We start from the raw sequence: 72,089 nt of genomic DNA, 5'->3' as shown, positions 1-72,089 counted from the left end.
TTGTCACTGACAGAGACAAAAAAATGCCTCTGGTGCAGGGGATGTTGAGGAGGATCATTTAGCTGAGATAAAAGACAAATGCACTTGTCAAATTCTGTCTCACAGGCAGTTAGATTGCAGTAGACTCTTGCATTATAAAATATTTCCCATAATACCAGACATACTGTTTCTTGCTTCTTTTCATGTCATAATTTGTGACTCTAGCATTAACCATAAATTATAAAAATTCACAACAGTTGCACTTGATGGTGAAGGAACATTTTATAGTATTAAGCAATTTATGTTATTTTTTCTAAAGAGAGTGTTCTTTTTTTTAAGATTTTATTTATTTATCTTTTAGAGGGGAAGGGAAGGATAGAGGGAGAGAAATATCAATGTATGGTTGCCTCTGGTGTGTCCCCTGCCGGGAACTGGCCTGCAACCCAGGCATGTGCCCTGACTGGGAATCGAACCGCGATCGTGTGGTTCGCAGGTCCACCCTCAATCCACTGAGCTACACCAGCCAGGGCTATGTTACTTTTAGAGGTAACATGAATTGTGCTACCAGTTCAAACTGGATGAAGACTGCATGCTCTAATTCTGTGTAGTTGTAATTTTATTGACATATACAAGATTTATGAAAATCTTAAAAATTAAATGAAATGGCAGTGACTGGTGTGGCTCAGTTGGTTGGGCACCACCCCTCAAAGTGAGAGTTTGCTGGTTTGATTCCCAGTGAGGGCACATGCCTGGGTCGTGGGTTTGGTTCCTGGTTGGGGCATGTATGAAAGGCAACCAATCAATGTTTCTTTTTCACATCAATGTTTCTCTCCCTCTCTTTCCCTTCCTTCCTGTCTCCTAAAAATAAATAAATAAAATCTTTGAAAAAGTAAATAAAAATTTTGCTTTTTATTAATTTTAATATGTTTAACACTCAATTTTTAAATTGTATTTGCTTTATAAATATCATAGATAGTGTTGATATTTCAGGAAAGTGCTTTAAAAACACAAAAATAATATTAATTTTTAAAGTTTTATATTAATTTTAATTTACTTTTAATGAAGCTATGTCCAAGCTTGTGTATAATTAATAAGATTACATACCTTTTAATTCTTTATAATAATTTCTGTGAATAGGACACCAAGGAGGTAGAAAATCTTGATTATTACTACATAATTATTTTGTTTAAATGAAGGCAAAAATATATTTTGTAGAAGTCATATAATAATTCATAGATTGTGTTTCTTACTATAATTCATTCATATATTGATAGTTTATTAGCAGTACAATCCGAAACATGCAGTGATAACTAAATTCTTTTGCCTTCCATGTTTTGCTAATTTTCAAAATATTGTATTAGATTATGAAGGCATATTTGTCAAAGCTGGGAGACAGAACATGTATTTAATAGTATGTGTGTCTCTGCTTTTATTTTGACTCTGGGACCCAGTAGTGTTAAAGGCAAGACAAATGGAGATGAAACTGTGTCTAAACCTGGATGCTGTGAAAGAGTTTACAGTGGTGATAAAAGGAACAGTGGAACGATTTACTCCAGGGCAAGGCCCAGGAATTGAGAAAAATCAAGTCAGGAGGTAGCTGGTAAGGAGAGAGGAAGGGAAAATGGATGGAAAGAACTGGTTTGTGTGCTGAGGAGGAAAGGATGGACTGTGGAGCTTTTCCTATTCCGAGTTCCTTGGGTTTACTACAACTTTCACTGTGTGTGTGTTGGGTTGGTTTTTTTTTTTTTTTTAGCCAAATATGCTGTTACTTCAATTCTTTGTTATCTGGTATACATAACAAACTCATAATTAAAAATTCACTTAGATATCTGTTTAATGGGTTTAAGCCTTGGTGCAGAAATGCAGGTGCGTAACAAATCTGTGCACAAATAAATACGTACACTTAAGTTTTTCTTTGAACACTCTCATCTAGAAGGTATGATGAAACCGATGCCAGTTAATTCTACCTCATTAAGTAAATTTAGGATTGCTAACCTGAGTGTTCCTGTTTCCTCGTTTGTAAACTGGGTTTTATAGTAATGCCTATCTCATGGGAAGGTGTGAGAATTAAACTACACAGAATAATGCCTGGTCTGGGGAAAGCCTTATATGTTTGCTACCATTATTATTGCCTCCACCCTCATTTTCGCTGTTGGGCCACATTCCGGGTTATAAGGATGGTTCCTTAGGGAACAAGGTATGGTGCCAGTGTCTTATTCTCTGATTTCCGTCACCTGTGCATGCCAGCTGAGCAGTCACATTCCTTTACTGTTTCCACTCAGGTTACTACTATCCCATGCTCTCTCCAAGGCCTTTCTGGGGTCACTCCACACTTACCAATTTCCACACCTCTTTGAGTCGTTTGGAACACACTTAGCTCAGAAAAATTTTGTGTCAGACACATCTACTTAAGTAATGCAAATGGCCGCCTCTCCTCTAATGTTCTGCTATGTGGCTGGTTAAACGGGAACCCAGTAAAGCTTGCTACCACCTCTCATTCCACCTGAGAAATGAGGAGCCAACACATAGTCTCTCAGATCTTTCCAGTCATGTGTAGGATTTCTGTGTGCACTACATCTCAGGACTCAGCCTGGAGAAAAGAGGACAGTGGAGGACATGGGGTTCAGCAAGGACCCAAACCCGACTTACTTGATTTCTGTCATTGCAAATCCGCTGCTCCACCCCAGCTTTCTGCTCGTACCCCACTCCCTGCTTTCCTGTGGGCAAACCTCTTCTAGTGGCTTAGGTGACCTGCAGGCAATCTGTTAATTTGGTTGAAAGAAAGGCCAAGGAGCAAAAAGAACCCAAACGTTGTATTTTAAAATATTACTTTGTTCTAGCAACTTTTTGTGCTCTGGAAAGGAAATGACTTCTCACTTAGGTACTTTTGCTGTGTGTGTAATCCAAAGGGCAAGAACTAGTTTTTGTACCGAATCTGTTTCTTGAGAGGAGTAACTTCCTCATGCAATGAAGGAGTAACTTCCTCATTATGCAATGAAGCCTGTGGTTCTCTGGGTTACATTTTCTTTCCCTCTCCTGGGTTAAGTCTAAATAGTGGATTCTATATGCATCTCCCTTGACCAGAATTGCCAGTCATTTGATAGGGGATTGCCTCCTCTAAGTGCTGGCCTGGGCCTCTCCCATCCCTCCTAATCCCTCCTTTGGGGACGTTGGCCGTTATGCAGGATGAAGCTGGCCTTCATGAGAGTTAGCTTTGCTTATAAATAGGGTGATTTGTACCCTTCATCTTAGCTTCTGACACTTTTGAAAGTAAAAGGAGATACTTAATTACTCCAGGACAATAAGTGTGATTTGAGATAATCTCTCTTCCATTCTGCCAACTCAGCTTTGCAGCACTCACAGTTACAGGCAATTTAGCTGATTTCCCAACTCAAAGTTCTAATCAGATCCACTCTATCCACATGGTGACGGCCCAGTCTTTCTATCAGTTGTCTACTTCAAGAAAATATTGGCTGAGCTTAGGCCACATAGAGCCACTGGCCACTCTCTGATTTGTTGAGTCCTCCTAAGTCTGGATGGTCTCTGTTGTTTTTAGCTCTGGTTTCTTTTTAAGAGTCTCAACTAAGAACAAAATGCTGTTTCTATAAAGGCAAACAAAACAAAGAGTGCTTACTCCAGACTAAATGGTAAGCAGCTCTCCGGAACAATTCCCTCTCTGGAACTAAGTGGTTCTTTCTGGCTTTATCACAAGTCCCAACTCCCCTTCCAAGGCACAGTTTGTCTCCCTGTGCAGACCCCAGGCCACTGCTTGATGGCAACTCCATGAGGCAACAGAGGTTCTCTGTCCTGCTGTGCTATTGTAGACAGCGTTTAAAAGAAATTCAGAATCTAAGGAATGAGTTCTACGCATAACTTTCACTCCTTCCTAGGTGCTCTCTGGAGATTTAGAGAATTGACTATCTGTAGCAACGATTTACAAGGCTTTGTTGCCTCTCATTTCTTTTCTTGTAGAGAGATTCCTATGCAACTACCTAGAAAATTTAAAGCATTCAATAATTTACTCACATGCAGCGCTTTATCTGAAATTAGTATTGACTTTGGAGTCTGCCTCATCCTCACATGAAAATTCCCTCCCATCTATAACTTCAAGATAATTTGATTCTGTAGTGTCCATGTGTTTGTTACAGAAAAACTCCTAAGCATAATGGCTACCACTATTAGCCCACAAGACCCAGTTGTATTAAAAAATGTTACTTTATATTTCTAATTTCAAAGTCAGTTTCTGTTGATGTAAGAAATGTGCAAACCTGTAGAGAATTTATTTTTGGAGTTTACTTTAGCCAAATTTACGACATCAGCCAGGGTGCAAGATCTCAAATGCTTCAGAGAATGACAATTTGTTTTACACATTAGAAATTAAAGCACAAATTAAGGAATGTAGAGGGGATTACCTGAGGGTGGGAGAAAACAAGGATGGAATTGGATTAAAGGCTAGTTAAAATTATATGAGAAGGAGGTGTCTAAAAAGGAAGATTTCAAAAATGTGTTCATCTAGATGCACAGACACAATGAGCAGGGATTGCTTCAGGTAAAGATAACCTTTTACTAAACAAGCTGTATGCCTGGGGCCCCATCCACAGGGCCTACCTAGTTAGAATTTATGATCAGATTAGCCTGTGAAGTCACTTCCTATAGAACCCCTTTCTCACCCACATTTCAAGAGGAGTTCTACAAAGTAATAATCTCTGTCAATTCTAGTTAATCTCAGTTCATTTCCGGTTGGTTTTTAGCTGATGATTATGTCATGCATTATAGAGAAAATCAGGCAACTCTTTCCTCATCTTCTCCCGTTAAGTCTACTAGCATCCTTGCTTCAGTGTCCACATGCTCGGCCCGCCCATCCCTTTCAATAGAGGAAATGTCCCAACTGCTCCTAAAGCAACTCTTTTACTGGCCTACAGTTCCCAGATCCTTTTTACCTCTCAAGGTCTCATCTCCTGAAATTATACTCGTTTTCTTAATTTTCCCTGAGACCATCAAGCAGTTTGGAAGAGCAGGCTTTCCAACTCAAAAGCATTAACTTCTAATTTTTTTGGTCTCACTCCATTCACCCAACCCTCCTGTTCCTTGGTGGTAGTAAGAGGTGCTTTGAAGACTAGTTGGAAGAGTAATGGGGTAAAAGAGAATTTCCAGGATGAAAAACACATTGGTTAAACAGTAGAAAATGTATTATCCTATTGTATTTTGATTTACAATGTCACTGTGTCTCCTTGAACTTTGACAGTACCTTTGCTGAGACCACCGCTGCTTCCCACCACTCCACTTTTTTGTTACTTCAAACAGTCAAACATACTGCCTCCAAGAGACTTTAATGAGGACTAAACTGACATCCCCTTGCAGACAATCATTAGGAATGGTCTTACCGCCCATGATGTCCAAGCCTCCCTGGTCAGCTTTTATAACTCATCCTTTATGGCTCTAAAGAGTTTTTTCCCCATCTAAAATACTGTGTTAAGAAATGCAGGCAGCTTTAGCACAATCGTCCTAGAGAAAGAAAGAGTCAGCGAGCCTGAGAGGCAGCCCATCTGAAAGCCCCGAGGTTCTTCTTTTATTTCAAAATTTCTCGTCCATAATTCCATGAGCTCTGGAAGCATTTAGCTTCTCATCCAACCCCACCCTAGACTAGTTGCCAATGCTTCTGCCCGTGCCCCTCCCTACTCCTTCCCAGTGACCAGACCAGATCTCTCTGTACCAGCTGCTCCAGTCTGCATGACAAACTTTTCAGAAGACTTCCCTACACTCACAGCATCTAACTTCTTAGTTTCTTTTGAACCCACTGTCATGCAGTCTACAGAAATGTTTCCTTTCAAAAGTAACCATGACTTCCATGTTACCCAATCTGGAGATAAATTGTGTTTATATCTCCACATTTCTCATCCACATTTGACAAAATTGATCAGTCGTACTTTCTTGAGGTTCTTCTTCCCTTGGCTTCTGATAGGTGGCACTGCCCTAGTTTTCCTCCCACTTCACTGGCCACTTCTCAGCTCCCTTGTCTGGAGCTTCAACTGATTTATTAATGAATCACTTACCCATGTTTCCACATTCATTCCTTGGAGTTCAAAAGTCAGATGATCTAATTCAGTTCTGTAATTTAAAGATCAATCATATGTTTCTGGTGGCTCCTAACTGTATATTTTAGCCATGAATCTCTCTTCTGAGTTCTAGACAGCCATATTTAAAGTCTACTTGATGTTTGCCTCAGATGCGCAATAGACATTTTACACTTATGATTTCTGAAAGATAAATGCTGATTCACCTCTTCTAATTCATTTTTTTTCTTCATTTCCTCAATGCATTAAATGGAATCACAATTCAATGTTGCCCCAACCAAATATTTTTTTAATCTTAGGGTACACTGCCCTTCCTCTCGTGTGGGACAGGTAATATCAGCATCGGATGCACTGTGGCTGTGAGATGCAACATTTGACATTACGTGTAATGTCCGAGAAGATGACTGAGCACTAGGTATTTGTGATGCCACCGCAACAGCTGGTTCCTTCCTGGCCCCTGACCCTTTCACCTCACCTTTGTCTTCAGATCTTAGATGAAGTCTCATGAAGGAGGAAGTGGGGATCCTTGACTTGACTTAATGAAAACCAAAAATGGGTCAATAATTACAGATTTCACCAAGTTTCCAGAAAAAGGGACTGTATAAGAATTTTTACAATTAGTTAAATATGAAAAATTGAGTCAATAATCAAGTTCACTTACATAAAAACAAAGATGCACATTATTATGGGTAGGTTCGAACTGCAAATATATACCCATTATCTTTGAGACTTCTCTCTCATTTGTGGCACATGGGCCTTCTTTTCGGACGGAGTTCTGGAGGAGGGCACATGACCGGAATCCCAGCGAGTCTGCGAAATGACACATTGAGGTTCCAAAAGAAAGTATTAGTGCTCTCGTTCATATCTAATTTTTATAATAAATGAAATGTAAATTCATCTGTACTAAGATTTATATATGTGTCAGTCAGATGTGTCAGTCACTTGTCACAAAGTGTCCTGAGGAAGGAGTACATGACATATAGGGGCAGTCTCATTTTTCATACATTTCAGCTATGATTTACTGTCTATATGTAGACTCAATTATGTAAATTCATAAATAATGTTATGTATTTTTATTTAAGATAAGCATTATAAAATGAGATCAAAAGATTGAAAAATGTCTTTACAAAACTGAGGATTTAGAATAATTCTAATAACATACAAGCTGTCAACAAAAATGAGTGTTAATATGTGTTTTACTCTTAGTATAAGTTGTAAGCCACATTCTAAGGTGTAAATTGGGGATATAAAAATAACTTTAGCAGGAAAAGTTGGCTAAGATTCACAACATTTACAAGAAGACCACTTGACTTACGAACTACATCTACTATTATGAAAAATAATCTTCAACCTAAAGTACATATTTATATTTGGTCTTGGAATAACAGCTAACAGCAATATGTAGCTGTTAGTACAATAGTACTAATTGTAATAGGAGACAAAACAATATATAAAAATATTATTTTATCTTCATCTCATTATTTTAAATTTGCATTTTATATGTGTTGTAATATTCATGCTATGTGCATGTAAATTATGAATAAATAAATACACATATATGAGCTGGACAAACATTTTATTGATGGAACACAAAATAAAATATATTTAGAGACCATCACTCAATAGGACAGCAATTAGAACGGCAGAGCTGTCTCTGAGTCCTGCAGTGGAAAATCTGAGAGCCACACAGTGCTTTAAGAAGTTTCTGAGAGAAACAAAATCCCTTGGGACCAATATTGTATTTTGTTCTCCTCTGTGTTTTTCCTTTGTCAAGTTATAAAGCAGAGTCACTGGTGTCACACACTCAGAAAAACCCCCACACCCTTCTGTTCACTGATTTATTCAAACATACACATTAAGCATATCCTATGTGAATGTAGACTGTGATGGGAGAGCCCATTTCTCCTGAGAGTTTCCAAACCAAGTTGCAAGAATTCTTGGCATAAATTTTATGTTGTATTTGGTTGCTATCTTTCCTCATAGGGTGTGTGCAAACTATGCAAATCAAATTACAAGAAGAGGTTTCTCATTGCTCAAGCTAAAAAAATCTAGGCATGCAAATTAATTCTAGTTAATTCCCAGTTTAAAAACTGATTTCCAATAAAGAGCTGTATTGCTTACTCCTCTTCCTTTATTTTTCTCCTTTTGCTGCATTAAAACAGTTACTAATTATCAGAAGAATCCACTGGTAATCAGGGTTAGGCAGAGGATACAAAATAGGATGGTAGCTTACAACTACTGAGTACTTGCTGTAACACTATTATAAACCCTTCATTTGTATCAACTCATGTAATCCTTCCAATGACCACTTAGCTCCGATAATACCCATTTTAAAGAGAAACTAAGGCACAGATAAATTAACTAATTTAGTTGATGTTACAGGTAGTAGGCAGTAGAGGCAGGATTTAGCCCCTGGCAATCTGGCCAAAGAGTGTAATGTTCTGAATCACTGTGCTGTAATGCTACGCTAGCTCACTTACAGTTCAGTTGGCAAATGACCATAGTTTTTCTTTTTTAACTACATTAAGGTATAATGTATGCACAATAAATAAAGCCACCTAAAGTGCACTGTATGATAGCTTTGACAAATGCACACATCTAAGTATCCAATAAACTAATTAAGACGGATTTCCCTCACATCCCTTTGCAAGAAATAGCCATTGAGTAGCTGACCCTTTCGTCTTTATAAAATATCCCTGTTTATCTCCGGATAAGTTCCTCGTCCTGGTCCACTTTGTCTCACGGTAGCACAACACTTCGGCTTTCTGGTGATTAGCAATTTGCATGATATTTTTGGTATCATTTACTTTTAACATATGTGACTTTATATTTAAATAAAATTTTTTGTGGGAAGTATATACTTGGGATAGATATAAATTTTGTCATCTTACTCTTTGTTTTTTATTGGTCCAGGTCCATCTGTTTTTTGTTCCCCTTTTCCTCTTTTTTTTTTTTTTGATTAATTGGAAAAACCATTTTAGCTCTGACTCTTTTCACTGCATATTTTGACTACAAAAATATGACTGATGACTAATTTACATTAATTATTAAATTGGTCAGTTGGACAATTAACGTTTTTTAAAAATAATACTGAATATCTTAATTTGTTATGACATTACATTGAAATGATTTTATCTAAGTTAAATAACACTGTTATGTCATGGTTGCCAAAATGGACATAACAAAAGCTACAAAACACCAGAAATGAAAAGATGAATTTTTATGAAAGACACAACTGTAAGTGACTTCCTTAATGCATTACTTGTTTCAAAATTGATATAAACAGGAAAACTAGTGTTTGGGGAGATTTTTCTTTGATGTCAATTAGGGCAATTCTGTTGGTCATGATACTTAAAAGAATGAATTGGGCATTTATCACCACAGCAACTTAAAATGAATGCTTCTGTAGTTTTGTAAATGATTGGTACATAGTTCTTTATTAACTAAATCATTAGATTTTTAGTCAACTCTCATTGAAGCAAAATTTAACATGAAATTTTCATGTTACATCTAACTCGATTTACCCAAGAACATCAATCATAAATAGCTATTTAGTTCCTTCTCCCTTTCTCAATTTCATCCTTGGAAGAGGAGTTAAAGTGTTTTCTATCTCCAAGTCTTACTTTAGTAGAATTATTGTTACCCTACCTTAGAATACTGAATGCATCAGGATGACCACTTCACAAGGCGTCAGGTTTGAGGCCTTTGCAAACCTGATGCGTTCAGTATTCTAAGGCCAGGTGACAGTTAACATCTAAAAACAGACCAGCTAAATGTAGAAACACCCAAAAGCCCTAGGACATTAGAGAAGAAGGAGCATAATTGATGATCCAGACCCGCAACTGTCATTTTCAGACTGTGATTCAAATGCTGAAGTAATTAAATAATTTCTCTAAAGGTAAATACAAAGTCCATGGAAGAACCCTCTGTTTTGAACTTGACTAGTAAACTTTCAAAGTCAAAACAAGAAAATCATCTCATAGTATTATAATATAGGGCAATCAGAGATTATTATATTAATTTATTTATGCACTGGATTTGAACACAATAAGGATGCTAATGCCTGGGTTGTGAAGTTTTGCTTCGTTTTGTTTTAATTATTTTTGTAGCCCAAAGCTATTTGAAGAGAGTGAAAGGATTAAGAATGCAGAATTATATGCAGGAAATGAACTCGCTACAAAAGAAGTGCTACACTTTTGGATGCTTGGAGATAAAACCTTTTGGTGTCTAAATTGAAAGGCTACATGTAACAGTGATACAATCATTTCTGAAAAATAAATTTTAACTCAATTCTTATTTGTTAAAGTATAGAAAAGAAGATGATTAAAGACAGAGGAAACAATAATCTCCTGAAGGATCCCCCCAAAATCCTGAATGGAGGCATTATTTCAATTGTTACAACCTATTCTCTCTTTGATAAAAACTGAATGTTTTCACTTGCCATTGCAAGTCAAAACAATGGTCATTTTGACCACGGTTTCTTAACCTGCACACATCCACCAGTCCTACATCCAAGATCCTCCCCCCAGGAAAGGGATGTATATGCATATTTTTCCTATAAATTGAAAATCCATGTCTTAATTAAATGCTCGTCATTGTTCAGAATCTATACTTGATCCTGAGGATTTTGAAACATGATTTGAGAGTAGAACTTGATCTTTTCTCAGTGGCAGACACAAGTCAACTAGGCTGTTAGGACTGAAGTATGCAATTAGAAAAGGTCTCATTCAAAAGAGAAATATAATTGTAGAGCAAATTGAGTTCTCAAGTCCATTGCTGAATGTATTCTCATTTTTGCAGACAAGCAACACGTGAGTGAATACCATATCATGAGAATGCTGGTTGATTGCTTTTTTTTAAAGAGCAAATCTCTTCTACATTTACATATAACACAAAACTTGAGTCACGTCCTCCCCCTCCCCACAAAACTCTGTAACATTGCTCCATATTTATTTGGTACGTAAATGTTACAATGGAGAAAAAAAAAACTATGGCTAGTCATACTTATAACATTTTATACATCTTTTTCTCTGAATGTTTATTGGATTTTTCCTTATTTTTCAATTTATTTCTTTGAATTACATTTGATTCAAAAACATTGCTAGAATTAGAGAGTTTTGTTCTCTTTTCCTTCATTGCACTAAGTGGTGTGGCATTTTGATCTGTAGACTGATACCAATTTTCAGTTACATAAAGTTTTCCTCAATTATAATTTTGTTTATTATATATCTTAATTTAGTTGTTTCATTGTCTTTCTTAGTAATATCTATATTTATCAGGCTGTATTTACATTTTCTTTGTGTCTAACATTTTCAATTCCACTATTCATAATGTCTCTTCATTCTGGAAATTCTCTTTGAATAATATCATTCTGTTTATTATTCTCCCCTTGGTTAACCTAATTCCTTCTATTTAGTTATTAATTTCCTTGGGTCTTTTGATTACATCCATCTTATTTTTGAATCTTAGCATTTTTAAAGTTTATCATCTGGATCATCTTTTTATTTCAATCTATTTTATTCTTATGGCATTTTGCTCCTATTTTGTACAGCTGTTTGCACCTATTGCTATTCCAAATACACATTTTCCTACTATTTGTTTTGATAAGTCATTTTTCAAGGATATACTCTTATTCTCTATGGTCCAGATAATGGTTGGCTACTTTTTCAGTAGATATGCCCACAGATTTGATGCTACATTTGATTATTATTTTCTGCCTCTCCTCTTTAAATAAAGAGAAATACTTATCCAAACCTGGGATTTGTTACAAACAATAGGGGTGAATTTTTTTTAAACTAAGCTTACTTTCCAGATAGTAACTGGTAGAACCTTCCTCTCAGATATAGGAGCTTAGCTTGGCTTAGCTAGAGGATGCTAGGATCAGCTACCGGTTGTGAAACCACTGTGCAATGAGTTGGAATATTCTCTGCCCTACCACCTAACTCTCTGATGCTTCTGACAGATAAGCAGGGAAAACTACCATATTCATAATTTATTGCTTTAAGTGTTTTTTTGAATATGTAACTACACTTATTAGGGTGCAATATGCTACTTCTGATGCTTCTCTGATTCCAAGGTGTTGGAAGGGAAAGACAGAAAGTTCAGAAAAGAGGAAACAACTATAATAGCCCAATAAGTTAAAGACTCAAATGTTCAATTTTTAAAACTTCTGGTAGAAGATACAGATGGTTATTTTGGGGATTTGTGTAGGCTGTTTGATTAAATAAGACACAAAACACATTGACTATAAAATAAAGCATTGATAAATTTAGAAACACTAAAAGAAAAGTTTGGCCATCAGAAGCTACATCAAAGAAAGTGAAAGTTACAGACGTGCAGAAGATATTCATGACACCCACACTCTGAAATAGTTAAGATAAATAATACATAATAAGGAAACCACTACCTATATAAAAATGAGCAAAAGACAAACAGACATTTCATGGAAGAAGAAACAACAGGCCAATCAACACATGAAGAGATGTTCACCTCACTAGTGGTTAAGAAAATATAAATCAAAACAAGTTTAACTATCAGTTTACATGCTTTTGATTGGCCAACATTAAAAAACCTGTCAATACTGTGTTGGGGAAGATGTGGATCCACTGGTGGATGCCCATATGGGCAAATCCAATTTGGAAAACAATTTGACATGATTGTCTAAGCCTATGACCCAGCAATTACAATTCAAGCTACGTACGAAAAAAAAATCTCCCCCAAATACAACAAAAATATTGCAGATGTAAATGTTAATTTCCAAGATATTATATAATGGTGTAAAACATTTTATAAAGATAACTACACTAATATATGTTTTAGGGAAACATATACATACATTTAAGCTACATAGAGCAAGGAATTAATAAACAGGAGATTTAGGAAGATGAGTATTTTGATGGAAAGAGGCAGAAACATGGATGTAGAAAAACTATTGGGTTGTTGTCAAAGTCTTAGGCTTGGTTTTGGGTGAAAGGTTTACATGTGTTTATTTATTATATTAATGAAAACAATTACTTATGTAACTTACCAAGTAAATTAAAATTGGCCATGTAGAGACAAATGATAAGACTGTGGCATTACTCAAGGAGTATAAACAAACTTTGTGTCCCAGATAATAACCAGATTGGATCAGAATTTTCTCTTAGAGAAGGACCTAAATTTGGCTGGGAAATACTTTGGTAATTAACAGTGTAGTCATGGATTGGCAGATGTCAAGGAAGTAAAAGAGGTGGCTAATATCATCCCAAGAAATTGAATTAAAAATGTTAATGTACATGGAAAAAAAAGAAATGAATAGGAATTTCATTGTAGAAAAAAATGGGGAAAAGAGTGAGGATGTTATACAATTCAAACGCATTTTTTGCCATGTACGCTTTGACTTCTCAAAACTTTAGGAAAATGTGCCGAATTTGCAAATGTGTCCTTTCAGTTATTTTCTCTATGTTTCTCNATAAGATTATGGCATTACTCAAGGAGTATAAACAAACTTTGTGTCCCAGATAATAACCAGATTGGATCAGAATTTTCTCTTAGAGAAGGACCTAAATTTGGCTGGGAAATACTTTGGTAATTAACAGTGTAGTCATGTATTGGCAGATGTCAAGGAAGTAAAAGAGGTGGCTAATGTCATCCCAAGAAATTGAATGTCACCCCAAGAATTCAATTGAAATTGAATATCTTCTACCAGAAGTTTTAAAAATGTTAATGTACATGGAAAAAAAAGAAATGAATAGGAATTTCATTGTAGAAAAAAATGGGGAAAAGAGTGAGGATGTTATACAATTCAAACACATTTTTTGCCATGTACACTTTGACTTCTCAAAACTTTAGGAAAATGTGCCGAATTTGCAAATGTGTCCTTTCAGTTATTTTCTCTATGTTTCTCATCTGTCTGACACACTGCAAATCATGGTGAACACCTGAGGGTTACAAGGCCATACCCTGAAATTTCGATGGCTCCCAGCAACAGGAACCTGGAAGTGACTCATGAGAACTCATCTCAGGAAATTTGAAGAATTCATCACAATGATATGGACTTCCATAGGACATGAAAAGGCTTTCCAAATAATGCTATCTATCCACCTTCGGTTTTCTTTTAAAGATTACAGATTAGGGATAGCAGCATATAATCCTCAAGATTTAATAGTCTTTCAACATTTCTGCTTTTTATAATTTATAGATTATATTTATAAGAAAAATTATAACATTTAATTTATACAGTTATATTCTTTTCTAAGCTGTATTTGTAAAAATACATCAATACACCAAATGTATTATTATATGTTTTACATAGAATCATTTCACTCTTCAATAACAAACTCTTATGTGTACCAAAAGGCAGAATATATACATACATATATATATATATATATATATATATTTATATATATATATATATTTGGTGAGTGCATTTAAGTTGCATAAATACCTTAATTTACTATAATTTCTCCATGGAATCATTCATATTTATGTCACAAATGTTATTTTTAAAACAATACATATTTCTAAATTGATAGGAAAGTAAAAAAAAAGTGTTAAATTCATGAGATTCTGGCATTTTTAACAATCTCAAATGGAGTCTCACACTTCACCAGATTGATGGGTAGTAACATTTGTAAAGTTACTTCTATGTGTGTGAAACCAACAATAAAATAATATAATGATAATAATGAATGCAATAGATATTTCCATCTTAAAATGTTGCTTTGAAATAAAAAAAGGAATTTACACCTCAAATTTATTTCATTTTAATTTTATATCATTAGCATTCACATATGCTTATAACACTATGATTTCAATAGGCATGGGTGCAAAATACCATAAATCTCAATGGCTCATTTATAATTTGTTGTGATGTTATTTGTCACAGTATATCAAGAGCTACTCCAATAAGTTATCTGGAAAATACATGTTGCAAAGACTTAAAGTTTTGTTTCTTTTATAAATGAGTGTGAAAATATCTTCTTCATTTGAAGGTGCAGGTTGACCCATATGCTCTCTGAGATAAGACTTTTCAACATCTTCAGAAATGTCTCAATATAAATCGAAAGAGTGCTGATTAAATTTATCAATCTTGGAAATTTGTATTATGATTTAGGATATACGCTACTGCAATACAGAACTTTATATGTTAGGTTGTTTTTATACACTTTATCCTTAGAGTAATTGGGTCATGTTTCTTCTTTGGTACGTACCATATAATGCGTCATCATCATCATCATTATTATTTTAACTTTATTTTTATTATGTACATTATTACAGATGTCCACCCATTTCTCTTCCTTGTGCTTGCCTCCACCTAGCCCTCACCCCCATCCCTTTCCTCAGGCCGTCACCACACTGTTGTCTCCGTTTATGGGTGGTGGTTATCATATTCACCTAACACATTATTTGCAATGTGGAGGCATCCTTGGTATGAATTGCACACCATTTCTGGAATCATGGGTAGGGGCAGAGAACTAGCCACATTACTAGTCTTTTATACTTATTTTGTATTTAAGCATTGAAGAAATATTAGAATGCATATTTACTCATATGATTCTGGCGCACTGAAATATACTACTTATTTTATAATTCACAAGTCATTAAATGCATTAGCATACATAGAATTTTAACCTAAGATTTTATTTTTTACTGCAATGCCCAGCCTTACCTAAGATTACCTCTATCAAAATCTCTTGGAAAACCTTAAAATGCGTCATGAATCTCCCCATTTGATTCTAATGATCATTCAGTATTAGGAAATACTACTGTGGAATACTTCCAGACATGCAAAATCTCTATTTTTAAAAACGAATTCTGCCTTATTAAAAATGACCTGATTAAACTATATTCAATCATCTCTGAGTAGTGGATTGGGTGTGATACATTGACTCACCTGACCTCTGTTTCCACTGCCTTCTGTGGTCCTCTCTGGTTTGCAGATAGAGGAAAACATTTCCCAAACTCCTATACCTACACTTGATTTAGGTACTGCCTGTCACGTGCACTTGTGCAAGACTTGAATTCAGAATTCAGTTAAGTGGTGAGACAAAGGGGACCCCAGACACCCACTTTGCTGTTGAGATCTGGCCTGTTGGGAACAAGAAAAATAGTCTCAGCCCCAAGGGGCCTGCGTCCCTAGCAAACATCCTGTAAGTTGATTGCCATCTGTTTAGTTTCAAATTTTTCCTTTCAGTTGAGGCAGACCCCACCCTGTTCCCACGCGCGGGCTCTGTAAGCCAAGAGCTAACCGCCACATCTGCTGCTGTGCAACGCTTGTTTGCTTGCTTGCCCCTCTATAAGGACTTAGCTGTAAGCGTTGTACTCGACTCTCGTTTGCAGCCCTTGCGGGCACTGTGTCTCTGGACACTTTGAGAGTTCGCCCCTGCGCAGGTCAATAAAGTTCGCCTCAACTTGACCAATAAAGTAACATCTTTGAAACCCTGAAAGTCTCCGACATTTGTTCTCGCGGTTGGTGGATGCAACATGGCCCATGTGGCATGGCCCTAGAATCAGTATTTCTGAGTGAAGCCCCGCCATTCCTGAATGACGATTAAACCAGGGTATTTCTGGAGCCAGCAGGAGGTAAAGAGCTTCCTGATGCCTCAGCTTCGAAACTGTAGTAGAAATCACGGTTTCCTTCCCAGGCCAGTTTCTGCGGTGTGGTTGTGTATGGGAGTGTTCCCAAAAGCTCAGCTCAGCGTAAAACCTGGCCCTTTGACCCTTCTAATAATTTTCTAAGCATTGAATTCTCTATATTTTGCCTGGTTTCTAAAATAGCCACAGTGGCTGCTTTAATCTTCAACTAATCCCAGATTAATACTTTCCTTCTTTGCTACTCATCTGGCAATCATTACACAAAGTAATGATTTATTTTGGCACTTCACATGCAGAGTTAACAGAGATCTTCAAAGATTTTAAAACCTTCGGCAAAAGAAAATCTTATAAAGGTTTTATTTACAAATGACAATAATCTTATATGAAGAGACTGGCAAGTCCATTGAAAGACCATTTTCCATGCATACTCACTCATTGGCACCAGGTTTCTACACATGCCATGTCCTGAAGGCTTCCTACTCTCACATTTAATAAATGAATCATGTACTTGGATGTTTTCTTAGGTTACCCTATGAGCTTTTACTTCAAAGAAAAAAATCCTGAAAACAATGAGCCTCAATTTTCTTCTAAAATTAACATGACAGATATGAGGAAGAATTTTGGATATCCTTCCCAGGAAATTACATACTATATGTTGCAAAGAGATAGAAACTTAGAAAAGACCATATGTACAATAGTTCAAATTCCTACTCTGTTTGAAATTCTCTGATTCCTTGTGTTCACTCTATACATTGCTTCATACCATTAACATTCATTGAACAAACACTGTGCTAGACAATGCAGTTAAAGCACAATGGAGAATAAAAATATGAATGCTAAAATAGATGCTACAGGAAGCTCATGTTCCAATGGGGGAGAAGGATATTAAATAATTGATCACAAGGCTACTGAATTAAAATTACAGTATGCTCAAAGAGACAGAAATAAAACCAGGTGGTGACATGGTCAAGGACTTCCTCTACGTTTCATACCCAAGAAAATACGAAGAGTGGCCTACTTAGCTAATGGGAAGTAAAAGGAGGAAAACCTGCAGACAATAGGAAACAATGAGGACATAGGAAAATAGTCAATACTTTGTTCGATTGTCTTTACTAGCTTTTCATGTCCAGTAGAGAAGCACCACACTTCTTTTGAAGAGCGTGCCACACCTGGAGGCGTATCTTTTCTCTGGTCTACTTCACATTTTAAAAAGTGCAATAATATAAAAATTTCACAACATCAAGGGACATACAATAAACAATTTTCATACCTTCTCTCTCATCCATTATGCAAATCACATTAACCCCCCTTTGAAGGTTGGAATCTTCACTCCTGGCACCTAAAGCTGGTTTAGCTGGTTGGTGGTTTGGTGTATGGGGGAGATAATGATAAGTGTGCTGTGACAGACAGCTGAGCCCCTAGGTAACTTTGTCCCACTGTTTCAGAAAAGGGGGCTGTCTGATCTCATCTGTTGCCTATCACGAGGCAGTTTACAATCATATTGTGCAATGACGTTTCCAACTGCAGAAATATTCCGTTGCCATTTTTATTGTGTGATCAAGTACAATAAAGAACCTTAAGGCAAGCACTTTGACTGTCATTTTACCTCTCTTGGATATCTTATAAGAAATAGTGTTGTGGCCTTGTTTGGCTTAGTTTCCTCAAGAGCAGTGGTAAAAATCGATTTGTAACCTCTGTTTTCTTAAGAAGGAAAAATTGTCATAAAGCAGATGTCAGGAGATTCAGCCCCATATGGAAATTTTGTTGAGATTTCCCAAAGCAACTTCTCCTTATTTATTCCTTTTATTTCACTGTTAAAAAATAGTTACAGTGGATTATTTAGAGTCCACATTGCCTGAGAAAGGGGTCGATCTGTCACAATCTTTCCTTTTTCAAACCTGTAGATATATTTGTGTTAAAAAAGCCACAACAAAATCATGCCTTGCACCTAAGTTAGGGAAAATTGGAAAAAAATCTATTGGTTTAATTCTTNAACAATGAGGACATAGGAAAATAGTCAATACTTTGTTCGATTGTCTTTACTAGCTTTTCATGTCCAGTAGAGAAGCACCACACTTCTTTTGAAGAGCGTGCCACACCTGGAGGCGTATCTTTTCTCTGGTCTACTTCACATTTTAAAAAGTGCAATAATATAAAAATTTCACAACATCAAGGGACATACAATAAACAATTTTCATACCTTCTCTCTCATCCATTATGCAAATCACATTAAACCCCCTTTGAAGGTTGGAATCTTCACTCCTGGCACCTAAAGCTGGTTTAGCTGGTTGGTGGTTTGGTGTATGGGGGAGATAATGATAAGTGTGCTGTGACAGACAGCTGAGCCCCTAGGTAACTTTGTCCCACTGTTTCAGAAAAGGGGGCTGTCTGATCTCATCTGTTGCCTATCACGAGGCAGTTTACAATCATATTGTGCAATGACGTTTCCAACTGCAGAAATATTCCGTTGCCATTTTTATTGTGTGATCGAGTACAATAAAGAACCTTAAGGCAAGCACTTTGAGTGTCATTTTACCTCTCTCGGATATCTTATAAGAAATAGTGTTGTGGCCTTTGTTTGGCTTTAGTTTCCTCAAGAGCAGTGGTAACAATCAATTCGTAACCTCTGTTTTCTTAAGAAGGAAAAACTGTGGTAAAGCAGTTGTCCGGAGATTCAGCCCCATACGGAAATTTTGCTGAGATTTCCCAAAGCAACTTCTCCTTATTTATTCCTTTTATTTCACTGTTAAAAATATTTACAGTGGATTATTTAGAGTCCACATTGCCTGAGAAAGGGGTCGATCTGTCACAATCTTTCCTTTTTCAAACCTGTAGATATATTTGTGTTTAAAAAGCCACAACAAAATCATGCCTTGCTCCTAAGTTAGGGAAAATTGGAAAAAAATCTATTAGTTTAATTCTTCTTAGTGTAAAACAGTATTATCTCTATTACTTCAATTTTTCTCTTATTGAAATCTTTAATAATCAGAGCAAATGACTTACTATGTGAAAATGACCATTCTTAGGTATAAATCTATTGATTACATAATGATCAAAATAGTAAGGTTAAATGTGTCAGTTCGGAGAATTACAAAATAGTTAAGTGGCTTTTCCTACAATTTTTTAAAAGATTTTATTTATTTATCTTTAGAGGGGAAGGAAAGGAGAGAAGGAGAGAAATATCAATGTATGGTTACCTCTTGTGCATCCCCTGCCAGGAACTGGCCTGCAACCCAGTCATGTGCCCTGACTGGGAATCGAACTGCAATCCTTTGGTTCGAAGGCCCGCACTCAGTCCACTGAGCTACATCAGCCAGGCCCTTTTCCTACAATTTCTATGCTAGAAATCTATAGCAATATTTTATTCCAGTTATTACTAAACATACAACAACAAGCACATCTCTGAATTGCTGGGCTTTTATATTTCATATAAAGTATGAAAGGATCAGAATTATAGAAATATATACTTTAAGTTAGAATAAATATATCATCAGCTGATATTCCTTATCTAAAGAGTAGAAGGAATAAATGATTATGAATGAGTATTTCAGCACCACAATCTATAAGGAGCTGAGATGAAGATATCTATTACATGGGTCATGCCCTTGCTGATCTTACAGTTTCGGACTATGACAACATGAATGATATGACAACATGAATGATTTTGTATTATGTTTTAGAATAATACTTTAAAAGTCTAGATTTTAAGTGTTTTATACTAAATAAGACATATAAGAATATTCTGATGTAACAAATTAAATTGCTCTGAGAACCTCTACCATAAAGCATGGATTACATAAATGAACTAAGTAGTCATCTAGATTGCAAAAAAAAAGAGATTTTATGAAAGTTCATGGCTTTAGGGACTTGGTTCAAAGGCTCAAATAATGCCACAGGGTGTGAATAGTTTTCTTCTGGTTTTTCACGGTGGCCTCCAGCGTTATCAGACTCATGTCAGCGTAACACCAAGTCCAACCTAGCCCCAAACCCAGGTTTAGGGTATTTCAGGCACTGACTGGAAACCCTGGATTCCAGACCAGCTCCTGCTCGCTCCACATCTGTGTTACTGCTCAGTCCTACAGGCAGCCTATCAGAACAAGTGAAGGAATGAGCTTTGAGACCTGGCTGGTTGTCAGCATCCTTTGAACGATTGTTTTTATTGGTTAGACATATGGCATGTGAACCTCTGCTTGGCTTCTTACTTCAAGTCTTTCACATGCGAGGGGCAGGCCTGGGTTATACAATAGTAGGAATTTTGCTCTTCAACCTGAGAGCAAAACAGCTCTTCAGCCGTTTGGAATTTAAGAAGGAGATTGCTGAGATAAAATACAGATTTTAAAAAATACCTTTACTATAGTATACTGACATAAATTAGTTCCACATATTTAATGTGTATAACTGATAAATTTTGACACACTAATGAAAGTATTATCACAATTGAAGAAAGGAAAAGAAAATAATTTTTGAAGAACACATATTCAACAAATGGCTTTTATCTAAAATGTATGAAGGACTCTTAAAATTCAGTAAGCTGAAAAATAACCCAATTGAAAATGAACAAACTATCTAAACCATCATTTCACCAAAGAAGATATGTAAATATCAGAGAAGTACTTGAAACGATGCTCGACACCAGGAAGATGCGCCAGGACATTAGGCACCGACATTAGGCACCAGGAAGATGCTGGTTTCTATTTTACAAAGTCACTCAAAGCTGTGCAGTGAAGGACTGGGGATCCTGGGTGGCTGCAGAAAGAACAGGTAAGAGGTTATTGTCATAGGACTAGTGAAACAGAGTGGTTGCTGGAGTTCAGATGGTGGGTGGTTGTGGGGATAGGGAGAGAATGACAAGTTAGGGAAATATTCAGGAAGCAAAATAGATAGGCCTTGACATTGACTTTGATTTCAGAGGGTAATGTGTTAGAAATAATTTGACGTTTTCTGGTTTTTGCCGTTGAGTGGATCATGGTCCCACTCAGAAACACGGGGGAGCCAGGAGGAAGATTAGGCGTGGGGAAAGATTGAGTTTATGTTCAATGAGCGCCTTAGAGGTGCCTCTGAGACACCGAAGTTAAACCACGGAGCTGGCAGTTGGAGTAAGGTGGGTCCTGAGCTCTGACTCCTAGCTGGAAACTGAAAGGCAGCGTGGATGAAGTTTCAATGCAAAGGAAGAGAAGAGCAGGGATTGCCAAAGCAGATTCCCCTGTTCTGTAAACAAGAAGGGAACATGCTTTTCCTACATGGCGGACACTAGAAAAGCAGGAAGACCCTCTTGGTGAAAAGGAGGTTCAGAGACCTCCTTTAAATACTCTGCTTGAAACTCATTAGGCCTTTTGTCAGTCTGGGGTACCTTGAGCCAGGACGAAGTGAAGTCAAAGATCTTCAAAGTGTCACTGCTCCTCCACTTCCTAACCTCCCCCATTGCTAACTCCCAGCTAATATGTAGATTGCATTTATGTAGTTGTAGCTTTGGAAAATCCAAAAATAGACCTTTTTGGAAAAAAGCTCTATTGGGCAAGTTATTTAAAATTTTACTAAATAATCGGTCTGGTTTCCCCGACATGGAACATATAATACGTAGAAAGAAGAAAAAAACCATTCTTCTTTATTTTTATACCTTGTTAGTGAATCATAACCATACTCTTCCTTAGGTCCCCTTTCCATCTTAGTCTGCTTCTCACATTCTTAGAAAGAACAATGGGGTCTTTAAATTCACTCTGTGTTGGAAAGAGGCCAAAATTAGTGTCCCATTGATAGTCAGAATAGCCTTCTAGCTGTACAATCTAGGAAAGACATTTAAATCCCCCCCCCCCCCCCGCTTCTTTTTCTAGTTTGGCACATCCTAGCTTGTATTCTACTTTTCCTGTAAATATGAGAGAAAATGAAAGACACCATTCAGCCTTCTTTGAAAAGTCTGGCATTTCAGTGGTTTTCTTTAAGGGGGGTCCTCTTTTGTGGAACCAGCCTTGCCACTAACGGAAATCAATCTGAATGTCCCATTGTTTATCTTTTTTCTTTCCTCACAGTCTGAAATTGCCTTTGCCAAGTTTTCGAGCGGAACCTGAAAGACCCCCTCTCATTTTCCTGTTCATTCTCTGCATCCAGCTGCATTGAATCCTCGCAGAGCTTTCTCAGGCAGAAGGGCTGCAGTGTGAGTACTGGGAGGACCTCGACCTACTCCGCTAACCCAGTGGCCTGAGCCAATCACAAAGAGGATTGGAACCTCACTTGAGCCTCCCCCCCCCCCATCCCTCCCCCTGCAACAGCCTCCTGGAAAGGGCACTGGAGGGGTGAGTGTGTTTGCAATTTAAGACCTTGGCTTTCTGCCCGCCCCTTTTCCAAATAAGAAGGCTGGAGCTGCTCCGAAGTGCAAAGGGGTCTTCTGAATTGCAATAGGATTCAGAAATCCTCGCTCCTGTCCTTATTCTGTTTTCAAGGCTAACGAGAAAGAGAAAGGGTAAGGATGGTGGAAGTTTTCTGTGCTACCTGGAAGCTATCGGACAGTCAGAACTTTGATGAGTACATGAAGGCTCTAGGTGGGTAAAAATCAGATGTCCTCTTCCTAACTTACGGCTTCAGATACTTGCATATTTCTTTTGCACTCATTAGATTGGCAAGTGACAAAGACAGATTACACTGTCATAATCGGATGCTAGGCTGTGCGTTTCCCAGGGAATGGATTTTTAAGGTGCCAGTTGCCTGCTTCCTTGACCAGGGCCAAATAATGGTGCATCTAATGGTGTGTAGTGGATGGGAAGCTTCTGTGCCTTTGTCGTTTTCTCTTCAGCATCTGCTCATTTGGCGTCTGTGTATTATTATAGCTCAGTAGATGTATTGAGTGATCAATGAGCTAAACATGCTCTAACAAAACTTAGACTTTAGGATCTGGATTCCAAAGTAGGAAAGCAGTTTTCTGCTTCTTGAGCTATTTTGGAAGTTGCTGCTGACTGTATGGCTTCCCTTTGCTCTCTCAGGTGTGGGCTTTGCCACTAGGCAGGTGGGAAATGTGACGAAACCAACAGTGATCATCAGTCAGGAGGGGGATAAAGTGGTGATCAGGACTCAGAGCACATTCAAGAACACAGAGATTAGTTTCCGTCTGGGAGAAGAATTTGATGAAACCACTGCAGATGACAGAAACTGTAAGGTAAGGAGCCACTTTGCCAGGTGAGGATACGGGGAGTGAATTAAAAAAAGAGAGATTCCAGATGCTACTTTCTTTTTTAGATGTTGGGAAATGGAGCGTGTTCTCAGTTATTTTGTGTCCTTCCTAGAGAAGGACATCAGGGCTAATTTTGGATTCTAGCACGTATAGGTTGTGTTCTGAACTACAGGTACTTGCTGTAGTTCAAAACACCAATCTATGTTTACCACATGTTTTCACATTGTATATCAAACCTGTTTTTCAAAATAGCGTTTGTTTGAAAGAATAATTGCATTTTATTTAACCTTTCGGATTGCCTCAGATTGACTAAATAGTTTGCCTCACGCTAAGGCTTTGCTTAAAGGAGAAGGGTTGCTAGAACCCTGGTTCATCGTTTTTACTGCTTATGTGAAGTTTTTCTCACAGAGGACATGGCACCGATGTGCTAATTAGTTTTTCACAATTTTGCAACTCTTTCAAAAATCACTGCATTTGAATATCATATCAGAAAGTGGATTGGTAACTATTTTTATGTTCTGCATGTTGTTGTTCTCAGTCTGTTATTCGCCTAGATGGAGACAAACTCATTCATGTGCAGAAATGGGATGGCAAGGAAACGACTTTTGTCAGAGAAATTAAGGACGGCAAAATGGTCATGGTAAGTAATCACAATTCTCTCCCTTCATCCCTTCCCCCTTTTCTAATCTCCTTCCCTCTCCCTCCCTCCCCTCTCTCACCCCCCCTTTCCTTCCCTCCCTCCCCCTTCACTCTTCCCTCCCCCCTTCTCTAATAACATTAAATCATTAGCAGGGTTCTTTAGCCATGTGTAAAAGAGAAGAAATAAACATATCCTAGCTAATTCTTTTCTCAACTGTGCTCCTTTAACTATAGAAAAAGATAAAAATTCTTAGTGTAGTTTAAAAAAAATGATGCCATTGATTTACCTAACTTGTGTTAAAAGAATTTTTGCAGAATCACTGCAAATGCTTAATCTTCAAATAAAATCTAAATATAAAACTATCATGAAAATATATAAAGATTGATATACCTATAAGAATATCAACCTTAATGGATATCAGAAAAAAACTACTTTATAACTCCTGTAATAAACAAGAGATCTTCAAACATTTTATAGTTTAATTTATAAAGGCTATATATCTTGATCTCTTGAAGATCAAGAGATCTTCAAACATTTTATATTTTAATATATAAAGGCTTTAATGTATAAAGGCTATTTCTTTTTTAAAAGAAAAAATTACTTTGTAACTCCTGTAATACACAAGAGATCTTCAAACATTTTATAGTTTAATTTATAAACGCTATAATTTATATAAGTTCAGTGCAGATAATTTAGAATAAAACACAAAAGTGCAACAAATGTAAAAGTGTTAAAGTCCTCTCTAATTGATCCTCAGAGAGAACCATCTTGGTGTTACTTCCAGTCTTTCTTTTAATGTACAAAGTACCTTTCACACATAGCTATTCAAAACGGGTAGTCACGTAAAAATTATAAAATAGAAAAGAATTAAAAATTATTTCTCTAATAATATGTAACATCATAAATTGGGAAAAATAATGTCTTAATCTAGCATCCCAGATACCTTTGTGCGTGTGTATGTGAACTGAGCAATGGTATTTTGACGACACTGGATAGTCAATATGGCATTTTGCCCTTTTTTCTTTTTGAGGAGTGAGGTTGCTTTACATATTCCTTCTCGGATAAGCGCAGGAGACTTTTTGTGTGTTTGTTATTTAAGAAAATTGGCTGTTATTTACTCTCTTTCCCCTTACCTGCAAATCAGAGGTGCTCTAGCCTGGGAAATGGGGTTTTCATATTCCCACTTCTTTTCTTGGGGGGAAGTAGGGAAGCAGGGGCCCAGGTGTTTGTTCATGTTAACAAATATTTGCCCACATTTCCCCTCAAGGATTATCAAAAGAAGGGATTCACCTCTGAAAAACTCAATCTGAATTTTCCTTTCTGCTTTTACCTTCGTTTTCCCCCTGATACAGAAAAGTGACTAGTTCAGCTTTGGCTGGATGGCTGTGATCAGGGAATTTTGAGTTCAAAAAAGGAGACTAAGCATCTCGTTTTGGACAATAAATAAGGACACACTCCTGAAATTCACATTAATACGTGAAAATAATGAACATTTAAAAAAACCTAAATTTTGTAAGGAAGTTTTATAGCAATTCTTCAAGTTGGGTTTGACTTAGGAACCCATGCACCTTCCACATTGGACCCACCGAACCGCCAAGGTTCACGTAAGATGAAGCAGGGCAGCTGATGGCCGCCAGCGCTGTGGGGACATTTGTGCATTCGCCTCTTCCTGCTGATTTTGGAACAAACATCATTTGTCCCAATAATTTGGATCTTCTAGAGCCTCTTTGAAAGTTCTCTGGGTCATGAATTGAAAACTGTTATGAAAACCTACTAAAATTTCACTCATTTTCATAGCAGATAGCAAACTTGTTCCAATTACTCTGATAACCTAAGGCAAAAGGAATTCTTTTGACCTGAATCTAGCTAATCTCAGTTTTTGTTTCATTTTCCTTTTACAGGCATGAACTGTATATACATGTTATTTACTCAATACGTACAAGGGTTTTATTTCATTTTGTTTGAAGAAATGAAGAGCGTGTGCAGCATTTATTGCTTGTAAATGTCATTCTTTTGCGTAATAGTTAAATTATATATATGATACTCTTTAAAAATGTCAGCTCCTGATGTTCCTATCTAAAATGATGTGGTTATCTTTTGAATTTTTCAGACTCTTACCTTTGGTGATGTAGTTGCTGTTCGCCTCTATGAGAAGGCATAGACACGGTCTTGATCTGGGCCTGGAGACGCCGTACAGTTTCTCTGTGGCTCAGGCCTTGGCACTCTTGCTACTACAGCACAGCTGACCGCGAACTAGAGGGTTACCCTTGGTGTGGAGGTAGACCGTGGCGCTTTAAACACTTGTTTAAAAAACTTGTTCCTTTAAGCAACTAGTGCAATTTGATCTACAAATTTATCGTGTTGTATAGTTTGCATTAAGAATTTAAGTCACACCTTTAAAATAAAAAAAGAACACATTATATCATTTCTATTAGAGTGTAAATCGAATTGGAATAAAAATCTAATCGTACCCCTGAGAGATTTTGTTGTTGTTTTTAATATCACTAATCTGTCTGGGTATTATATATTGGAGTTTTAGATCAAGTTGCCTTTCCATGGCATAAAGGAAGGCCAGAAAAGTTAGCACTTTGTTTAAAATACTAATTTAAAACAATAAGCAGAGGCCTAGGGAAATGTGGATACGCCACGGGTTTGTTTGAGACTCCCACAGAGAGTCGTGATGGTTAAATACATTTGGCTGGGGTGCAAAGAGGAATTGTTGCGGGGGAGTTGGGTTCACAGTGACCTCTTGCTGTTACAAACAGGCAGCCCGAAGCAAAATGATATATAGGAAAATGTCTTCTTAAAGGGTAAGTATAATCAAAATATACAATCGAAATGTCATATAATTCAAATTTTTATTGAAAAGGGAATAGTAAAAGGGAGTGAATTTTATCTTGGATTACAAAGATGTGTTTCCAGACAAGTACAGTGTGCTGGACTAAGTCAGTAAGAATGCTAAAATGGAGTGGGCAGAGTGGGCATGAAGGCATTTACCCTTGGCTTTGTGTGGGAGCTATTGTAACTGAGTTGACCAAAATAAAGAAAGTAAATGTCTGCAACCAGCTGTGCTTGGCATTTGTAAAGTACAAACAAACATTATTTCACATCTCATCCTTTACCAAGTGCTTTTTATACATTTTCTCAAACGCACAATGTAAAGCAGGTGAAGTAGATAATATTCCTACTTTTCCAATGAGGAAACTGAAGATTAGATTTCCACGTCCAAGTTCTCCCGACTAGTGAATATATCAAGAACTGGAAACTTTGAAAAATTCTCCTTTATTTTGTCTCAAAAATTAATATTTTATTTTTTTCTGAAACAAAAATGCAGAATTTTATATTTCATGGTCACACTCTAGAAAAGCTTTTCTCTGTTAGCCTCTGGGGGTGCAGAGTGGGAGAAAGGGTAAATATTCTGCAGGACAAATGCACAATATTAATTTTCAATCAACCCAGGGAGTTCAATAAGTTTCTACAAGTTAATTCAAGGTCCAATTAACTTGCAGATATAAGTATGAGGAAACTTCCTTTAACGTACACGATTTACCACTATGATATTATGACTTGACTGTTGTAGTAAATGAAGAGTAGAAAAATCCAAAGTGCAGCTATGGGATTTAACATTTGAATGTACACTTGTTACTGAATGTCGAGATAAAATTGTCTGGCTCAAGTTGCCATTCCTAAACTAGAGTGTACCTTTGTCTTTTTTAACACAGGACTTTACTGGTGGTAACCTGCAACACACGTTTGAAGAGAAAATGTGACGTATTGGGAGTTGGGGGTAACCATGACACCCGGCCCCACACCCTTAGCTTTGTCTTTGAAAGTGTGAGCATTAAGTGTGAGCATTAAGTGTGAGCATTAAGGTGGCCATTGCTCCAGTCGCTCTGACAGCCTTCACTTCACGGGTGCTGCTCCCGGGAAACTGCTTTCCCTGGTGATTCTAGCCTGTGCTCTGGGAAAAGCACAGATTCTGGCTTATCCTTAACAATACAAGGCCAAGAATGGGGAATTCAGCTTCAGGTCTGTATAATTAGGCCAAATAACATCCTTCTGGCATTTATTTCTGTAACAACTTTCTCTCAGAGTGAAGAATGGAAAGGTTTCTGGGTGGTCTAAATAGAAATGAAGTTACACTGGGCTAAAATATGAAGAGTTTCAGTGATGCACCAAAAGCATTTTTTTTCTGGGAATATAATCAGCGGATATTCTTGCCTCCTAAACGTTTTACAGAGCCCTTGAACGTAATTTTTCTTCAAGCCACATTTTATGTCATGTTGTAACCTGTCAATGTACTAACTTTTCTGGTTTGCCCTTTAAAAAAAAAGTTGACCAAAATGGAAAAATGTTCAAGCCCAAAGACAATTTGACCAAGAGGAGCTGGAAGAATGTATCTTAAGCCAAGATCCCAAATATGGAAACTGGGCTAAAGGCTACACTGCAAAGTCCAACTGTTACAGAACACACACACACAGGGCCAAGGGAGGGTACAATATACTAGTACCCAAAGTACCTCCCACTAGGTTCGATTGTCCGTCGCCATAGGAAAGACGTCTCTCAATGCCAGAAATTTGTGAAAAGGAAAGGGAAAGTTTATTTAAAGCTATACAGACTTAAAGTGACCTAATGTCTTCATTAAAATATCAAAGTCTTTGGATACCCATAGATGCCCACAGTGCTTCCTTCTCCCCCTGCCCTAATATGGGGTACTGTAACTCAGGTAAAGAAGTAGGTGTCCATGATTCAGGTTGTGAGCACCATCAGTTGTATTGCTGTCCAGGCAGGATCTCTAATTACTCCAAAGCCATGTGGCACCTTCTCATGGCCTACTGGCAAGAGTTCTTTCACCCTTTTTCCAGGCAAAGTCTCTCCTGCTTTTCAGGCCACATGGCCAAAGGGGGCACCCCAAAGCCACCTGGTCCTCTTCTACCAAAGCTGAAGGGGGTCCCCACTCTGGCCAAAACTGTACGGTCCTTTTTTTCTTCGCCAAAGCTGTGGGGATCCCCACTCTGGCAAAGCCACGTGGTTCTCCATCCCAAAGGCTGCCGTCTCTGGGTTTAAATCCCCAAGCCAATCTTCCTCGGTACCCCCATTTCCAGCTCCTCTTACAATCAGTTATACCTGCCAGCATTCCTGTATTATTTCAAGTTTACTGAGCTGCCATCATGAGTCGGGGGGGGGTGTGGCCCCATGTCATGGAGCCAGTCTTGTCCAAGCTCTCACGCAGGTGCTGTAACCTGGGGGACCTGCCCCCAATTATATCATGGGGGGAAGTCCCTTTCCATCCCCCCTGGCTCAGAGCATGGCCACAGTTATTTAACATATCTATGCAACCAGTTAAAGGTTATAGATGTTAAATGACCATGCCATGGATTAGCTGCAAAGCTGTTGCTGTACAAAACAGCTCTGCATGTTCCTGCTCCATGTGTCCCTTCCCCCAACTCACACTTGTTGGGGGGAAGGGGTGAGGATATCTTATATGTCTTTCTAATATTTCCTAGACACCTTAAATTCTGGACCCCATTCCAAATCCCTATTTGGGCCCTCCGTCTTGGTTGCACCCTGTATCACAACCACGGAAACTTGACAAGGAGTAAGCAGCAGCTTCTTCCTCTTACTGGTCTCTCTCAGCCAATACATATCCTCATAACAAAATACACCTACACCCAGAACATAGAGACCTACAAATATCTAAGGATGAGATTGTACCCAGAGATATTGAGGCACTGTGCTTCTTACAGAGCAGGAATGATACAGGGTGCAGCCAAGAGGGGGGCCCCAAAAAGGGATTTGGAATGGGGTCCAGAACTCAAGGTGTATAGGGATATCGGAGAGACAAACAAGATGTCCTCACCTCTTCCCCAACAAGTGTGAGTTGGGGGAAGGGACACATGCAGCAGGAACATGCAGGGCTGTTTTGTACAGCCACAGCCTTGCAGCTAATCCCTGGCATGGCCGTTTAACATATCTATAGCCTTCGGAGGGTCACTTGGATATGTTAAATGGCTGTGGCCAGGCTTGGAGCTAGGAAAATGAAGTCACTTCCTCCACCAAGATGTAACTGGGGGGCAGGTCCCCCGAATTACAGTTTCTGCATGGGAGCTTGGAGAAGATTGGCTCCAGGACATGGGGCCATACCTGCCCAGACTCACGATGGCAGTCCAGTAAACTTGTAATAATACAGAAATGCTGGCAAGTGTAACTGATTGGGGGAGGAGTCGGAAATGGGGCTATAAAGGAGGACTGGCGTGGGGATTTAAATGCAGATGTGGCAGCCATTGGAGAGAGAAGCATGCAGTTTTAGCAGAGTGAGGACCCCCTCTTGCCCAGGTGAAAGAGAACCACATGCTTTTGGCCAGAATTGGGACTCCTGAAGCTATGTGGGAGAGAATCACCATGTAGCGTTAGCAGGGAGAGCCATACAGTTTTGGCAGAGTGACCAACCCCCTCTTGCCCAGGTGAAGGAGAACCACGTGGCTTTGCCAGACTGGGGATCCCTGCAGCCAGGTGAAGAAGAAAGCCACACGTTTTTGGTGGAGTGCAGACCCCTGCAGCTTTGGTAGAAGAGGCCCATGTAGCTATGGGGTGCTCCCTTTGGCCGTGTGACCTGGGAAATAGGAGAGACTTTACCTGGAAAAATGGGTTAAAAGAACTCTTGCCAGTGAACTATGAAAAGGTGCCATATGACTTTGGATTAATTAGGGATCCTGCCTGGACCATGACACAACTGACGGTACCAGTGGTCTGGAAAAATGGAAGTGTGCTCTTTTCCTGACTTACAGTACCTGGAGTTAGGAAAGGGGGGTGAAGGGAGCTGTGTGTGTGTGTGTGTGTGTGTGTGTGTGCGCACGCACGCATGGGTGGATATCCTAAAGGACTTTGATATTTTAATGATATTTTATATTTGGTCTGTATAGCATTAAATAAACATTCCTTTCCTTTTCACAAATCTCTGGCATTGAGAGATGCCTTTCCAATTGGCGACGGACGATCGATCGGGCCCAGTAAGTGGTCCAGACAATATTAGTATACCATCCTCTGGAGTCCAGTCCCCGGTGTATCTGTTCGGTAACAGTTTTTGGTGTTCGTGGGTGGGACAAATATTGCCCCCCTGGACCTCTGTTCTGTAACAGGTATAAAGAAAAGCAAAAGAAAATAGAGTAGAAGGGAGAATGGTATTTCTACTCATTCATTTCAATACATTGTCCTTTCTCAAGTATTTCTTGGGTTTCAAAATGTGTAAGCTGTACTTTACACTTTCTTAAGAACTATTTCACAATCGATTTATCCGCGACTTATGGAAAAATGAAAATTTCCATTTTTCAATTTAAAAAAAAAATCCTTTTCCTGTCTTTCAGAATGTTTAGACTAGACCCGCTAAGTTGTTCGGCCGTCCTTAAAGTTGTTTGCTCTCGTCCGTTTCCCGTTACTTCCCTGGTCCACTTTCTTCCATACTCTTACACTTATGGATTGAGAAACTCCAAGTATTACCAAGTAAGGTCTTTCTGCCCAGCGTACCTAGAAACCAATCTTACGGCACCGGCTTTTGAGAAAAGGCTTTATTGTGAGGTTGGCCAGGAAGGAGATGGGAGGCAAGGCTCAAATCTGTGTCCTAGACCCAGGGTTCAGTGCAGGAGAGTTTTAAGGGATCAGGGGGAAGAGGCTGGTATGTGGAAGTGCTGGTTGGGCAGGTTTCAGTAGGGGGCGGTTTGAAATTGGACCATTCATGGTAAGATACAATAAGGGGCTCCAGCCCTGGATCTTTCTGGACAATGCACCCTTTGCTTATAAAGGGGTTCTGGTGTAGCTAGTTCTGGTCCTACCCTGGTCCTTTGGTTTCAGGGACGGATGTGGGGGGGTTAAAGGGGAAACTTTGTTTCTGGGTACAACTGGAGGTCAAACTTCTTTTCACTGTACATGCTTAAGTTTTGGCATGACTTGCAGGTTTGGTCTGTCCTCTGAAAAGCAACTCAGTATCTTGTTAGAAACAGGGTAGGGCCAGTTTGAGCTGGTTCTATGGTTATATGAAGTAGCATTTTGTCCACCATTGGAAAGCACTTGAGTTCTCAAAAGGCTTTTGAATCATCCTAAAGCCTAGGCAGGACTGGAGCTGAGCTGGCAGGACGTGAAGCAGAAAATGGAAGAGACTTGATTTTATTTTATCACACAGGATACAAAATAAAGTCTTCTCAGATGGGAAACTGATATACTTTACAAATCTTTTATAAGGTTAGTTATTCTGGAGGGTATTTTCTTCTCCAAAGGGACTGCATACCCTACTAATTTAAACTAGATGCTTCTTTATCTGAAAGGGGTCAGCATCCTCGTAAGTGGTATTGGAAGGAACATGAACCGAGATAGTTTGGGAATTTTGGCTCTTTTGTTAGACTATTGTTAAAAAACAAACTTCAACTGAGTAAACTTCAAGACCTGCTTAGCTGTATTAAATAATCCATAAATTAAACAGCATCCCGCCCAGCTGCTAGAAAGGCTCCAGGGGGTTGTACAAAACAGAAGGTACTTATAGGAATAAGGTTGGGGAAATGGATTAGTAACAAAAGAAAAGAAAGGACTATTTTGGCTCATGGGTCTTTTCTTTGGGGGAAGAGAATGGGAAGAGTTTTTTTCATGCAGATTTCCTCTTCTTTCTAAGGGGGATGGAGAAGGCCCAGGTGACAGATGACCTGACTGGTGCTCCAGCAGAAAACTCCAGACCAGTTAAGGTTGTTTCTTGGAGGTTGAAACTGCAATTAGGTCAGATGTTAAATGTAGGTTTGGTATTTAGCATGAGTCATGCTGTTGGGGGAAAGCCCCAAAGTCTAAATTCAGGGTTGATTCTAAAGAGCTGACATGAAGCCTTATTCAAATTCATAAGAGTTTTAATAGGAGCAACTTACTAGGGTAAAGTGGTTGCTTCCAGTGTGCCTGGAAGAATCCAAACCCCTCCCAGGACAGAATTCCTTTTCATAGGAGTGAGGTGGGTAGCCAGGTACACCAACCAGAGCAATGCATTCTTGATTTAAAAACAGGCAGTTATCACACTCTGTACATTCACTGAGCTCCTTCCTGGGGGCACAATATTTATTTCTGGGTGGCATTCTAGTTTTCTGAGTAGTCAGCCAAGCCTGAGGCTACAGAGAGTTAATCAGAAGGTCCAACATTGCCCAGATGCCTCCGCTGCTGGAGCCATATTGCATCTAAAGTGAGCTCCCCGAAAGATGTCATTTTGGGTCTGTGATTCTCTTCTAAACAGTATCTTCAAAAATTCCGTGGAAGAGTAAAATAAACCAGCTCTATGATTTTCATGCATCCCTGGAATGCATAAAACATGGTTCTGAGACATTGTTCTAATTCAGTTGTTAAAAACAAACTGTTAAACAGAAAAACCATAGGCCCCAAATGGCTTCACTTGTGCTAAATCTCATGATACCAAACCTAGATTTAGTACCTGACCCACTGCTGTTTCAGTCTCTCCCAGAAATACAATCTTAATGAACCAGTCTGAATTTTCTCTGTATACACCAATGAGGTAATTCAACAACTTTCAACTGATGTACTGCAAGGGGCACACTGCTATGCATGGGAAGTTTTAGAACAGGCAACACCTGACTACTTAGTCAGGGGCACTGACCTGTTTCCCCTTAGATTGTCAAATGAAAATGTGACAACCACCAACACACCAAGAGCCATCTGGTGTGAATGAATCCGAATTATACCTAATTTTTTGTCAGATAGGCAGAGATATATTTTTTGGTGTGCTGCAGCATTTTAGTCATTAGTTTATGTGTGCCATGAGAAGACAAAGTTTAAAAATGGAAGATTGTTTACGTGGGCTTTCTCTGCCTCACTCCGCATAGAAAGAAGAGGCAATCCCATTGCTGCCCCACCACCACAGAATTGTTGCTCTAAAAATACATTTTTATTTTCTTCTGTTAATAGTTCCCTTGTCCTGAAACTGAAGGGAAACAAAACAAAACAAAACCCAAAACTGGCGTTCATGCTGCTTGTCACATACCAAACCCAATAAGCAGAGACAGGGATGAATCTTTATGGGCACTTTATTCAGATGGCTGGCAATCTGAGAAGATTGGCAGGTTCATACCCAAGCGACCTTCTTAAATTCCATTTTAAAATGACCTCTTTTATAAGGAGAACAAAGTGTAAGCAGGGGGTTCGGAATTCAGGGAAAAGTTAATTGGATTTAAAAAAGCCCAGCAGTATCTGGCCCTGGGGCCCTAGGCGGTGGTCATCTCACCTGGAGCACAGTGGCTCAGATAGTGTCTTGAATGGCTTGCAGTCCTCCAGCCGCGTGAAGGTGAAGCCATTTGTGGTCTCCTGGAGTCAGGGTGGGTCATACCTTTAGTTCCCGGAACAATAGCTTTTACTCGCATTGATTACTAAGCTTATTAGCCACTATTTAAACTAAAATTGTCCAACTCTGGAGTCCCCTACCAGTCCCACCCTTCTTCCCATAAAAACCTTTCTTTCATCTTCCCTCCGAAGCCCTTATAGCTAGAAGGGACGCTGCCTAATTTACGGATTACTTAATAAAGCCAAATTGCTTTACAAGTTTACTTGGTTGAATTTTGTTTTTTTAAACAAATAAGACCCCAAAACCCAGTGTATTGAGAAGTGGTTTTGAAACATCAACATCATTTTAGCAGCACCTTGAAGGCTTGTAAAAGCTTACAGGATTGGGCCCCAACCCGAGATTGATTCAGTTGTCCTGGAGTCTCTCATTTGTAACTAGAATTCCCCTGTAGTGCCCACGATGCCAGTTCAGATACCACAGTCAGAGAGGCACTCTGCTAACCTCCTCCAAATCAGGGTACTTCAAGGTTCTCTGTGTCACTTCCGTGGAGAAGGCCCTCCAGTTTAGGGCCAGGTGGCATTTAGCAAAGAGGGACCGCCTGGGGCCAGCCCAAACACATTCCTTCCTAGGAGAATCATAACGCTAAGAAGCAAAAAAGGCAAGTAAGTAATCATTAGACAGCTGCTGAAGGCCAGGCTACCCGAGTTGCTGCATTCTGCCCTCGCACGTGACCGTTGGGCGTCTACACCCTCCCGCCTTGTGCCTCCTCCCCCGCCCCAGGGCCTGACAGTCCGAGTGGGGCCGCAGGACAGCTCCAGTCTCCCCGGGCTGTGGCCTCGGCCCGCGATGGCGCTGCTGGACGCGCTCTTCTGCTGCCTGTTGGTGGCATGGCAGGGTCGCCCCGGCCTCGGACTGCCCCTGGCGCCCGCCCGCGGCCAGAGTCCCGCTCCGGCGGCGGGTGAGTCACCTGTGACCCTCTCCCTCCCCCGAGCTGCCTGGGAGCGCTGGGGCGGAAACGGCCGCGCAAAGTCTGGAAAAGTGCTCGGGACGGGCAGAGCCACTCGCCGAGCGCGGGGAGCGTGAGGGCGAGGGTGACAGAAGGGCCAGAGCGCCAAGTCCACCGCCGCGGGGAGAGGGGACAGATCCGGACTCCAGCGCGAGAGGTGCCCGCGCCGGTGGGGGCGTTCCGAGCGCGCGCGCGGCAGTGGTTTCCTTTGTGTCTCCGGGAGTTTTGCTCCCGGAGGAAAGGAAGGAAAAGCTGCACGCCTGCAGGGAAGAAACTTGGGAGTTGGATGTCTCCCACAGTCTTCAATCAGCTCAGAGCTGAGGGGGCGCTGGGGGCTTCCCGCCACACCGCGGGGGTGTAAATGTCACTGGGACTTTTGTATCGTCTGTCCTGCTTCCTGAGTTTGGTGGCCTTTTCTTCCCCCAGGTAGAGTACGTCACAGCCCGGGCGCTACCCACCCCTTAGTCCACCTTAGAACCGTTGGGGGCCTGCTTCTCACTTATCTGGAAGCTAGGCTCCCTGCCGACGACCTATTTCATTGGTTCTCAAAACTTAACACAGTGCCTGTTCCAGTGGTGGTTCTCCAAGTGTGGTCTGGACCAGCAGCATGGGCATCACGTAAACTTGTTAGAAATGCAGGTTTTCAACTCCAACCCTGGCCTGTTGGATCCAAAACTGCGAGAATCAGGGCCCAACAATCCGTTTAATAAACTCCAGGTGATTCCAATAGGCGCTGGAGTTTGAGAACCACTGGTCCAGAAAACATAAATGTATGAGAGATTTTACAATGCCACCTTGAGCCTTCAGTTTCAAGGATCAAGGTACCCACACTTCCCAAATCCCCTTTAAAATAATTGCTCTGTTATTTGGAGGGGGAAAATTAGAAAGGTGGAGTTCTGTCCTATGTTTTGGACATAGCTGTCTCTGAAACTCAACACAGTGCTGAGTCCCAAAACCTCTCTGTAGCTCTCCCTCTCTCATGTGATTTTGGAAATGCTCTTCCAGAAATGTCCCCTCTTGAGACTCAAGTTCTTATGACTCAGCTGTCAGGCAGCTGAAAACAAGAAATGTAAATCAGGTTTCCCAACCATCAGTCATAACAAGAAATTGTTCCAAAACACTTACGTGTGCTGGCTCTGCTTGTCTTAGTTAGGTGGCTGTTTACAGTTTGAATATAAAATGTCCCTGATTGCAAGACATCAAACAATGGCAAGTTCACCATTTGTTTTTTAAAAATCTGATTGCTGAAGGCCTCAATGACAATGTGCCAGGGTCTAGTGACTCTCCACTCACACTTCTGTGTTTAGTTAGGAGAGCGACAAGGTTGAATCACCTAAGGAAGAAGAAGGGAAAGGGTTAACTACAAAGAGCAGCTTGCATGTTGACTCAGCAGTTTCCTACTGGATACGTTGTTTTACTTTTGTGCTTGATGTAATCTTCCCTCTCCTCCAACCCCAAATGCTTGGATTTCCTTACAGTACCCACCAGGACTGGCCTCTGCTCACTTGCTTGTGTGTGTGCATGCCTGTGCAAATTCCCAGTGTCAGTTTCCTGTCCTGTAAAGTTTTGGTGGTCAGAGGACAAAAACCCAGGGAAGCTTCACCAGTGTGTTTAGCCGCAACTCTTTAGCTTTATTTAGAAGGTCAGGACCTGCTGGACTATTTGGTAGAAACTGACATAAACAAATAAACGAAAAGCACCTATTTGAAACATCCGTATGTCCAGGCATCTGAATGATGGTTTCCTAGGCTCATTGGGATAAATTTAAACATTTTAAGCTTAAAATGAAATAAAATAAGCTTTTTTGGTATAATCTTGAGCACTTAGATAGCTATTGTGACAACACATATATACACATACATTTGTGGAAATCTTTTTAATGATTATCTGCACAATAAGAAAGTAATTGTGGTATAGTGAAAAGAACTTTGGATTGTTAACTTTTGGAGTGAAGAGATTCTGGATTGAAGTGTGGGCTCTGTCACAGGCCTGCTCTGGGGTCTTGGACACAAACACACAGACAGAGCATTTTGTATACAATTTTATTTAGAGGTGTGAGGTGTGGCCTCTGGAAGTTCATCATTCATGAATTCCAGGTTAAGGGCCTGTCAGAGCTCCATTCTTGGCTGCTATTTAAAGCCATCCTTCAGAGCGTCTGAGTAATTACCCCTCACTTATCTGTCTGGCGATACAATGTGTGATACAATGTAGTGGTAAGAACACTGTTCTGCTAGTCTGGTTCCAAAATTGCTTTCGTTGCTGAGTCACCATGTGATCTTGAGGAAATCCCGGAACCTGCCTTTGACTAATTAAAGAATGTTCATGGAGGGTCTACTATAGGTCAGACATATTCTAGATGTGAGGGATATATAAATCTAGGTACAAAATTGTATCAGAGGGATGCGTCCTTAATGTGTTTGTAGTTTTGCTTTACAAAAACTTAGTCTATTTATAATCTCATGTTCCTTAATCATCACAGTGTCTACTGTAGGTGTTGTCAGTGTCTATTTTCCATGAGGGGAATGAGAGAAGGGTATTGGAAAGTGAGCACACAGAGAGAGGCAGCGCGTACAGTGGTTAAGAGCAAAGTGGCCTCTGGAGTCAGGTGTCCTTAATCCCTGTCTTGGCTCTTGTGTGTGTGATATATGTGATTGGGGCTTGCTCTCTGTATGTTGCAGTTCTTTATATATAAAATGGACATAGTGATGAATTTATGCAAGTAAGGCATAAAAAACAGTACTAAATGTATAGTAAATACTCAATAACATTTTAATTATTCCTTGGAAATGAGGAAGTTTAATCTCAAATTCAGGCTTAGGGTTATTAGATAATAGTAGGACAACTAATGCTGACCTTACTTGATGCCAGGCACCTTCTAAGAGCTTTATTTCTCCTAAGCCACTGAATCCTCATATAGTAGGGTTACTGTAGGGTTGTTGCAGGATTTCAACTACTAGATTAGTAAATTGAGCTTGGGTTCAAAGTCAGGTGGTCTGACTGTGGAGTCTGCACTTTTAACCACAGCACTATGCTGTTCTGTGTACAGTTTATTATACCTTAACGTTTTACTAATAATGCATGTTTACACCAAAATGAGATGCACTACATATTTGTATGTCAAGGAAGGACAGCCTCCAGGATGATTCTGAGCTATTTGCCAACTCCAGTGTGTGTGTCGGATAAAGATGTCTAAGCTGAAAATAAAAGTTGGAGCATTTTCTGTATTATAGAATAAAATAAATCACTCTTAGCAAATGCTTTGAAATGAAGATTGAACACCAAGTACTTGACCATAAAGACTATTTTCTGTCTACTTCTGGATCTTTTGTTTACCACTTCTTAGTGGTGAACTTAAACGTGTTGCAAAATCACAGCAATGTTGTGAAGAAACAACCCAAATCTAACTTACCTTCTCTATCTTAACAAATGAACAGTTTTCAATACTTTACTTTATTATCTCAGCTTTGGATTTTATTCTAGTGTTTGCTTACAAACATAATTAGCTTTTTTCGTCTTTGTGTAGATAAAAGTTTGCATTCTACTTGTTAGTCCCATGCTTCTGGTGTACAAATATATAATAGAAGATATTCTTCTATTAAAAAACTTTCAAGAACTGCTGGTATGTATAGTTTTAGGCTTAAAACTAGTCTTAAAGTTTTTTTCTCCTCCATCAATGTTGAGAGGCAAGGTTTTAAACAACATAGGAGGTTTAGTTTCTGGTTCTGCAATCTATTCGCTGTGTAACCTTAACAAACCACATCATATTTCTACATCAACTTTTCTATGAGAAGCAGGTAAATAAATTATAAAATCTTAAATTCTGGAAGGAAGCAAACATGCTATTAAAACACAATATAATATTATTATTGACCTCCCAGAAGAACATCTTCATGTATTTCATTAGGCAACTTGTGTTTGTTATAGAGTCTTGTTAGGCGGTCATGCTGTCTCAGAGTTCCTCATTTCTGACACACTGAAGTAGTACATTCTAGTACATTCTTCCTTGGAATTCTCATCTTCTCATAGGGAAGGCTTGTATTAAGCCCCAGGTCCTCTAGCAATATAAATTACTAAGGCTTTCTTCCACCACAGTGAAGTGCAACTATCTGTCATCCTCCTGTAAATATTTGTGTAGGAACACCAAACAAAGAAGTAGATTTAATACCATTTTCTGTTCTCATCAACAGGACAGTTTTGGCATGTGACTGACTTGCACTTGGACCCTACTTACCACATCACAGATGACCGCACCAAAGTGTGTGCTTCATCCAAAGGCACAAATGCCTCCAATCCTGGCCCTTTCGGAGATGTGATGTGTGATTCTCCATATCACCTTATTTTGTCAGCATTTGATTTTATAAAAAACTCAGGACAAGAAGTATCTTTCATGATATGGACAGGGTAAGTTATTATGTAAGTACCATGAGTTACTCAGTATTTATCTATAGTGTCTTTTTTTAAAAAAAGATTTTATTTATTTATTTATCTTTAGAGGGGAAGGAGAGGGAGAGAAACATCGATGTATGGTTGCCTTTCGTGCGTCCCCTGCTGGGAGTTGGCCTGCAAGGAACCTGCCTGCAACCCAGGCAATGTGCCCTGACTGGGAATCGAACCGCGATCATCTGGTTCGCAGGCCCGTGCTCAATCCACTGAGCTACACCAGCCAGGGCTATAGTGTCTTAAGCTTCATTAAAATGATGAATTCCATAAGTTAATTATGTTTTAAAAATCATTTGCGTTTAAAAAATGCTAGATCAAATTAATCAACATCATTAGAGATAAGAAAAATTTTAGAATTTTGGTATTTCTTCTAGAATACATGCTCTAGAAAAACCTAACATAAATAGATTTATGTTAACTAAGACATGAATCCATAAAGAGCAGACTTGCATCGGTGTCTTGAAACATTTATTAATGTGATAGAAGTCTTGATGTAATAATAAGAACAAGTGCAACAGTGTAGTTAAACTGTGATAGCAATTTCATAAACAGCATCCTTTGATAGTATAATTAAATAATTTCATCCATTATGATAGAGTGAAGAGGCATATATTTTCTATACCCAAAAGAGTGACTATGACACTATTTCCATTAATTTATACATTGTAACTAATTTAATCTTTACATTAAATATTACTATCCCCATTTTACAGATGAGTAAATGAAGGCATCTAAGTAACTCATCCAAATATACACAGCCAGCTGTGTGAACTTCTAACTGTGTCACAGAGCTGGAATTTGAATCCGGGCATTTTGACTCTGGGATCTGTGCTTTTAATTTTCCAAAAATTTTATCTCGTGTAAATATGCAGTCAGGTGGTAAAATAGAATGAGATGTCTAGTTTATCTTTTTTAATTACACAAATTTTTAAAATAAGATTCTTTGTGGGGGATAGGTAAATGAAGAACAGTTTATTGCTTTGTGGTGGAGGTCTGCAATGACAGTGCCTGGAAACGCATCACACGTCAGTCTGGTGACTTTTAGTAGAAACTGATTTTGTTCTCTATGATTCTTTCTCATTTTCAGGGATAGCCCACCTCATGTTCCGGTCCATGAACTCTCAACAGACACGGTCATAACCGTGATTGCTAATATGACGACCACTGTCCAGAGTCTCTTCCCGGACCTCCAGGTTTTCCCTGCACTGGGTAATCATGATTATTGGCCACAGGTAAATTTGACCTCACCTTCCAAAAGTGCTTAAATGATTTTTTCCCATCAGTCATGTCAAAATTATGACAGTAACTAGCTGCTATAAGGTGTGGGAGTGGGGCCCATCGAGGCAGAGTGTGTTCTTAATGCCAGCCATCCAGGAAGGCAAGACTGGTGTTTTGAGGATGTTAAAGGGACTCTTAATAAGTCACAAAATGTTATATCCAGAGTGAGTTTTGGGAGCACATGACCTAATTTGTGGACTATTAATTTTTGTTTTCCTTTGTAATCTTTCTTAATTTCTCCTTTCTTTTGAGTAATTTTGTTATTTGTTTGCATTTCCATGATAAAGCTAGCAAGATAAGTTGATGTTGACAAATGTTCACATTTTTCAGAATTGCAATGAGGCATACAAAGCTCTCCACACCCTGATCTAAGATAGATTGTGATTGAAAACTTTAAAAACATAGCAACTATCATAAGAACAAAAAGAGGGAGGTTCACGTTCAAGTCAAATTTATTTATTGAGTAATTGAGATGTGATACAAGGCAGAGACTGTGTTCAGAATATTAAATGCCTGAAACAGCCTGAGCTTCAACTTTTCAGAGCAGCTGCTTGTTAAGCAACCTGTGCATAAGAACTGGAGACCAGCCTTAGTTTCAGGTCTTGTCATAGTAGTGTAGAATCTTAGGTTTGTGCAGATTCAAGAAATCTTAAAGATTATTTTTTAATTCAGAGGTTGGCAAACTACAGGCAATTGTCCAAATGGGCTGCCACTTGTTTTTGTAAATAAAGTCTTAATGAAACACAGCTATCGCTGTTCTGTATTGTCTATAGCTTCTTTTGCACCAATGGCAGAGTAGAATAGTTGTGACAGAGACTATATTGCTCACAAGCCTAAACTATTTGTTAATTTGCTCTTTGTAGAAGTTTGCTGACTGTGGTCTAGATCTACTCTTCATTTTGTAGATGAGAAAACTGAGGCCTAGAAGTGTTAAGTTGCTTGTTCAGGTGCTCACTGTTACTCATGGGCAGAGCCCACACCCTGGATCTTTTGTGTGCAATTAGACCAACATCCTTTTACGCATCCCTTGCTCTTGCCAGACTGATATACTCACATCTCATACATGATGTTTACTTTCATGCCTCTCTTTGTCTGTATGTTTCTTTTGCTTAGAATATCTTTTCCATCTCACATCAAAAGGATGCATCATGAGAGTTTTCATTGTATTAGTTAATCTAAACTGAGTACAGTGATTTTGAAAAGTTGTGCTTTCGGATGACCTTAAGTTTCAAGTGATTTCTTGGCATTGGCCTCAGTCTTAGATGAACAGTACATGAGTCTTTTTGCGTTGGCCTTTCAACCAGTGGTCAACCGCTGTTACCACTGAGAAGTTAGACCACACAGTGCAGAGGCTTGGGGAATGAACCATCTCCAGGAGCCAGTGGTTGTACACACGTTGCTTTTATGTGCTTTAGGTGACAGACTGGTACAGTGGAAAAGTGGGATTTAGAGTCACGTCTACTAGAATTTAAATCCTTATCCCACCTTGCTTATAACAGCATGACCAACTTGGGTATTTCACTTAATGTCCCTGATCCATAGGTCATTCATTTCTAAATGAGAGTAATAATGCCATCCTTGCAAAGTTTTTGTGAGAATTCGTTACACTGTATGAAAAGGGCGTAGCTTCCTACCTGGCACAGAGCAAGCCCTCGGTAAGTGGAGTAGTGGTGGTTATGGTATTAAGCTGTGGCATATGATACATTTTCTCTAACTCCTTTGAGGAATTTTTTCTCTTTACTTTTATCTCTGTCTTCTTTTTATGAAATCATAATATCACATCTTACAATAATTCAAAAATGTTGCTATTATCCAACTTCTATACTATACCTTATTGTAGGAGCAACTAAAGTAAATTGCACAGCCTGTGTACCTTAATTTATTTTACTATTTTTCTACCTTAGGACTTTATGTCTGAAAATCTTTCTATTATTCTATGCCCGTCCTTCCCACATGTTATTGTCAATAGCGTGGTGACAACAGTATTTGTCAACATAGCACCGCATGTTATAGCACCTTCCACTCCACATACTATTTCACGAATGTTAAATATAAGATGAAAGGCCCACAACAATTTTACTGGAGATTGATACCGGAGGTTGAATTCTTGTGAATGTTAGTGACAAATAGAGATGAAAAGTGTAATTTCCATTAAAACCCCATAAATTTGTACGTAAACAGCTACATAAGCATGTGTACACAGATGCATGCCTCCACGCATTCCATCAGAAGCTGATATTAGTATGGGCAGCCCAGGGATTCCTTCCAGTTGCCTCCCAGAATGTAGATTGAGCCAGGGTCCTCATTTACCCCTAAACTGGTAAGGCTAGGGCCATGAAACTTTTGGGTGGGTCCCACTGTATACTTCATTTCTTGGCAGTGGTCATGTCATAGCCTAAAAGGACTGAGATGGCAATGTGGTGAAATAGATACTTAGACATAAGTGCGATGGTGCCAAGACCTGGGATTTAGACCCAGCTCTGCAACTGACCAGTTCTCCCTGGTCAAATCACCTAACTTCTGTGGTGCTGATATTTCACATATTTAAAATAGAGAGAAAAGTGTAGAGTGAGACAGATATATGTATATATATCTGAGACTCCTCATGACCATATCAGTATGTTAGCTTCCATCTCAAAGTAAAGAAATGGCTAAAACTGTAGGTTTTTTGGTGGTGGCGATGATGGTGATGATGATAACCAATTTTTAATCAGAATGTAGGTTGGCCTAAGCCATTGTGTAATTTTCAGATACATGGCTCTAATCTCTAACAGAAGCTGAATATGCTGTGGATAATTAGTTTGTTAAAACAAGCCATTTGGTTATTACTTACTCTGAATGTATTTATACTTTCATCATGCATTAGGCCTGTGCATTAAGAACTCATGTGACTTGGGTCATCTTGAAATATACCTAAGCATTTTAATTAATGCTGACAGGGACACCCCTTTAAGAAACAGGTCTCTATCACTGATACACAGAAGGAAATGATGATAGTGAATACAAAGGCATCAGTTTTTTATTGTCATTCTTTAAGTTGGAGCAATTATCCAATTTTGCAAATGATTTCTAGGTTTTTATTTAGTTTCTACTTTCTTAAAGTTTTGTTTTTTATTTCCCTAGAACTTACATCACCATACTTTATTGTAATATGACAAAATAGAATGATAAAATATACTTTACGATACTAAAATAAATGCTTTGTACTTCTAGTATACTATCGAAAGTCAAAACATGCTGATAAAATTTAGGTTGACATAAGACACTTCTTCAAGTCAAATTTTTGTTGTTATAAACCTTTAAGAAGTTAAGTAGCTTTATACTAGTATTAACATGTCAGAGGACTTAATCTAATTTTCTCCATTCCTTCCACATGCTATACTAGACCCTGCATTTGGTCAGGCCGAAAGCTGCCTCTGTGTCTCTTTAAGGAGCTCATTTTCACATCCGTTTTGTGCCCTGGTCTCACTAAAACGAGTTCTCTTCTCTGTAGGTATATATAGCACTGTCTTTGTGTCAATCATTGTTTTTGCCTTTTTAAGAAAATATAGACAATATACAACATTATATGATTTTCGGGGATATAACAGTGATTTGACATTTCTGTACCTAACGAATTGGTCACTGTGATAAGTCTCGTAACCATCTGACACTGTATGAGACTATCGTGATATTGTTGGTGGTGTTCCCTACGCCGTTCTTCCCATCTCTGTGAACCCACTGATTTTGTCATGGGGACTTTGTACCTCTTGTTCCCTTTCACCTCTTCTGTCCTTTCTCTCTGGCCATCCTCCGTTTGTTCTCTGTGCCTGGGAGTCTGTTTCCGTATTGTTTTGTTCATTTGTTTTTTGTTTTGTTTTTTTAAGTTCTGCATATAGTGAAGTCATTAGGGATTTGCTCTCCTCTGTTTGATCCCTTTTTCTCTCAACTTGACGAATGATTAGTCAAGGCCCGGTTCCAATGCTGTATTCTCTCTTCACACCGACTCTTCAGACCAGGCTTGATTATTCTTGCTGCTGTACCCCCAGAATCTCTGCATTGGCACCTAGTGCACTGTGTTACAGGTGACTGACGGTAGTTTGTCCCTGTCTCCCCAACGCAGTTATAAATTCCTCGAGGATTAAGTCTAACCAGAGAGGTGTTCATCTTTTCATTGTCAGATGTGTAACTTAGTGGTAAGCACTCAAGCAAGGTTTAATTTAGAATTTCATTGGTGCATTGTTTTGTCTGTGGCCAGGATCAGCTTCCTTCATTCACCAGCAAGGTGTACAACGCAGTAGCAAACCTCTGGAAACCGTGGCTAGATGAGGAAGCCATTCAGACTTTAAGGAAAGGTAAGGGAGAGATCTACTCCTCTCTGTTTTGCTTCTATTTTTGTTCACATTGTTTAGACTTAGATCCTTATTGTTTGTTTGAATGTGCCCATCCTGGAGAAGCCTCTGTACCCAGGTTTTCTGGAGGCTGCGAGTCATGTTTGAAAGCTGAGGAGAGAGAGGCATGGACCGTGAGTTGGCCCGGGACAAAGAGAGCAAGGCCATCTCAGTGGCTAGTTTTGACAGCAGATTCTGGGGTGTTCTGTCACTACTGGGTTGCTGGTGTCAGTGGGGTTGTGCCTCTAAGCCTCCTCCGTACAGAGATTGTAGCAGCCCTGGCTTGCCTGCCATTTCTTCAGTCGTCTCTGGCAAGACCCGTGTGTGTTCTCACTCTTTGGATTTTGTATTTCACAATAATTCTCACCTTTACTTCCCCAATTGTACAAAATAGAAGTTTATATAATACTTTTTCTTTTACAAAATTCAGTACCTCATTGCTTAGTGTCAATATATTTAACCTTATTTTCATCTGAACATTGGAACCCACTCTTGCTAGCTCTGTGTGTGGAAGGGCCAGCGCTGCACCTGGCACAGGGCAGGTTTTCAGCAAGTGTTTGTGAAACCTGATTTTTGGCTAATGGCTGCCTATGTGTGTACGAAGGAAACAATGAGAAGTGACCATGACCGTCCTGACTGGCTTGTAAACTTTAATTAAGAATTTGCTTTCACAGTGACTGCATATCTGTGTGTGTTTTTCTAAAATGTGTTTAAATTTGTTTTTATAGGTGGCTTTTATTCACAGAAAGTTTCAACTAATCTCAACCTTAGGATCATCAGTCTAAACACAAACTTGTACTATGGCCCAGATATTGTGACCTTGAATAGGAGTGACCCAGCAAATCAGTTTGAATGGCTAGAAAATACACTGAATACCTCTCAGCAAAATAAGGAGAAGGTAGATTTCATAGACCAAAATCACCAGGGGATAAACAGAGGGCTAAATTTCTGAATTTATTAAACTTGAGGGTGAGGGTCAGATATTAATAAATGTGTTATAATTTGAAGATATTTTCATATGAAACACATTATGATTTATTTCTGTTGTTATTTTATTTTGTTTGTTTTTAATGTTTTGAGGATTAATTGACATCAGTGGCTATAAAAAAAGGTTGATATTGAAAAAATTGTAACCTATGTCCCAGTTACATATCATCAACAGTGTATTTTAAATGAGGCAAGTGCAAATGTAGTGAGATTAGTATGTTTCTAATTTTATCTTGATAATAAACGGGAGGGATGGTATACTTGCTTTCCAAATTTTAATCAATATAGTATTAATCTTGAGTATCTAAAAGTCATTTTGTCATAACAAATGTGATGACAAATGTGCAAAAAAGATCTTTTGCTGTCCTCCCGTGCTTCTGCCCCCAGGTGTACATCATAGCGCACGTCCCGGTGGGGTACCTGCCCTACGCCACAGGCACTACGGCCATGAGAGCGTGCTACAATGAGAAACTGGTAGACATTTTCAGAAGATACAGCAATATCATTGCAGGACAATTTTATGGACACACTCACAGAGACAGCATTATGGTTCTTTCAGATAAAAAAGGTAGGTAATATGACATTTTGTTTGTGTCTCCCCGATTAAAGATGCTAGAGCATAGCAGCAGATCTCTGGTAATTTTAAATTAAATGTTCCATTAAATCGACCTGCCAGCACCAGATCGTACTTAGTCACCATCCGTAATGGAATGGTGAGTGGTCAAACCAGAGTAGGGCCTGGAGTCGGGTTTTTCCCGTGCGCCCCACAGGGCCGCTGATATTCGATTGCCAACACCGCAACACAAAAATCCCCTGAAACCCTCAGCTCACTCAAATTTTCTTTTGCACCGTCACATTTAGAGAATTATTGCTGTTTGATGTTTACCTGCTAAACTCAAGTCGTTTTTGAGATGACTTATTTTAGTTCCCCTAATTTAAAAACCAACGCATAAGGTTTACTGTTGATTTAAAGGAAAACATAATGAGTTCTTACTTTTAAGTGCTTATAGACATTGTCATCTACTCATCATTAAAAGAAAAAAATAGAAGAAACTCCAGCATCAGACAAAACAATCATGTATTTTTAAAAATGATTCCTGCATGAGGACAGAAACCTGAGTTAACAGGAGTTCTGACTTTGCAGCAGCCAGCCGAGAGAAAAAGCAATACATTTTTTTTTCTTTTCAGTAATTGGGTAACATTTTTGAAATGCTGTACCTCTTACATCTAGAATGAGTGAACTTGGTAAAAATGATCATTTTTCAGAACTTGATAGCTTTGTTACTCGGAAAGAAATTTAGTTCTACAATATGTATAAAATATGGTGGCACTGTAATCAAATTTTTATTATGTAATGATTGGAATATCATCTGAGGCAGAGGTATGGCGCAAACTAGTTCTGGGTTTTTATTGTGTGTACTTTTGTAAGAACTTGTTTTTTTTTATCATAAAAATCAGCAGAGAGAATGATTTTTAAAAAACGTGTACCATCTTTATATTTAATATCTATCAAGATTTTGCCACATTTGTTTACCTATCCATTTTTTAGTTTTTTTTTTCCTGAAGTATCTGAACGTGAATCTTAAGGTCAGATGTTTCAGCCCTCCATGGTTCTGTCTGCATGGTTAAATACATGAGTAACTTACATAGTCTTTATATCATTAACTTATGGAACAAAATCAGTGATAAGTCTTTGCTCTCATGTAATACTAATCTATAATAAAAATGTCCCTAATTTCTCAAAAGTGCTTTTTTATAGTTGTTTCAGGTCAGGATCCATTAAGGAACATATATCATTGGCGGTTATGTCTGTTAATCTCTTAATCTGGAACTTGTTCATATTTTTAATAAGAAACTCAACTTGTAAAAAACTATTTTTATGTGCACATGTTTTGTCCAGGAAATCCAATAAATTCTGTGTTTGTGGCTCCTGCTGTTACCCCAGTGAAGGGTGCTTTACAAAAACAGACCAACAACCCTGGTATCAGACTATTTCAGTATGATCCTCTTGATTATAAATTATTGGTAAGTTGGTACAATTTTAGAACTAACCCAACACTTATGCATTTGTAGTTTTCATGGTAGTTGAATGTTTTTCATTACTTCAGTTCAGTGTTGTCAGCATAGCTAGGTGAGCTATATTTGTTCAAGTTTTACAATGTCTTTCTTTTCTTAAATATACATTTGGAGTGTCAGCCCTTTCCAGGTGTGGGCTTATGCAGTCAGCCTTTGGTAGGCTGTTTTTCTAAAATGTCTCTTCTACAGGCTTCACATTTCATTAGATGCAGTTTTCATTAGGTCGTGTCCTATCTGTGGACTTGTGTACCTGTTGAAATATTTCACTAAGCCATATTTATTATTAGCTACTCTTCCTTAGAACATAACTGTGAAGGTGAGTGTAGGTTCTGACCCCACACTTTCTCATGGGCTGTATCACCTGACTTCTCTGTCTGAGTCTGTTTCTCTGTGCTTGGTCCATGGTAAGTTCTCAATAAATGTTGGCAAAAAAATTTTTGTAAAAAATATAAGTTGAGTTGAACATTTGTTTTTGCTGTAAAAGTTCTCTGGAGCTTGTACATGACTCTGCTTTAGACGCATTTAACATTGAAAGACTGGGCTTCTAGCTTACAGGGAGTAGTTCTTTCCACAAATATAATGGGGAAAGAACTTCTCAAAGTCTCCATTGATATAACTGCTTTATTTTTTCCTAGATAAATTCTATGGGAGGTAACTCTTTTATTTCTTAGAGCAGGTTTGTATGAAGGAGGTAGGTAGGGTAGGGGAAATCTAACTTAATCAATAAACATTAGATTAAATGAGGAAATAAAACTATTGACAAATAAACTAGTTCAAAGGAATTGTCTTACAACTGTTAGTTGCCTATTTTTGGATCTGAACCTTAGATACACACACACAGACACACAGACACACACATGTACGTGTGTATGCTGACATAAAACAATGTCCCTGATGTAGTACTCACAGACACACAGACACACACATGTACGTGTGTATGCTGACATAAAACAATGTCCCTGATGTAGTACTCAATAATTTTTGAAAGCATAAAACAGTTTGCATAGTATAACTTCATTTTTTTAAAAAGAAACAAAAATAGGAAATAGGCATATATATTCTAAATATTTATTTTGGCCACAAAGTCTAGAATACCACACATGTGCCAGAGTGCTGGTAAATGTTTAACAACCTGCTCACTGGGGGAGAAAAAGCACTTTGATTTTAGTGTTTGCCAAGTTCCCCAGTGTAAATACTCCCATCCTGGCCAGTTTCAAGCTGCCGGAGTCACATCCACCAACTCACAAGATTCCTGAAAATCTGGTGGTAGGCTCTTGTGATCCGGTTACCAGCAGCCCCCAGTGCACCACTGACATGCACATTATTAGTGTTGGCTACTTCTGAGGTTTGTGAATTGAAGGCTTTTTACTTTGTACATCTCTATATAATTTAGATTACTTTATATTATATTATATTATTTCATTCTTTTTAAGATGAAGAAAGTAAAGTAGATCTTTTGGGACTCTTTTTTAAAAAAACGAATTCTTACCTTTTTTAATGACTTCAACTTTAAATTAAGAACATCACATCTGTCCTAGTAAGGACTCTTCTGGCTGTGCAATACTTTGCGGGGCCTAAAATGAACCAGACTTTCTCACTGTTTTTGACTATAGGACATGTTGCAGTATTACTTGAACCTGACAGATGCTAATCTCAAGGGAGAGTCCAACTGGAAGCTGGAATATATCCTGACCCAGGCTTATGACATTGAAGATCTGCAGCCAAAAAGTTTGTATGGATTAGCTAAGGAATTTGCAACCCTAGACAGTAAGAAATTTATAAAATACTATAATTACTTCTTTGTCAGTTATGACAGCAGTGAAATTTGCGATGAGAAATGTAAGGCCTTTCAAATTTGTGCAATTATGGCTCTTGATCATAATTCCTATGAAGATTGCCTCAAACAATATTATTACATAAGGCACAGTTTATAGTATTTCACAACTTGTGTTCATAGAAAATGTAACATTGTTTTATGTCTGAGATCAGTTTGTGGAAATTGTTACATAAATCTTCCTGAGTTACTGAGTGGGCAAACAATTCCTTTCTTTGTTTTCTTTTTTATGATGTTCAAATGTAGATATTTTCAATATTCTAAATTTGTATTACATTGAATATATTTAAACGTAAATTACTAGAATGATGTCTGGATGTTAATTTTCTATCTTCCAGTTTATATAATTATATTTAATTTATGCCCTTGCCATTTTGCCATTACATTAAAGCAATGTAATGGCAAAAATTGCCATTTTTACATTAAAGCAAATAACTTCTTCCTAAGTGTGATGACTGGTTCTTAATATATCTCAATCTCATATGTAAATGGAGTTAACACTGTTGACATGCCCTGTCTCCTCTCGGGAAAACACCATTGTCTCGTTAGCGTCTGATTCCGTGACATATCCCTGGCAGGTGCTGTCTGTCTGCACATTTTAGTAGTGCTGACTTTTAAGGAGAGAATGTCACAAGCTGTTCTTGCTGTAACTGCAGTACTAGCACGAGGCCTGAGGTCCTAGTCCAATGTCAGAAACTTGGTAAATGATTGTTGAAATGAAGTGAGAGGTGTGTATATTTCTCTAAGAAGCACACAGGGATGCAGTGGTGGCATTTTCTTCATCACGATATTCTGAGGGCAGCTAAAAACGGACTTTCCTTTGGTGGGTTTGTTTTTAGGGTTCTTCCGTAGTTGTTTGCTTCTCAACAGCTTCTCTTAAGCTGTTGCTTGTTTCCAGTCTAAGTGGGAGAATTGGAGTAGAAGAAAGGAGACAAGGCTGAGAGATGTAGGGGAGGAGATGATTGTATACCCCATACATGGGTTTGCTGGATGAGACATACAATCAGCAGCTTCGGGTTAATCAGTAAGGAGAGTGGAATTCCTTATCCTTTAGACTACTTTGATTTAGTATAAAAAATGACTTGTAGATGTAAGATCTCATCATAATAAAATCAAATTGTCTTAATTTCCAGAGGGGTGAGTATGTATTTTCAAATGAAAATATTGTATCTAAGAAACTATCATCATTCATTAGGTAAACATTTTAACATTTTGTTTTACATTTAAAAATATATGAGAATGATTTGGACATGAGAATACTGAAACAAATCAAAGACTTATTATAAAATAATCATATTATTTAGAAATTTTCCTACCTGCAATTATATTTAAAGTTAGTATTGTCCAATGCTGCATCATATAGTTATATATTCTTACACTCAATGGGCAAATGTTTTAAGAAAACAGGTTGTGCCATCCAAGGAGAATTGGTGAAAGCCAAAGGTGACGTGAGCTGACCTAGACAATGAGCCCCATAACTGAAAGTGAGCAAGCTTGGGCTTATTGTGGAGGAAATTTCTACATTTTGGGGGGACTTGGGTAGTGAACATTTAGAGCCCTTCCCACATTATTCTACAATATAATATTTTAATGCTACCTTTTTATATTCAGTTTACTTTTACCTTAAAATACAAATAAATGATCTTAAAGTACCAGTAATATTTAGGTATGTTATCAGTAGTTACGTTAGTTTTTTAATTCTATAGTCAGAGCTGTTACAATTATTTATTGTGTTTTATTTCAGATTATGTTTAATTATGGAAAAAAATGTTTTTTTATGTTCATAGTAAACGTCGTCTTGATTTGCCTCCATTTATTAATAGGGATTTGGCAAATTTATAAAACACATTTTGTTTAGATCATTTAAACAGACACTTTCGAACTGGTTTTCTTGCAACATTTAGCCCACACTGGTAGGGAGCATGGAGAGTAAAGGTGAGGGAAATTGGCCAGAGGCCTTAATAATAACCACCGGTTTAGGTGGGTAGAGAGATTTGAAGACAAAGCATACCTGCATATATGTACTAGGAAATATCTATTTAAGTGAATCTTTCTATTTATTCTACTAAAAATAAATTGAACAGTCATCTCCCATCTTGTGTGATGGGAGAAAAATCTGAGTAAATTCAGCAGCCCTCCTAGTGACGCCTAGTCCTAGGATACCATCGATCTCGTGTCCAGACCCCTGAGAAAATTCTGTTACTCCAGACTCTTAAAAGGTAAGTTGAATCCTGCCTCTCAGATATTGCCGCATCTGAATAAGTCAGTCAGGGAATGACAAATACTGTGATTTCACTTGTGGAATCTAAAGAACAAAATAAACAAACATAATTGAAACAGACTCATAGATACAGAGAACTGGTTGATAATTGCCAGAGGGGAGAGGGCTTAGGGGACCAAGTAAAAAAGGTGAAAGGCTTAGGAAGTAAAGTAGTTACAAAATAGTCACGGGGATGTAAAGTACAGCACAGAGAATAGAGTCATTAAGAGTGTAATAAGTATGTGTGATGCCAGGTAGGTACTGGAAATATGTTGAGGGGGGACACTTTGTATATTATTGTCTAACTGCTATGTTGTACCCCTGATATTAATACAAAATATATTCAATATAAACTTTAATTAAAAATAAAATTAAAAAAATAAGGAGTCAACTCCAAGTCAAATGAAAACACATATTGTCACACCTGCCTTGAGTGATTCTTCTATGCAATGAACTTTATGGTAAAAGAAGAAAAGATGGAACTTCATTGGCATACAGTGTAAGTAATATGACTGTTTGCTAAATACCATCTCGGAGACTTGCTTTCATTGTTAATACCATCAGATAAAGTTGTGGGGGAAGATAGTCTTCCCCTTCCTCTGACTGAACTGAACCATTGCAAATAACTACATTGGGTCAATTCTACAATGTAAGTTGAAGATGAAATTCTCTTTTGCTTAGCTCTTTAATCTTAAGACTATTCCTAAGAGTACACTCCCAAAATTACACAGCAAGAATCATGTATAGAAATAACCTTTGGCAGCACTTTTGTACAATTAATAACAATGGTATACCTGTAAACCACTTAAATATGTATCAGCACGAGAATGGATAAATGAAATATTGTTTATTCAGCAGGTGGACTACTATACAGAAGTGAAATTAACATGAATAAATGCCATGAGCATGTTAATGCGTGAAAAACACATTGCCAAAGGACAAATGCAATGTAATAGCATTTATATTAAACTTTAAAAATGCGGAAATGGAGATATGTGTAGGAGACCAAGGAGCTGTGTATGTAGTGGTAGCCCAAAGTAGAGATATGTGGTAGACAAAGCAGAAGTATGCTAGCAAAATAAATATCAAATACAAGAGTGTTAGAGGACAGTGAATGTGGAAGTTAATAAGGGAGAGAGAAAAAGGAGATTTAAATGTATTAGTTAAGTGTTAGTTTCTAAATCAGTCAGTGGCTATATAGATGTTTTCTCTGCTTTTCTTCATACATTTTTTTATAACACACATAATATCTTCACTCTTTGTAAGGGGGCATAGAGATCCAAGATATCCAACTCTGGAAGTTGGACATTTAGGCTCTTCCACGGGGAATGATTCACAGTGAAAGCACAGAGACATTGGGGGGTGGGGTAGAGGAATGCAACTGAGAGGGGACTGCAGGTGGGCTGAGGCGCTGGCAGTGGAGGGAAGTAGCCCCCGGGGGTGATATATTTTGGAAGCAGCAGCAGAAGGATTTGGTCCTGAACAGGGAAGTGGGGTTTAGAGATAAGCGTGAGACCTGTTTCAGCTCCTTTACTCATTTCAATACAGTTAAGGTACTCACTCTCTAATTCAGTTTCCTTCATCTATTAAATGAGATGGCATTACCTGATTAATAACGTTGTCATGGGAATTAAGTGAAAATGTAAAGTTCACAGTCCAGGTTTGGGACCCAGCATTTTGTCAAACTTATGAATAGTAATGCTGTTTAACGTCATTGGAGGCCCAAAGTGAGCAGAGTGGATTAGATGGGAAATGGACTCGAGTACAGAACATGGAAAATGATCTCGCACTTTTTCTGTGTTGCTCTGGGGAGCATTCAGTTTATAAAAAAATGAGCCACCACCACTGGGTTTTGGGTGTCACCATTCTTTCCACAAAAATGTATGAAGATCCTTCAATGTTCCAGGCACTGTTCTAGGTGCTAGGGGTGCAGTAGTGAACGGAGATTCCTGACCCCGTGGAGCTCAGCTTGGCACACACACACACACACACACACACACACGTGTGTGTGTGTGTGTGTGTGTGTGTACAGTTTATTAGGAACACTGTTTGCCTTTGGGCCACATTACACATAATTAAAACTGAAATAACAATTAAAAAATTTAATGAAGTTACCTTCATTACAATGTACTCCATTCCCAGAGAACTAATTAGTGGGGGCTCTCATGTCATGAAACAAGTGTCAGAAAAACTGATAATTATATTACAAAGATGTCTGAAGAAGTCTCCAATATGTGGGGAATGTGATAGAAAAATACTAAAATTATTGCTTTGTCTAAAACCATGTATTTATATAAACATGGAAATGGTTATCACAATATAGAAAAATGATATTCTGATTAGTCTGTCAGGCAGTGTTATTATTTCCATGACCTTTTTTGAGATGCATGTAGGATACTTACAAAATCCTTTTTTATGCATGTGTTTGAGAAGCATTTACTCTCAGATTACTCAGGTGGCAATGGAATTGTGCTTGGGACAATGACAAGAGTTATGTAGGGTGTTTTTTTTTTTATCATGTATAAAAAGTCATTTAATATATACTTCAGGATGGCCAATAGAAGCTGGTTAGATATTTAGCCTTTCAAGCATTCTTTTTACAGTTATATAAAAATGTTTGCCTTATTAAAAGAAATCTAGTCTAACAAAAACATACCCACCAACAGCTTGCATTTTATCCCAGGTTTGCAAGAAAATTGGAAATACATACATGTGTATCTCTGAGCATGTCCCTGTACATTAGCTAATCAGTTTTGGCAACACACTGCACAGAGGTATACATCACTGGTTTCTGACTCTAAGTTAGCTTCAAGCTTATTGGATATGCCAACAACTGCAGGCAGCTTGGACCCCAGTGCCTGTAAAGCATTTGCAGAGCTCACTACCTGTTTGCCTGACACCTTCTCAGGGGTGAGAGGTCTGGGTACAGATTTGCTAATCCAAGGGTGTCTTGTTGCTTGAGCCGGGGTCAGGCGGGAAGAGGGATCCCAGTGAATATACCTTTCCCAAAACTCATTTGTCTTCTTTCCTGGTAATCTCTCAGATGGCTGTCAAGTGACATCAAAGCACCACAGCAGCAGCCCGATGCAGTTTCTGTCCACCTGAAAATTCATTAATCACCTTTTCTCTAAAAATCTAGCTAGAAACTTCAGCTGAAATACATGTGTTTTTTTTTACAATCCTTTGGGAATAGTTGGTAACATTAAGTTTAGAACATATGGATATGAAAATTCTTTGAAAATTAAAAAGTCACTTAAAATTTTTTAAATATCATCTACTCATTATGCTATTTTAATGGATGTATTTGCCACACCAAGAAAAACTAACATATTTCATTTGGAATCATTATGCTTTTGAAGCAAAACTGATCTTTTCAATAAGAATACATTTAAGAAGCTATTTTTCTTCTTCAGTTGAGAATAATAGATCACCCAAGATCAAATTATGAGCTCTTTAGTTTAGAAGCCACCATGTGTTTAAGTTACTAATATGTTCAATAATTATTTCATGGGAATGGGAAGGGTAGATCTGTACATTTATTTGTGAAACATTTTCTTAATGTCCATTGAGTGTGGGTTCTGTGGGAGGTGTGGGGGTACAAAGGTAATTGAAACATGAAACAAAAGGGAAGTGGTTAATTAAAAATTACTGTACTCACCACAAAAAACAAATGGTAAATATGTGACAGGATGGACGTGGTAGTTAATGCTAAGGTGGTCATTGTATTGCAATATATGTGTTTGAAATCAACCTGTACACCTTAAACTTAAACAATGTTATATGTTAGTTACTGGTATATCTCAATAAACTTGGGAAAAACAGGCTACCAGTTTAAGAGGATCTCAATCCAGAAATTATATCCACCCTTGGAATTCATATTAAAAACTCTAAGAACAGACAGAATGAAATGCCAGTCTTTGGAGACATTTTCCTGAACTACATATATTTTTGTGCCAATCGGTGCTGCAACTTGAACCATTAGTCCAGCAGATTTGAACCATTTTTTTTCAAATGGGAAGACATATTCTTGGTGAAGGCTTTAAGAAGATTTACATTTAATTAAAAAAACAAAACTTCTTCCTTCTTCTAAAAATTATCTTATTTATCAGTAAGATAAATCTTACTGATTTGCTGTCTCATTTTGCTCAAATTTTTAGTTATGAGTTCCTTAATTTTTGCATTCAATTAAGGACTTTAACATGGTTTCTAAATTTATTTTTTGATTCTTGTGATGAATTGCTTTTGAAATATAGCCCCTTCTGGGTCTGAAGACAGTGTTTTCTCTCCTTTTGCTGTGTTAGTTTTATAAATATCCATGGTGGTCTTATCTGTTTGTCATATAGTTCAAATGAGAGAGAGCTAGTTCTGGATTTTACCAAGGGAAAGAAGAGAGTTTTCTCACTTTTAAAACAGAGATGTTAATAGTACTTCACATGGAAGGTTGTTGTGGGTTAGTTTTTGTAAAGCGTGAAAAATAATGTGAGGTCCATAGTAAGTGCTACAAAAATATGCATAAACAAAATTAAATATACTTTACTCTTGATCCTATTCATTATTTCCTCAAGTGTTGTGAACTGACCCAAATTAAATAACTCTTTTGGCTTCTTTTTTGCAGATAACGGTAGTGCTCTGGAAATTCTTGGATGTCAGGTAAAAATGAAAGCAGGTTGGAGCTTAATCATACCACACATAGAGATACTGACTAACGACATACTTATTAGTAAGGTAACATTTAGACAATAAAATAAAAACAAAGTGAATGTTTCACACTACTCATTTTATAAGTCTAGAAGATCATTTTCCATTCATTGAGGGGCTTTGATCACTACCCTAAGTGAAAGTTTTGCTGGAACCAAATACCAAAATTCTAGACACAAGATATTTTCAGTATCTTGTTAAATCCTGAGATGCTGAAAATCTGGGCTTTGAGGCAGTAGCCTCTGGTGCAAAATTTGAAGAGGAGGTATCAAAATGCTTAGCAATCAAGAGAAAAAAATAAATTAAAAATTAAAATAAATGCAAAATAATTTATCATGAAGAAAATGTCAACATTTTAAGTAAAGTCAAATTATTGTTTGTTTTATTTTTCTGCATTACTGGGCATAAGTCATTTCCAGGTGGCTGATTGTTACTGGCCTGCCATAACTGTTAACGAAGGTTAGCAAGGCATCTCATCCCACTGGGCAATGGTGGGTAATGCAGGTCTTTATGTAAGGCTGTGTTTTTGATTATAGAGATTTTGTTAACTTTTCTATTTGGTTCTAAATATGGAAGGGTATTTTGGCACAATTTTTTTTTCTTTGCTAAGCTCAGGTTCCAATATGGCGCTGATGGTGCCCTTAGAGGTTCACCCCTGGAGCTGAAGGAGGTGGGGATTTTAGTCTAAGGCATCCTCCCTCCAGGTGAGGCTGCTGGCCTTTTGGGGCTCTTCTATCTTGCATGATAGAAAGAGTAAATGTCTTTCAAAAATGCATACTTGTCCCTGTCCATCTGTCTAGCATCTGTCTGTCTATATATTCATTCACCGGTCTATGTATGCCACTTTAGCTGGTCTACACACTTAGCATATCTTTAGTTTTATCTTTGAGAGTTCAACATTCATTATGCCAGTCCTCAGACCATTATTTCTACCACCAGAAATCCATTTTTGAGATTGTGTGCTAATTAGCAAAGAGTAACATCTTCATGTTTAGAACTCGTATCATACTGACCACTCCTGAGCCTTACGTTAGTTAGTTGATCCCTTGAGCACATGGGATTTGGAGGACAGCAATGGACTGTTCTGATATTTCAGATGGGATATTTTAGAGTAAGCCATGGATTCTGTAAGACTAAGTTTTAGTCCATATGTTTTTAGATCTAAACTTGGGTGATGAATTACTGCTTAGCTCCTAGGCTAATTTAAGTATATGCTAGACATATTGTGCATGGGGTTTCCCTTGACTTAGGCTGTCATATTATTTTCTCTCTACTATTTGGTTGCTTGAAATGCTAAAACATCAGAATTATGAAAAAACATAATTTTTCACAAGCATTTCTACTCGGGCTTATTGTAGCTCCATATATACATATACTTTTATGTATGAGGTCTACATCTCCCAGATGTAGAAGAAATAAACATTTCTCCTCCCTATTTTTTGCCTACTTATTTTCTGGGAGTTTTAGTCTAGTTTTTAATAGAAAGAAATAGATTAATGGAGGTTGAAAGAAACCGGTAATCAGGTTTTTGCATTCTGGCCGGAGAAAGGCACATGCCTTGATTTCTTGTTGGGAAATGCCTTGGGCTTCTGAGTCAGTGAAAGACAGCGGGATTAGGACAAAGTTTCTCTTCTTTCAGGGCAACAGATTAGCACTGCCTGATCATGTATTATGCAGAGATCAGTAATTTCTCTTCCCATCAAATTATCAGTTCAGATTCTTTCCAGATTCTGACCGTAGGGTGACTCCTAGTCCTCCTGGTCTAGGACTTATGTGTTTTATTCTTTCATCAAGTATTTATGGAATTCATTTTTTCATCAGATATTCATGGAATTTCACCTACATGCTACATGCTGTTCTACACACTGGGGATACAGGAACGATGTCTTTATGGACATCGTTCATAAAGCTTAAAGCTTAAAGCTTAAAGCATAAAGCTTAAATTATTGTTGTGCCTTTTGATCTTATTCTGTGTGTTCATGGAGCAGCAGTGTGATGAACTGCTAGACAGATGTCATTTAAGACTAAGTTCAACCTAAAACAGTTTTGGCATGTCTAGGGAACTTCAATGTTAAGGGTCTTTATTAATTCAATCTATTCTATACCATACATTACCATTAGGGGAATTAAAATTGTTAAATAAAACCGTACAGTACATACATGGATTTCTTATGTGGACTTTCAAAATGATAATTCCTTTAGTATTTTAATATCAGCAAGACATTTTAGCCTATCTACCACATTAGTCATGGATAGAGTTGACTCAGAAAGATTAAGTAACTTGCTTAAGGGATATTCACTTTACCTAATTAAGTGAAGAAGCTGTAACTCACACCCAAGCCTCTGACTTCAAGTTCAGTAATATTTCCATTACGCTGGTCAAGTCTGCAGCTCTCAGCACTTTCCACGTCGATGCATAATTCATCAGGTTCACAGGGCAGTGTATAATAAACTCTTCTACCAAAGCAATTTTAGTTACAAGTTTCACAATTGAGTTAGACACTGAATTTTTCCAAGATTGCCTGTCAGTATTTAAAAACATTGCGTTTATTCAGAAAACACAACGGCCTCTTTGCCTCTTTGTTCTGTCGGAACCTGCCTGTTCTGAGAGCTCAGAATCAACACTCGGCTGACACTGCGTGCCTCCTTGTGAGGAGACTCACAAGGGCTTACAAATTTTATTCTTTCATCAAGTATTTATGGAATTTATTTTTTCACCACATACTTGTGGAATTTCACCTACATGCCGGGTGCTCTTCCAGGTGCCCTTTCACACACTGCGGGTACAGTTATTGATGGAATGAGAACAACACAAGCAACACCAAGCCTATGTGATGTTGTCTTCACCTGCTTCTATTATCAATAAATTAAAACTTCTGTTTTCTATTGTTTTTCCTGGCCAAGACATAATGTAAGAAGCATGGAAAAAAGCATTTATCCTTTTTTTTCTATTACTTTAGAATAAGTAAAATGTAACTTTTTGAGTATAAAGTAACTTTTTCAATTTTGATTTTTATGTATTAAATCCATTATTACTTTCAATAATGGATTACTTTCAATTACTTTCCAGTGTTGTCGGAAAGGTTTCTTTTATCTTAGTTTAACATAACTCATTACATGTTTAATGAGGTTCATCGATTTAACATGGCCTATGGAGCATCCAATCTGTGCAACATACAAGCTTAGTTCTTACGTAACTAAGTTTATGGAACAGTTTTCAAGCTCCTGCTCTGGATCTGGGCCCCCAGAGCATCTGATATTAAAAAAAAAGATCCATCCCTTGGACATCCATCCACCATTCCTTTTGACTACAAGGGTAAAAATCCTACCATTGCGTGAAAAAAAAAAAGAATTGAATTGGGAAAAAAACCCACCAATATATCCTATATGGCATGGCACTGTAGAACCTTCTGAATCTATGTAACGATCAACTGTATTCCATAGCTGTGCCTACAACGCAGCAGAGTGTTTAACAAAGAATTTAGACACTTTCTGTGCATTTGAGAAAAAGAGGGTGGAGAAAGAGCATCGTTCAGGGTTTAGAGTCTATAATCCTTCTATGTAATCTAATATAACCACCAGGAGCAGCCAGGTACGTAGTACGTAATAACGTATTACGTAAGCAATACGTATAACACGGCTGCACGCATGTGCACTCGTGCAAATGGTAAGGATTCTCGGAGAGGAAAAGCTTTTTGCTCAAAATGCGAGTGGGAAATATTTCTGTATGTCTTAAGGAATCAATGATGGTGCCTACTTAATCAAATTGCACAGGTATCTATCTCTCCATACATCTAAACACATAAAAGTGAGAAATGACAAAATTGAAATCTTTTTTAGTTTCTAGTTAGTTGTATAGTTTTTTCAAGATACTGAAATGATTTTTCAACCATCATGTAATAATTGTTTTAAGCAAGTATATCAATGGATGCCAAAACTTAGGTGACAGTTTGACAAGGAACAATATATTACATTATTTCAAAATATCTTCCCAGAGATCACACATTAGTTACAAAAATTAAAACAGTAACTTCGTGGTAGAGAAACCTGACAAACACCCTTACCCATGTTTTTTTAACTACCGGCACTTGGAAGCATCTGAGCTTCCTGCTACGATGCACTGATGATATACTATTCCTGCCTAAAATACATAAAATAAACGCACACTTGAGGAAATATCAGACACTTTGAAGAGCGCTCTACAAAAACCAATGGCCAAGAATCTCCAAAAAAGGTTAATATCATGAGAGAAAAAGAAAGAGTAAGGAATTATTTTAGATTAAAGGCGACTAAAGAGAGACCTGACGAGTGAATGTGATACCAAGTCCTGGATTGGGACAAAACTTCCGTGAAGGGTATCAGGATAATTGGTGGACGCTGAGCATAAGCTGTATGCTGTTTAGTATCACATTAACTAAAGCCTCCTGGATTTACCAGCTGTGTGTGGTTATGTAAGAAAATGTCTTCGTTCTTGAAATACACGTGGAGTGGTCAGGGGTAAAGGACATGGTGTTGGCAACTGTCACATAGTTCAAGAAAAAAACTAGCACACGCGCACACATATCTATACATATACCAACACATGCGTGTGAAATAAAATGTTAAAAAGTAAAATGGGAAAAAGTTGATTGAAGCAAACTTCCAGTCTGAAAATCCAAACCAAACAAAAGTGAAGTGATTGAAACAGTGGTTGCATTTCTCACAGCCTGCGGCTGTGGCAGCTCTTAAGCTCTAAAATGCCTTTCTTACTTAAGTGTCACAAACTATGTCTTCATTGTTTTAGGTTCCTCATGAAATTTTACATAGAAGGCAACTTAATTACGTTTTCTTTGAACTTCCTCTCTCGCTTTTCTCACCATTTCGGCAGGCTGCTTTGTTGCTATGTAACCAGGAACCATCCCGTACCCCATAGCACCGCCCCTGGTACCTTTAGGTAACCTCCGTTCTCACTCTGCATGTTAAGCATTGCTGGTGATGAGGCTGCCTGAACCATGGTAACCCCTTGCAACTCAGTCGGCGACAGAAAGTAGATGGGTCATTCTTTCTAGTGGCATGTTGTGAGGTGATTGGCTTTCATTACAGGCTTTCTTGTGGAGGTGAGGGGGATTAGATGCTGTAAGCACAGGGTAGAATATATTTGTTCTCTCCAAAGACCAAGTTCACGATATTTATGAATCATTCTTACTTTCCCACAGCCATTTTCCGTTTCTTTTGAAGCCTTTAAAATGCATACTCTTTCTCAGCATGGTTTCTTTCCCTCTGAACATCTCTTTAAGGCATTCTCATCCTTCTGTTTAAATGATCCTGAAGAAAACTTTTCTTTCTTTCGTATATTAATTCAGCGCCGAGTAGCTGGAAGCTATGTGACTGTAAGCCACGTTTTCCTGGGGAAAGGCCACTACTCCTCTCATGCATTCCTTTGAAGCCGCAGGCAGAGGAAAACACAAAGCTTTCCTTTGTGTATCTGGTTGCGACCACGTAATGTTACGCAGACTCAATCAAATATGCAAATTTATATTTTCAGAATGTAAAAGTCTTTACTGATTAAAAACTGGTAGGTTATAGGAAAAGAACTTATCCAGCACCACTGTAAAGACTATTTTCATAGTATCAGTGACAGGGGTTTCATCATTTCCTGGAGCTTCTTGCTGCTGCTCTGTCATCAGCGCTGCAAGAACAACAGTAATTTGGCAACAGGGGATTTTTGTCAAACCTACTTTGTGATACAGGTTTTTAAGGCAGACTTCATCAGTTCCACTGCATCTCTTTTGCTATCAAAGTTTTGCCAACATGTTACCCTTTGATTGTATTTCTCTTTGAAGCATTTTGAATTTGTGATTAGTGGTTTGGAGGAGGGGTTTGAAAATCTGGCTTTTGTTGCAACTAAAGAAGCTCTTTGGTGTAGGAGTGATTGTGAAAGGACCTTTGTAGTTGGTAATAAAAAGTTGGGGCCTGCCCTGACTGGTGTAGCTCAGTGGGTTGGATATCATCCCATAAACAGAAAGGCGGCTAGTTTGATTCCCAGTCAAGGCCCATGCCTGGTTTGTGGGCCAGGTTTCCTGGTTCAGGACATGGGAGAGACAACTGGTGAATGTTTCTCTCCCTCACTTCCCCTCTCTCTAAAAAGAAATAAATAAAATCTTAGAAAAAAAAAGCTGGAGTCTTTCCCCAAAACCCAAGAAATGGTTTGATTTTTTTTGCATGTTTAGCATTACTTTCACTTGTTTGTCTGAATATAGATGGAAGAACTACATGAAATTCCCAATACTTTACTCCATCATTAGAAATGTGGGATCACAACAACTCAGTGCTCCAACGTGAGTAACTAGAGTTACAAGCCCGGATAACACTGACTAGGATTTTCCAGGTGTATTCTTTCTAAAATGTATCTGTTGAGGGAAGCACCTGCGATAAAAGCAGCAAGCCACTTTTTTTTTCCTACTGCCCCGTTCATAACCACCTTGTTTCCACTTTACAAAGAAAGACATTCTTCTCCTCCATCCAGGATATTTCTAAGGTTCTTGAGCCTACTGTGTAAAAATTTCCCTGGGACAAAATAAAGGAACACTTAAAAATATTTCAGCCCTGACTGGCGTGGCTCAGTTGGTTGGGCATCGCTCCACAAAGAGAAAGCTCGCTTGTTGGATTCCTGGTCAGGGCAAATGCCTAGACTGCAGGTTTGTTCCCTGGTGGGGCGCATAAGGGTCTCACGTCTGTGTTCCTTTCCCTCTCTTTTTCCTTCCTTTCCTCCCTCTCTAAAAACAAGCAATGAAACAAAATAAACAATGTTGAGAAAGTGAATACCACTAATGACTGCACAACAAATTCTTTCGTAAGTCAAGTGCTTTCTAATTCTTTGCTTTCATTATATTAACAGATTAGTAAGACTAATAGAGATAGATTATTAAAATTAACAGAGCTCTAAACAGCTGCTTTGAATTCCACTGGACCCAGACTTTCCCGCAGCTTGTTGGAGGGGGTTTTGCCTCACACATTCGGTTTTCCCAGAAAGTGACCCCCTGTTGTATGTATAGTTCTGAAGAAGCCGAGTACTGCATGCATTGCAAACGCTCTGTCTCGCCTCCCTGCTGGGTTCCTCCGTACCCACAACTTTCAGATTCCGGACTGACAAATTTGCTCCCTTGCTCCCTTCTGAGGTGTGTGTATGAGGGAAAGGAGATGAGAGTCTGGGAATTGGACCCTGGTTTTGCAGCGTGATATTTTGAGGAGCTAGGCAGACCAGAGTCACTATAGGACACTGGAGGGATGTGACCAGGCGGCAGCCGTAGACAGGGCACCGGGGCGAGAACAGATCCCTAAGCTGAGTACAGCCCACTTAGCACCGAGCTCAGGGAGAATAATTGGCACCATCTCTTGAGAGAGTTGGGTGAGGAATAGCCTCTAAAACATGGGTGATCATTGACACAGCAGTTAAATGAGTAATATAATCAATAATTTAACCATTTACTTAATTTTACATATCTAGTTTGATTCTGATGCTTCATCATTATAAGTAATGCTATGAGGGATATTCGTACACATTAATCTTCGAGTGTATTTTTGATTATTTTTGTAGTACAACCTCTAGAAATGAAATCGCCAAATCAAATAATATAAAAATGTTAAGGCTCTTTATACCAATTTCTCTCCACATAAGATTTTATATTCCAATTTTCACCCTCACTAGCAAAGCAGAGAGTACACACTTCACCAGGTAATAATTATCCTTTTTAAAGGCTTTCTACCATCAATGACAATGTTACATTATGCATTTATTTGAATGAATCATTTTCTGTATTTAGTAGTAACTTTTAAAAAATTAACAAACAAGATTACTCTGGGTTAAATTAGAGCATGTTTTACAAAGTCTCTCCATCTCAATTTCATACACATGTTACAAGACTGGCTGCACCTGGTGGTTATATTAGATTACATAGTAGAAGGATTATAGACTCTAAACCCTGAACGATGCTCTTTCTCCACCCTCTTTTTCTCAAATGCACAGAAAGTGTCTAAATTCTTTGTTAAACACTCAGTCTGACTGCAGCGTTGTAGGCATGGCTATGGAATACAGTTGATCATTACATAGATTCAGCTTCTCATAATGGCCTTTCCTCCCCCTTTTGTCTCTCAGGACACATCACTCTCTCCTTCCTGAGCTCCAAGGGCCCTTCTTTTTGCCTTTGTAACTCATTTCCTGCACAGCTCACGTCTTTTACCTCTGTGACATTTTAATGAAGCTTTCTCTTATGGGTTGGATCTTGTCTCTGAATTCTGTCTTAGCCAGAACTCAAGTACTGAGGTCACTGAACCACGCTCTAATATCTGGTGCCATTTTGCCACCAATGTAATAGCATTATTATGATTAGTGTTATTTTTCTAGGTATTTCAACCATGACCACATGCTTTTAAAACAATTTAACCTGGTTTCAATGAAAAGATAATCAATTTTTGAAATTACCATTGTACTTTACAGCACTAATATTTTACTCCACATTACTTGAAGCTGTACTCTGGTATGTTCTTACCTCGCTTGCCCTGGAAATCCTCTTTGTTGACATTCTAACCTAAATATGTATTCTACCTTAGTTTGTATGACAGCTTCCAAATGAAAATGTGACACACACGAAGATAATGGGCTTATTTTTAGAAAGGTTAATATGTGAAATATCCCAATCCAAAGGTCAAAAGATAATTCTGACTCTTCAAAGCCAGCCCTCAGAAACACCCTGGAATCAGGTCAGCACAGCTGGGTTCCATCCTGGTGCAGATGCACGCGTTTAGGGTGCTGGGACCTGATGCTGTCCCACATTTGAGTCACAGAGTGTTACGGACTGAATGTTTATGTCTCCTTAAAATGCCTGTGTTGGAATCCTAATTCATAATGTGATGACATTAATAGGTGAGGTCTATGAGAGATAATTAGGTCATGAAGGTGAAGCCCTTGCAAACACACATAGTTAACTCCTTTTTTTCTAATCTCTTCCTTATTAAACACCCTTTCTATGGTTTCCCTTCCTTGTAGCTGGAGTTGTATGCTGGTTTAGCTGATACAGCAGTTCAATCTGCATAGTGCTCATATTTATTTTCTGTCAACTTTATTTCCATTCCGAGTTTGTAAAAGAACAGCTTAAGACAACTCAGTGGCTGTTCCTACCCACTCGGTGGCCTGTGCAGTGTGGGCTGCAGACCCATCTTCAATAGCAGCTGAGTCTTCAGTAGGAAACTGCGGAATAGGCACAGAGGACACCTGTGCCTTCAGACCAGTCTGTGACCTGAGGCTGGGCAGCAGTGAACTTGGGAGCCAGAACAGACCATGCACCCTGAAATTCTTACTTAGTCATGGCCTTTTCAGCAGCGGCCTGCTCTTCCTTCTCAATCTCTTCAGGATCTCTGTAGAAGTAGAGATCAGGCAGGACCTCCCATGGGTGTTCATGAGAGATTGTGCTACACATGTGCAGTACTTCAGGGGCCAGCATGCACCACATCAGACCCACGGAGCAGCACCCCTGTGGTTGCCAGGGTTGACAATGTCCACAAAGTGCAGAGGAGAGCCTGTGTGACACAGAGCAACGGTGGTCAGGTGGACATAAGGCGCCTCTGTGAGAGGCTGGTGGTCAGCCCTGGGATCAATAACACCCAGAAGTCGGCTCCCAGAAGGCTGCCTGCCCAGGTTTGGTTAGTGAGGGTTCCAGGAGTGAAGTGCGGATGATGGGGTGACTGCAGTGGCAGCAGCAAGCTTCAGCGCAGCTCCCTGCAGGAGGGGACATTGACGGCAGGGGGTTTCAGTGGCAACAACTGCACGAGCTGCAGGCAGAAGCTCCTCCCGGGTCCTCTTCAGATTTAGGGTGCAGATGCCGCCACTTTTCCTTCTGTACCTGTGCCACTTGACTCGGAAGTCAAGGTTGGTGTCACCTAAGTGGGTTCCTGCTGGGAGGAATTTGAGGGTATCTCCCTGCTTCATTTGCAGGACATCAAGGTCTCCGGACATTGTGACAGTTTTCCTTTAAGTTATGTGGAAACCAAGAACAATGCAGTGTAGGAACTGAGAACAAAGCCATATGGGCCTCTCTGTGGGTAATGTGGAAGTGCTAACATTTATTTTTAATTAGGGTAAAAAAGTAGGTGTCACATTCCTTGAAAGTGCTGAGAAAATAAATCTTAAAAATAATTTAACATAAAGGTTGCGTTGCAGAGAGGTCAAGGGCTCAGCCTCTGGGTCCGGACTGCTGGGATTCAAATCTCACCTCTAATGACAATTAGTTGTATGGCCTTGGCAGGTTTCTGGGCCTCAGTTTCAGCATCGGTAAGATATGATGACTCATAGAATTTATATCACAGAACTAGTTTGGGTATTAAATGTGTTAATTCTCATTAAGTGCTTTGAATGGTTATGAAGCAAACAGGAAGCACTATGTCACTGTAAGTTAGCATTGTGGAATAAATTATGCATGCATGTGAGCTAATTTCTTAGTGTTCTTTCTCACTTCATGTCTAATTCCAAAACCTTGTATAGCTCGCATTCAACTTTTTCCACATTCAGTTTTTAGTAGGCTTAATGTTTTGAAGATTTTGTTTAGCTCAGTTGGACGGAAGTTTACACATGCATGTTATCAATCTGGAATTAAGCAAGTTTCCATATATAGATCTTACCAAATGTCTCTATGAATTTATCTATCATAAAAGATATAATTGGATTATTGGAGTCTTCTCAGAAGAGAAAGATGATGACAAAGAGGTAAATACAAACAGGCAATATGTGTGCTGCTTGGGGAGTGTTAAAAGCATAGAATGATGCAAATAGGTGGGACTAGGCAGGCAAATGAGTAGATGACATCGGTAGACGAGAGAACCTGCAGTATTCCTAAGAAGCACTTCAGACCTCAGGGCCAGTTTTAAGTCAGAGCTGGTATATTTCTGTTACATCCCATTTCTGAGATCACCAGTAATGTGATTGTAAATAACAATCTTGTCCCAGAAAGAACAGGTTTATTATACTTAAACTATATTTTAGATATTACTTGATGATCTTTGGTCAGTGTGATAATTTTTAAGTGTTTCCAACAATTATCATTTGCACCTTCAAGAAATGACTCTCTTGCATACATTAGGAAACAAATGACAAAGTATATGCAATCCACAAAATTCGTGCCTGTGAATAGTTAGTGGTGTTCACTGGAAGCCTAAGAGGTAACAAATATCAGTTCTGGGTGTTAACACATAACATTGCATTTCCCTTCTTCTTCTTTTCCGCCATCTTCTTATTTATTTGTTGATTCTATAACCTGACACTTGCTTCTCACTCCTGATGTTAAACATGCACTTTTTCTGAGTGTGGACTTCAGAGGGTGTTCTGTCAGTCATTCGCCCTCTGTAGTTGCTTTGTTCGGGACTACAGAGTGGGTGTGAATGTTGGAAGCTTCCCTCCTCAGCAGCCTCAGGGGCTCCTTTTCTTTCATGCTTTAGGGGCGCTTTGTCAGCGTTTGAATGCTGCCTCTTCAGGCTGCCTTTGTGGCAACAGCTTGGGATCAGATGTGATTTAGTTGTAAGCTGATTGCCGCTCCGTGTGTGAAGAGAGCATGACCAGTTTGCAGGCAGCCAGTCGGTGCGCCCCCAGCCCGTTACATCAGCATCGCATGATGGGAAGCCAGGCAATGCCAGGCAGTCTCCCCTTTTGCCTGTGTTTTTTTGTTTTTTTTTTTATCTTTCAAGGAAAAAAAGGAAAGCCTGGGAAAATAGCAAGAGAGGCCTGCTTATCCTTGAGAACTGCTCAATGCTATGCTCCGTAACAGTGTTTTTTAAAAAATTGAGTTTCTAAAAAAGGAGAGGAGAAGCAAAGAGAGACGTAAATATTGAGAAAAAAAATTTACAGTTTGTGCGACTTGGTTCCAGTATATTAGCTTTATCTGCTTTGGTACTTTATGGAGTCCTCTGGTACTCCATCCCCATTTTTCTAGTGGTTATATTAATTTTTACCTAGAAACATGTATGTGCATTAACAGAGACAGAGAAAACAATACTTCTGTCTGTTTGGGTTTTGATGAACTTAAGTAGAACATTTCTTCTTGTTTGCTGAATGTTCTGGACTTCTCCCTTTGTATTTCGTTGCTTTCAACAGGTGGTGTTTTTTAAATAAACAGTGAACTGGTTCCTACTCCTTCCTTGTGTTGTTCCGCATCAATGTCACGTCCGGGTTGGGAGGCGTGTTTGAGTCATGTGACACACTGGTTTCTCACGTGCTGTCATCTGAGGACTGGAGCACAGAAGTTCGTCTTTCTCAGGTGGAGGGAGCAGTAATCTGCCCCTTGTCCGGCTGAAGTAATCGACCTCATTATTGACGGCCCACTTCCACAGCTGGTTTTGCGGCCGTCAGCGGTGTTGTGACTCCGAGCCTGAACACTTGAGCAAGAAGGTTTTTACGATAAGGACCTTATTCTGCTGAGGCCCATTGACACCTCCATTGCATGTGGATCGGACTCTGGGAAGCATGTGTTGCTGCTTATCTACAGCAGAATGGCAGAATTATCTCTGCGATCACAGTGTTAACAATAAGTATATCTGGTGATACACTCTTTATAAATCATTAGAAGGAAGCATCTGTGTTGAAACTAATAAATTATGCTTTCTTATACTTCTAAAAAGAGAGATTCATTTCTGGAAAAACTTGTTCCAGTTTATGAAGCAGATGCAGCAAATCACTGACCTCAATTTTTGGTCATTTTTAATAGAACTCATTAATAATATTACTTAATAACTGTCATTTTCCTTTGCCAAAGGAAGTCCCTAATTTTATCTTCAGTGTATTACTTAGTACATTTTGCTACTTTGATGACATAAGTCAAGGAACATTCTCATTGCAAGAAAATTAAGAAAATGCAGAAAAAGAAAAGAAAATTGTTCCATCATTGTGCTGCTTAAAGGAAACCTCTTCAGTGCTTGCCTTGTGGGTTGGTTGACAGATTATTTGTGAGGTGGCCTGAGAAAGCTTCCAGCCATCCACGTGGCTCCTGGCATTTTTTGCCTGTAGCCCTTGTCACAGCTGAAACGCTCTCATCTTCTATGTAATTTAAATTTTCTGGCTAACTCTCTTTCAGTTATATGTGTGTGTATATATATGTATATATATATATATATATGTGTGTGTGTGTGTGTGTGTGTATATATATATACACACACACACAAACACACACACACACTCCATGAGGACAGCTGTTTTCTTCTGCTTTGTTCCCTGTTGTAACCCCAGCACTAAGAATGACGTCCAGCGTTAGGAGACACTCACCAAAGGTTTGTTAAATAATGCTTTAATGAATGAGCATAGATAGCCTTACTTTTTGAGTAGTCCTTCTCTGGTTGTGCTTATCTGGTCTAAGCAATTTTGTATCCTGATATTTCAGTGAACATTATAAATGCAATACTTTCCTAAGCTTTTAGCAGGGATTCTTCATACAGCTCTGCAGAAGCAGATGCTAAGAGTATTGAACACCCTGCCTCTGGGTGCTTAAGACAGGATTCCTCTGTGCTTGTGATCAGATGATAATCCTGTGACTGCATTCCTTGTGCCCCACGTTTCGAGCCACGCTCCTCCAATTCCCAGTGCAGCTATGGCAGGGTTAAGGGCCATGGCGGCCTTCAGTGATGCCTTCTGGTCTCACTGACCTTTCGAACTTGCCAGAATTCTGCAAAGAGACTTTGCACGAGTCATTCTTTTGCCAGGGAGACTCTCCTTGCTGTTCAGAGAATGGCACCTTCAGCTCTGCTCTTGGCTGTCAGTTACCAAAGCAGGCTTTCCTGACCTGCTGTAAGCATAGAAGCACACACATCACAGCCTGGTGCATCAGGTATTTAGTGATTCAAGTGTATGTATCTCTTACTCCATTCTCCTACTTCCTACTAGAATGTTTTCATGATAGCATGAAGCTTGTTTTGTTCACTGTGCATTCTGTAGTGAGAATAAACACACTTGACCACTCTTTATTCAAGAAACATTTATTAGATTTACATGTTCTCCCATGCTATGTGCTAAATACTAGGGAATTGCCAGGAATACCACCCTAACTGGGGAGAGATTTGACAGGTTCTGGGGGTGTGGTACAGTTCAAGGCGGTAAAGATAGAGGAAAGAAAAACTCAGATCATTATCTACTTACAGTTTTAATAAACGCTATTAAGGAAATTACTAGATATTATAAGGACACAGCAAGGATCTAGCTTGGATAGTGTGATTCATTCCAGATACTCTGACCTTCTATTCTGTCAGAAAATTAGATAATAAGATGTGTTTATTTACTGCACTTCAAATAAATGGCGTGGAGACCTTTTTCTTTGTTTCTTTCCAGGGAGAGACATCCACTTACATCAAAGGAATTAGACCAAAGAAAACACGTTCC

General features: G+C 38.7%; 2 protein-coding genes and 1 pseudogene across 2 annotated transcripts; 2 read left to right on the top strand and 1 right to left on the bottom strand.

The window, feature by feature from the left end:
* Window positions 1-22,927: 22,927 nt before the first annotated feature.
* Window positions 22,928-26,910, top strand: FABP7 (fatty acid binding protein 7). Its single transcript, XM_037045835.1, has 4 exons — window positions 22,928-23,167; window positions 23,606-23,778; window positions 24,332-24,433; window positions 26,544-26,910. The coding sequence occupies exons 1-4, from the start codon at window positions 23,095-23,097 to the stop codon at window positions 26,592-26,594; spliced, it is 399 nt and encodes a 132-aa protein (XP_036901730.1). The 5' UTR covers window positions 22,928-23,094; the 3' UTR covers window positions 26,595-26,910.
* Window positions 26,911-35,521: 8,611 nt separating this feature from the next.
* SMPDL3A (sphingomyelin phosphodiesterase acid like 3A) lies at window positions 35,522-51,130 on the top strand. The gene is made up of 8 exons (XM_037045834.1): window positions 35,522-35,709; window positions 39,945-40,158; window positions 41,285-41,429; window positions 45,713-45,809; window positions 46,574-46,743; window positions 47,220-47,400; window positions 48,733-48,857; window positions 50,522-51,130. The coding sequence occupies exons 1-8, from the start codon at window positions 35,598-35,600 to the stop codon at window positions 50,840-50,842; spliced, it is 1,365 nt and encodes a 454-aa protein (XP_036901729.1). The 5' UTR covers window positions 35,522-35,597; the 3' UTR covers window positions 50,843-51,130.
* Window positions 51,131-66,830: 15,700 nt separating this feature from the next.
* On the bottom strand, window positions 66,831-67,691 carry LOC118986810 (40S ribosomal protein SA-like; annotated as a pseudogene).
* Between the last annotated feature and the right edge of the window lie 4,398 nt (window positions 67,692-72,089).

The sequence above is a fragment of the Sturnira hondurensis genome, unplaced genomic scaffold (assembly GCF_014824575.4).
Source record: "Sturnira hondurensis isolate 20B ecotype Veracruz unplaced genomic scaffold, ASM1482457v3 Scaffold0004474, whole genome shotgun sequence".
NCBI classification, from domain to species: domain Eukaryota; kingdom Metazoa; phylum Chordata; class Mammalia; order Chiroptera; family Phyllostomidae; genus Sturnira; species Sturnira hondurensis.
The sequence above is the reverse complement of the archived record's forward strand: the minus strand, read 5'-3'. Positions and strand labels throughout refer to the sequence as shown.

What these genes read in the sequence shown, in the direction of transcription:
- SMPDL3A (XM_037045834.1), top strand. Translation starts at nt 35,598, where the DNA reads ATGGCGCTGCTGGACGCGCTCTTCTGCTGCCTGTTGGTGGCATGGCAG. An exon ending in TCTTTCATGATATGGACAGG is followed by an intron (nt 40,159 to 41,284) that starts GTAAGTTATTAT and finishes TCTCATTTTCAG; the next exon opens with GGATAGCCCACCTCATGTTC. An exon ending in CTCTTGATTATAAATTATTG is followed by an intron (nt 48,858 to 50,521) that starts GTAAGTTGGTAC and finishes TTTTGACTATAG; the next exon opens with GACATGTTGCAGTATTACTT.
- FABP7 (XM_037045835.1), top strand. Translation starts at nt 23,095, where the DNA reads ATGGTGGAAGTTTTCTGTGCTACCTGGAAGCTATCGGACAGTCAGAAC. An exon ending in TGAGTACATGAAGGCTCTAG is followed by an intron (nt 23,168 to 23,605) that starts GTGGGTAAAAAT and finishes TTGCTCTCTCAG; the next exon opens with GTGTGGGCTTTGCCACTAGG. An exon ending in AGGACGGCAAAATGGTCATG is followed by an intron (nt 24,434 to 26,543) that starts GTAAGTAATCAC and finishes TGAATTTTTCAG; the next exon opens with ACTCTTACCTTTGGTGATGT.